The sequence below is a fragment of the Macadamia integrifolia genome, chromosome 12, assembly GCF_013358625.1.
Source record: "Macadamia integrifolia cultivar HAES 741 chromosome 12, SCU_Mint_v3, whole genome shotgun sequence".
NCBI classification, from domain to species: Eukaryota; Viridiplantae; Streptophyta; class Magnoliopsida; order Proteales; family Proteaceae; genus Macadamia; species Macadamia integrifolia.
In genome coordinates this window covers 18320109-18385351 of record NC_056568.1, presented here as the reverse complement: position 1 = coordinate 18385351, position 65243 = coordinate 18320109, and the positions used below count along the sequence as shown (strand labels likewise).

At 37.0% G+C, this 65243-nt stretch overlaps 2 protein-coding genes and 1 non-coding gene across 4 annotated transcripts; 1 reads left to right on the top strand and 2 right to left on the bottom strand.

Annotated features, from left to right (window-relative positions):
- Positions 1 to 6096: 6096 nt before the first annotated feature.
- Positions 6097 to 9735, bottom strand: LOC122057147 (cyclic dof factor 3-like). Its single transcript, XM_042619160.1, has 2 exons — positions 9407 to 9735; positions 6097 to 7869 (listed from the first exon to the last, which is right to left on the bottom strand). Exons 1-2 carry the CDS (start codon positions 9536 to 9538, stop codon positions 6502 to 6504), a joined length of 1500 nt encoding a protein of 499 aa, XP_042475094.1. The 5' UTR covers positions 9539 to 9735; the 3' UTR covers positions 6097 to 6501.
- Positions 9736 to 24365: 14630 nt separating this feature from the next.
- Positions 24366 to 24437, top strand: TRNAD-GUC. Its single transcript has one exon. It is a non-coding gene; the product is annotated as a tRNA-Asp (tRNA).
- Positions 24438 to 31342: 6905 nt separating this feature from the next.
- LOC122058393 (phospholipid-transporting ATPase 1-like) lies at positions 31343 to 39635 on the bottom strand. Of its 2 annotated transcripts, XM_042621064.1 has the most exons (7): positions 37033 to 39625; positions 36634 to 36940; positions 35193 to 35895; positions 34958 to 35081; positions 33439 to 33658; positions 32409 to 32867; positions 31343 to 31767 (listed from the first exon to the last, which is right to left on the bottom strand). In XM_042621064.1, exons 1-7 carry the CDS (start codon positions 38738 to 38740, stop codon positions 31539 to 31541), a joined length of 3750 nt encoding a protein of 1249 aa, XP_042476998.1. In that variant the 5' UTR covers positions 38741 to 39625; the 3' UTR covers positions 31343 to 31538. The 2 variants fall into 2 exon arrangements, with proteins under 2 accessions (XP_042476998.1, XP_042476999.1); XM_042621065.1 differs by lacking the exons at positions 31343 to 31767; positions 32409 to 32867 and adding an exon at positions 32875 to 33117 and having other exon boundaries at positions 37033 to 39635.
- Positions 39636 to 65243: the final 25608 nt, after the last annotated feature.

Below are 65243 nucleotides of genomic sequence, written 5' to 3'. Positions count from 1 at the left end.
TAATTATTAAAAAAAAAAACTCCCACTAATTCTATCACGTTTATCTCTCCCCACTCTCCATGATAATTATTCATTGTGATCCTTTTTAATACTTAATAATTACTTCCCCCTTTCTACTTGAGCTTTTTTTTATTATTAATTTTTTTTTTGTTTCTCTCTCACCACTGTCCATGATAATTGTTCATTTTGATCATTTTTAATACTTAATAATTATTTTCCACTTTCTGTTCCACCTTATTTTTATTATTTATTTTTTTTCTCTTCCATTTTGAGGGGTTTTTTGGTCTGTTGAAAAGTTAAATATACAAAAGACAAGAAGTAAATACTTTTTAATAGTAGTATGATTTAAAAAAAAAAAAATCTCACTTATCCTCTCACGTTTTTCTCTCCCCACTTTCCACGATAATTGTTTATTGTGATCCTTTTTAATACTTAATAATTACTTCCCCCTTTCTTTCTGCTCCACCTTTATTTTATTATTAATTTTTTTCGGTTTCACTCTCCACACTCTCCATGATAACTGTTCTTGTGATTCTTTTTAATACTTAATAAATACTTTCCTCTTTCTGCTACATTTTTTTTTTTAATAATTTTTTCTCTTCCATTTTGAGGGATTTTTGGGTTCGTTGAAAAGTTTTTTTTAGCAGAGGTTAAAGGTATTTTTTGTCTTTTTGAAAAATTATACTAAAGACAAGGAGCATGTACTTTTTAATAGTAGTATGATAGTATGATATGATTTAAAAACAAATTCCACTTATCATCTCACGTTTCTCTCTCCCTACTCTCCATGATAATTGTTTATTGTAATCATTTTTAATACTTAATAATTACTTCTCCCTTTTTGCTCCACCTTTTTTTTTATTTATTTTTTTTCGTTTCTCTCTCCCCACTCTCCGTGATAATTGCACACTGTGATCCTTTTTAATAATTAATAATTACTTCCCCCTTTTTGCTTCACCTTTTTTTATTATTAAATTTTTTTTCCATTTCTCTCTCCCCACTCTCCATGATAATTGTTCATTATGATCTTTTTTAATACTTAATAATTACTTCCCCCATTCTTCTCCACCATTTTTTGATTAGTAATTTTTCTCTCTTCTATTTTGAAGGGTTTTTTGGTCCATTGGGAAATGTTTTTGGTAGAGGTTAAAAGTCTTTTTTGTCCTTTTGAAAAAATATACCAATGACAAGGAGTACGTACTTTTTAATAGTAATATGATCGTATGATATGATTTTAAAAAAAAAAAAATCTCACTTATCCTCTCACGTTTCTCTCTCCCCACTCTCCACGATAATTGTCCATTGTGATCATTTTTAATACTTAATAATTACTTCTCCTTTTCTGCTCCACCTTTTTTTTACTATTAATATATTTTTTCGGTTTCTCTCTCCCCACTCTCCACCATAATTGTTCATTGTGATCCTTTTCAATACTTAATAATTACTTCTCCCATTTTTGCTCCACCTTTTTTTATTATTAATATTTTTTTTCTTCCATTTTGAGGGGATTTTTTGGTCCGACTGAAAGTTTTTTTTTGTAGAGGTTAAAGATCATTTTTGTCCTTTTAAAAAAGTATACCAAAGATAAGGAGTACGTACTTTTTAATAGTACTATTCTCTTCCATTTCGACGGGTATATAATAATTACTTTCCCCTTTCTGTTTCACCTTTTTTTTATTATTAATTTTTTTCCGTTTCTCTCTCCCCACTCTTCATGATAATTTTTCATTATGATCCTTTTTAGTACTTAATAATTACTTCCCCCGTTACTGTTCAATCTTTTTTTATTATTAATTTTTTTCGCTTCCATTTTGAGGGGTTTTTAGGTCAGAAAGTTTTTTTGGTAGAGGTTAAATGCTTTTTTTTGTCTTTTTGAAAAAGTATACCAAAGACAAGGACTATGTACTTTTTAATAGTACTATACTATAGTATGATTTTAGAAAAAATCCCACTTATCCTCTCACGTTTCTCTCTCTCCACGATAATTGTTCATAGTGATCTTTTTTAATGATTAATAATTACTTCCCCCTTTCTGCTCCACCTTTTTTTCATTATTAATTTTTTTCCGTTTCTCTCTCCCCACTCTTAATGATAATTGTTCATTGTGATCCTTTTTAATACTTAAATAATTACTTCCACCCTTTCTACTCCACCTTTTTTTTATTATTACTTTTTTTCTCCTCCAAAAGAAAAATCCCACTCATCCTCTCATGTTTCTATCTCCCCACTCTCCATGATAATTGTTCATTGTGATCCTTTTAATACTTAATAATTACTTCAAATCTCACTCATCCTTCAACGTTTCTTTTTCCCCACTCTTCATGATAATTGTTCATTGTGATCCTTTTTAATAATTGATAATTACTTTTCCTTTTCTGCTTCACATTTTTTTATTATTAATTTTTTTCTCTTCCATTTTGAGGGTTTTTTTGGTCCGTTGAAAAGTGTTTTTGGTAAAGGTTAAAAGTATTTTTTGTCTTTTTGAAAAAATATACCAAAGACAAGGAGTACATACTTTTTAATAGCAGTATGATAGTATGATATGATTTAAAAAAAAAAAAATCCCACTTATCCCCTCGCGTTTCTCTCCTCACTCTCCACGATAATTGTTCATAGTGATCCTTTTCAATACTTAATAATAACTTCCCTCTTTCTGTTCCACCTTTTTTTTTATTATTAATTTTTTTCTATTTCTCTATCCCCACTCTTCATGATAATTGTTCATTGCGATCATTTTTGATACTTAATAATTACATCCCTTATTTTTACTCCACCTTTTTTATTATTATAAATTTTTTTCTCTTCTATTTCGAGGGGTTTTTTGATCCGTTGAAAAGTTTTTTTTTTTTATAGAGATTAAAGGTCTTTTTTGTCTTTTTGAAAAAGTATACCAAAGACAAGGAGTACATACTTTTTAATAGTAGTATGATAGTATGATATGATTTTTTTTTTTTTAAATCCCACTTATCCTCTCACGTTTCTCTCTCCCCACTGGCCACAATAATTGTTCATAGTGATCCTTTTTAATACTTAATAATTATTTCCCCCTTTCTGGTCCACCTTTTTTTTTTATTAATGTTTTTCCATTTCTCTATCCCCACTCTCCATGATAATTGTTTATTGTGATCCTTTTTAATACTTAATAATTACATCCCCCCTTTTTGCTCTAGCTTTTTTTTTATTATTATTATTAATTTTTTTTCTCTTCTATTTCGAGGGGTTTTTTGGTCCGTTGGAAATTTTTTTGGTAGAAGTTAAAGATCTTTTTTTTTTCTTTTTGAAAAAATATACCAAAGACAGAGAGTACGTATTTTTTAATAGTAGTATGATAGTATGATAGTATGATATAATTTAATTAAAAAAATCCCACTTATCCTCTCACATTTCTCTTTCCCCTCTCTCCATGATAACTGTTCATAGTGATCCTTTTCAATACTTAATAATTACTTCCCCTTATTTGGTGTATCTTTTTCTTATTATTAATTTTTTTCCGTTTCTCTATCCCCACTCTCCATGATAATTGTTCATTGTGATCCTTTTTAATACTTAATAATTACATCCCCCTTTCTACTCCACCTTTTTTTTTTTCTATTACTAATTTGTTTTCTGTTCTATTTCGAGGGGTTTTTTGGTCCGTTGGAAAGTTTTTTTTGTAGAGGTTAAAGGTCTTTTTTGTCTTTTTGAAAAACTATATCAAAGATAGGGAGTACGTACTTTTTAATAGTAGTGTGATAGTATGATTTTTTTTTTCCGTTTCTCTCTCCCCACCCATGATAATTGTTCATTGTGATCTTTTTTAATACTTAATAATTATTTCCCCCTTCTCTGCTCCACCCATTTTTTATTATTAATTTTTTTCTCTTCCATTTCGAGGTTTTTTAGCCCGTTGGAAAGTTTTTTTTTTTTGTGAGGTTAAAGGTCTTTTTTGTCTTTTTGAAAAAGTATACCAAAGACAAAGACAGGGAATAGATACTTTTTAATAATAATAATAATAATAATAATAATAATAATAATAATAATAATAATAATAATAAAATAATAAGAATAATAATAATAATAATAATAATAATAACAATATGATATATATATATATATATACAAAGAAATATCACTTAAATTGATGTTTCTGCGATATTTTGAATCATCATGATGTGTTAAAAGGTTATAAATAGACTATATGTATTGCCTCGTGACGATAGGATGTCACCAATACCAATTGTAAGCATTGAAGAGAATTTCAAAAAACCACAAGCTGACTAAAAATTAAGAAAAAACCATAGATTTACTGCATATGTATTAAACAAAGCAACACTAGATTAATCTATCACCCATGGTAGGACAAAATTCTATCTTATATATAAAACATAATGTAATTAACAAACATGACAGCAAATAATCACGAAATATGATACCTAACTACAATGTATACGATATAAAAGCATTTCAAAATAAGTTTGGTTCGTAAGAACTTAAAAGATTAATTTTAAAGTTATTTGGATTAGCATGAGGTCAATATGACCAACGTATTGTGTCTAGATGCAGGACCGCACTACCATTGAGGCTTTTTTTTCCCTAAATTTTAAGGGTTTGGAGAGGTACTATTCCCTCTCCTTTCCAAGGTAGAAATAAGAGGCTGCAAACAGCAATGCACACCACCGTATGCAGCGGCAATCTTAGGTTACCTCCAATAGAGGTATCCCCTACAAAGGACCTCCCAATGCCGACGATCACAATACAGCACCCTGGAACCAGAAAACCCTTACAAAATCTTTTCTTTTTCTTTTTTTTATTCAGAAACGTGTAGAAATTACAAATATATAATAGGGGTTTCAAGGTTTTTTTTTTCTTGGTAGAATAGGGATTTCAAGTTAGGGGTGACAATGGGTCTTGTTGGATTTACCTTAGTGGTAAAAGATAAAATCTGAAACCAATGTATTTATCTAGGCTATTGAGTTATTAGCGGTTTGTTTTGATTTTAAGCAGTTGGATATGTAGTAAAATTCCAGCTTCTAAGTCAGGTCGGCATGTGCTCAACACTAAGGGCAAGAACTATTTGCCCAACCCCCAACTCATTTATATAGGGTTCATGAGTGGTACCTTCACATGTTAGTTTCAGAGGCGTAGGGGGGTACTAGAGCCCTGACCTGCCTTTTTTTCTTTCAATAGATCCCTTACCTGCTAGAAAATACATGAAATGGTGTGGTTTTCATTTTTAAAAGCTGTGATTTTTCTTTTTGTCCAACTTAAAGCCATTTATTTCAGGAAGGAGAGACACAGGTGGTTGGGTTGGACTATCCTTTTAGTAGTGTAGCTGACTCTTCCCTGGGCCTTTTTGAAAAAGGTCAAAGTTCAAACAGAATTCACAGAAATAACTCAACACATACAAATATATCTTATGCACACTTTTAGTGATCGGTTCTTCGAAACTTCAGTTCATAGGATTCTTCCAAAGTTTTCTAGGGAGGCAGATATGGTGGTGAATGAAGAACAAAGGGACTCTTTATTAAGTGAAGCACTCATAAAGACAATTACTTTTGATTGAATAAAAGAAAAAATACAAGATAATTAACTCAGTTATCTTTCCAAATCAACTCAGTTTTTGAATTCTTTCTTGGGGTAGAGACCAATTTTCTTTGCCCTGAGGAAGACTGACCCCACCATATCAGCCTTTCCAAGGCCATAATAATGTTTAGAAATGAATCAGCTAACACAGCCCTCTGTCATTAGGAAAACTGGAAAGGAGAGATCATGATACGGACACAAACTACAACATCTACTCTTTGAAACTTGTTTTACAATAGCATCTACTCTCTGAAACTTGCTTTACAGTTGTATTTCAAATAGGTACTTACTAGATCTGATCCCAAGAGTACACAATACTCAGTAAGAGAAAAACATCAGCATGTGAAAGCAACTGAACTGTGCAGCATTATATTCTAACAGGATTCAGAAAATATCTTCTTCAAAACTATAATAGATCCTACAAATAGATACAAAGGTCAATATCCTTATCTCAAATGAAGTTGGGTTATGAAATACAGACCATAGTTTCCAAAACTGCAGAACTATGCACAAGCCATGCATAAGAGCTGTTAATGATGGCGAAATGACCAGAGGAAAACAAAAGGACGGTAAGTGATTTGCACTTGCATCTTTATTTCCCTCGTCCGGTTCAAAAACAAAAACATAAGCATGAAATTGCAAATCTAGAATCTATAGTCTGGATAAGATATCAAAAAAAGCACTATAAAACAGCTCACCACTACCCTCTACTATTTACAGCATAGACTCAACAAATTTAAATGGTGTTGCCAACCTAGTGGATTATGGTGGCTCTTGACCATCCAAACAAGTATGAAAACAAAGCACTGCCATAAAAGACACTATCAGTGAAAAGCTACTCCCAAATGCTATGCTCTATACAACAAAATGTTCAGTCAGTATGCATGAGTGAACCAAAGTTAAGCGGCTTTTTCACGAAAAATTCCATGAACAGATCCGTTACATGCTCTCTTGAAATGTCTGAGAGCGAGAAAAAGCTGCAGGGTTTACTTGTAACATCTGCGCTCTATCTGGTGCAACTTGGTTTTCCATTTTGGGTTGAAAAGCTTTGAAAATGCCTCCTTTTGTTCTTGGTTCATTCTGATTTGGATTAATACCCAGAGTAGCCCAAATAGAACTCTTTGCCGCCTCATCAAGATCATCAATTCTCAGCGTCTTAGGAATCCAAAGACACTTCTCCGGTTTCTCTTCTCCATGTACGCTTCCATCTCTAGAATGCTTCCCTAATGTTGGAGAGTTATTCTCAGAATAGTTGTTGTTGCTAGGAGAGGATGATGGTGAGAGGCTACCATTAGATCCAAGCCATGAAACATTCCATGCACTTGGAGGCCAGTTAAGCATGCAACCCCAATAGGAAGAAGGCACAAATGGGAAGGGAATACTTGGTGCACAAAAAGTGGGACCTGACATCATAGGTGGTGAGACCCATTGCATCGGAATCAGACTAGGGTTACTGCTATCCTGTCCATAAACTAACCCAGAGGAGCACCGGCTTGCTGCAATTGCAGCTACATCATTCCAACCATGATTCCATGGGTAAGCCCAAGGTGTATCTGGATGACATTGCAGAGGATGTGTAGGAGTAGGCAGAGGATGTGTAGGAGTAGGCCCACTACAACATTCTGTTGTACCAACCTGTGCCACATTTTCATGTTTTTCAATATCATCGCAAGTTGAGACTGTCATTGAAGAATTACATGAGGGCTCCTCTCCATTTTCTTTGCAAGCCATCATATCCATTTCAATTTTCCTTTTCTGTTCTCCGAGATGAAGTACATCAGGAGCAAATTTTAGCACTGTTCCATTTTCCTTCAAAGGTTTTGAAAGTGTGGGTGGCCCTTCACAGGAAACAACTTGGTGATTTGCCGAATCAGGATCGTCGATGCTGGTGCTTGGCATTCCATCAGAAGACATCATCATATGACGATACTGTAAGGTTGAGGGCTTATTTTTGCGCCTTCCAGCACCAACAGGAACATTTCTCATGGTTCCACCAGCAGTCCAATATCTCTGACATTTCTTGCAGAAGTGTCTGGGTTGATTAACATTGTAATTATTGTAGTAGCAGAACTTTGTTTCCATGCTGTTACATCGAGGACATGGAAGAATCTTGTCGGGCTTCTTAAGAACTTTCTCTTGGACTGCCATATCAGTTTCAGCCTGGCTTTCATCATGATTCTTCTCTTCTTTGATGGGAGCTTGGTGGTTGCCTTCCTTAACATCATCCATGATGGAAGATTTATCTTGGTTCCTGGACTCTGTAGGAGCACCATCGTCCTCTGCCTTTTTTTTTTTGGTGCATGCACTCTGGACGAACAAGAAATCAGTAATTAGCATCTAGAATTCAGGGAAAAGTTTAACATAACATGTAACCATTCAGCCATGAAATAACACTATATCAGGTTTCAACTAATAGTTTGTTACAAATCTTGAAAAGGTTTATCCTCATCCACTCTCCAAACAACCACATAAATTCCATCAAATTCAAGATTTTAGAAGCCTTAATTATATCATGAAAACAGATGCTTGAGTTACATTACTACAAACTTTTCATGTCAAAATCTAATTTCAAGCCACATGACTAAAAATTCTCATATCAAGACCAAATAATTAGGTATGCCAACTCAGCTTCAATCAAACAGAAAAAATTTCCCTATTAATTGATCATAAATAAATCATACCTAAAAAAAAATACCATTTGGTTGGAAGCGGAAGGAAGATCCTAATTGCTACAACAAGGATAGGCTATAAATAAACTACAATCTTGCATGAATAGGAACCCAGTTTTACTGGACAAAGATGTACATGAATCCACAAACTAGGTATACAAGCTTAAATATGCACCCAACAGAAGCTGGAATATAGCTGCATGCAAGTAAATACATATTCAGTACCAAATTTGCACAGCATGTTAACACAATTAACTAGCTCATGGAAGCCACAGAAAAATTTGTGTTCCTCATTAACCAAAATCACAATAAGAAAATAAAAAAACAAGAGAAGTCCAAATAATCTATTAGGGTTTATAGCTCATAACAAGATGTTCTAAAGTTTTTTTATTAAATTCGGCACTATCACAAAGAAGCCCACATAACCTATTTGGGGTTATACCTCCACCATATCCTAACAACAACAACATGCGCTAAAGTTTACTAAATTTGGCACCATCACCTGAAAACCAATATGGAACTCTCTGTATAGAGTGTAAACTCACACACATACTTGAGAGAAAAAGAATAAAACCTTGATTCAGAAATATTTACAACAAAATGGTTTTTGATACTCTCCATTTCACAAACCAAAAACCTGGAAAGAAGAATTAGGATAACCCACTTAACTTAATTCCTATAGAATCTATTTCCCCTGTAACATTAGCATAACCCACTTAACTTAATCCCAATAGAATCTACTTCCTTTGTAACATTTGGGATTCTATTACATCACATTATTAAACACATAAAACCAAACCTTCACACCAGGTGGAAAGAAAAATGGAAAACCAAAAAGAAACTTCAATACAGCACCAAATCATTCCAGCGGCAAAATTTTAACAACACAACACCCAAAAGAGATTGAGAAGAAGATGAAAGTCGCAAAATCCAAACTTATAACGAAGAGAAATCTCAATAATATTACACGAATTATCCCAAAAAAAAAAAAGTGGTGTATTCATTTCACCATATCTTCAGACTACAGCGCAAGAAAAGGAAGAGAAGCAGCTAAGTATCTGGAAAACAGGAAACAAAAGAAACTAATAGGGATCCATCAGAACAACAAACATGAATTGATGTAACCTCAAAATGGATAGACAAGAAGTAGTGAAGTACAGTATGGAAAGTATTACCATGGACACCATCTCCTCAGATTCCACAAATTCTGGATCGGATTTCACCTCTGCTTCCTGTGGAATCTGATTCTCCAGCAACGGGATAGTCTTCCCAAAAAGCTTAATACCCTGATCTGTGACCTGAAGCATTTCTCCCCTTCCAATTTCTGCTCTCAACTTCGTCTGAAGCTCAAAGAGATCGATGCCATATCCAAAACCCAACAAAGCAAACCAAACCAAAACCCAAAAAAACCAAAGAATCGGGAAGAGAGAGCAGAGCAGAGCAGACTATTGTTTTCGTCCGAAATCAAAACCCAAAAAACCCCCTTTGGAAAGCCCACAAAAAGCACAAAGAACGTGATGGGGTAAGGTGGGGTTGGGTCTTTTTATTATTTTAAAATTCCACCTTATCTCTCATTTGGGCTCATTTTCTATTTTCTTTCTTAATATTAGTTTTTAATGTGATTTTCACTGTGAAGCATCGGTTGCTATTCTTGCCAACTGGCATCCTAATCAGCGATGGGAGCTATTTTCAGCCACGAATTTTAGTGGCTGTAGATCTAGTGGATGACATCAGCCACTGAAAAGCAGCCAAAAGGGGTCCTTTTTCTCTTGCAGAGGGAGAAATATCACTTTTCAAACTATTCGACTTTTGCACCATTTGGAATAGTATAGGGGGGCCCACTATAAGTTTATCCTTTCATTTATTTCTCTTCCATGACGGTGTGTTTACGGATGTCAATCGGTCCAAAGTCAGATATTCGGTCTAATTTCGATTTTGATTCCAAATAGTGTTAATGTGATATAGATATATATATATATATCATACTATCATACTAGTATTAAAGGGTATGTACTCCCTGTCTCTGGTATACTTTTTTAAAAATATAAGAAAACCATTGGCATCTACCAATTTTTTTTTTCAAATGATCAAAATACCCCTCAAAATGGAAGATGAAAAAAATAATAATAATTATCTCTCTTTCTAAATATGGTGGAGAAAGGGAGAAGTAATTATTGCTATTGCTACTTAAATCTCTCTCTCTCTCTCTCTCTCTCTCTCTCTCTCTCTCTCTCTCTCTCATAATTAAATCTCTATAATTATTTAAAAAAAAAAATTCACTATCCTCTTTGATAGGATGAAAAAAACATGGAGCACAAGTGCGAGGGGAGAGAGAGAGAGAATTATGAAGAGTGGGGAGGGAGTGAACAATGATGGAGATATTTACAAAGGTAAATATGGAGACAGATATACCAAAAAAAAAAAATGCAGGATAATGGAGGGATACAAAAATAGGGAGATTTACAAAGACAAATATATCTATATATATATACATATATATAGAGAGAGAGAGAGAGAGAGAGAGAGAGAGAGAGAGAGTGGGGAGGGAGTGAATAATTATGCAATTATGGAGAGATTTACTGCATAAAAACAGTTTCCCTCAATCCTCTTTCATTGATTTTAAAAGTTTTTACTACATGGAATCCTTCATAACACTATTATTTCTCTTAAATTATCTTTATAATATACTATCCTTCCTTATATATACCACAGAGAAGATAAAAAAGCAACTACAATATCCCTGAATTTCTCAATTTCAGATCATTTTCTTCAGATAGAAAAACTACATATACTGATTATTGCACAGTATATGATGTTAATTAGACCAATAATATACTTTTTTCATTTTGTACAAAGGAGCACCAATGGTGAAAAAGGGAAGTCAAGTAGAATTTTTTACACAATCCATCGTTCTTACGAAGAGATCCTTCGTGAATATGTTTCAGATCTAGGCTATTACTGGTTGCGATTTGCAATCTATGTTGCTCTGTGCTTATGTGTGGCACTATCTTCTATAACATTTGTCATAGTTATGGATCAATTCAGGTAAGACACTGAAGTTAAGAGAGCATCTCCCCTATGGCTTTTTAATAGATAAAGAACATTTTTATTGGGGGATTCTAGTGGAAAACGAAAAATACATTGGATTTCATGAAAATGTCTATGTAGATCAAAGGAAAAAGGGGGCTTGGGGTTCATGGATCCATCTCTTCACAATAGAGCCCTTCTATCAAAGGTGTCATGGCGCTTATGGAATGAACCAAATGCACTTTGGGCCAAGTTTCTAAAGTCTATTTATTTTCCTAGTGGTGACTTTCTCTCTGCTTCAATGGGGAACAGCCCAAGTTGGAATTGGAGAAGCATTCTGGATGGGCATGAGGTTCTAAAACGGGGCTTAATTTGGCGTGTGGGCTATGGTGACATTATTGACATTTGGAATCACTCATGGGTCCCCACTCTTCCAGGATGTTGTATTTAGACTCCCTAACCTCCATATTGTGTCTTCCAAAAAGTGTATCAACTTATTGACAATGATAGTCGGACTTGGAAGCGTGACCTTCTCTCTTCTCTTTTCCATCCTTCTGAGGTAACTGAAATTTTAAAAATCCACTTACCATTATTTCCACAAGAAGATTTTTCAGATTTGGGGGGCATCGCATAATGGAATTTTTTCTGTTAAATCGGCATATCATCTTTTGACAAATCTAGAAGCTAAGAAGGAATCATTGCAAGCATCTTTATCGTCTCCAATTAAGGATGTGAATTTGTAATCAAACATTTACCGAAACCAAACCGATCCGTTTACACCGAAACCATAAAACCGTTTAGTAAATGGTGCGGTTATAGTTTCAAGTTTCAGGCCGATTAGCTAAACAACTTGGGTTGGTTTTAACTGCAGAACCCATTGGTTTCAAACCGAATTGAAACCGTTTAAACCGAATCATTTAAAACCGTTTAAACCAATCCGATTAATCCGTATAACTATTAAATAAAGAAGGGGCAGTAATCCGTATAACAATTAAAAATTAAATTAAGTGCCCAACCTGCTTTGGTATGATTTATTGTAATTCAGTTCAAGTTTAGGCTTTAGATCACGAACTTGTAATCCATATATGTTACGATATTATTATGTTATCATAGATGGGGTGTTTTGGTTAAACCACCTGTCATTTTAATATTTTATGCTATAGAAGGCTGGAATTGGATGTTGTATGATATTAGTTCTAAATGTTTGAGAAGGGCCATGCAAAGAAATAGCACTAGATTATCAAATTAAGACATACTATCGTTAATATAGAATCTCTTATTTGTGGTTGCCAATTATTTTTTGATAAGCTTATGATCTTCAGTTTAGAGATGGTTGCAAGTTATAACAAACCGATTGTGAACCGTTTTACAAACCGTATGAAATAAATCGAAATCGAAACCGTTTAAAATCGTGAAACTGACACCGTTTAGAAACCGTGGAAACCAAAACCGTTTACTAAACGGTCACGGTTTCAGAAAGTAGAACTGTTTAGTAAATAGTGCGGCTATAGTTTTAGTGAAATAAATGTGAACTGAATCGATCCGCACCGTTTAAACCGAAAACAAACCGATTAACTCTCTTATCTCCAATGCCTTAGCAGCAAGTTCCAGATAGAGTGTGGAAGTGTATTTGGGGTTGCAATACCCTCCCAAAGACTAAATCTTTCCTTTGAAGGACATGTGTGGCGGGACTTGCTACAGCGATAAATCTTTGTAGAAGAGATATCCCAGTTGATCCCCACTATCCATGTTGTGGCAATATCCAAGAATCAGCACAACATATTTTATTGACATACCCTTTTGCTTGTTCGGTGTGGCTTGAATGCAATTTGTCTCACAAGGTCCCGGACGGTAATGGGATAATTTTTCATGAGTGGATTGATGGTTGGAAGATTTTTTCATTAAAAGGAAAGGAAGCAAGTAAGGAACTGATATCCTTATGCACTTTCATTTGTTGGCATCTATGGCTTGCTCAAAACTATTTTCTTTATGGAAAGGTTTGGTCACCTCTTGAAGTGATTCAAGCGGCTAAAAATCATTTCAAAGAATATTGTTAAACCATCTCTCCTCCCCATCGTTTGGCTTCAACATCTCCTCCAACTGCTTTCTTGGTTTCTCAATGTGAGCAACCTCCTGCAAATTATTTCAAAATTAACTCTGATGCAAGTCTCCCCCCTGGATCAATGCATGGAGGTTTAGGATTCATTTGTCGTGACCATTAAGGCCGCCCTTATTTTTCCATCTCAGATCTAGTTCAGTTTCAATCGGCTTTGGTTGGTGAAACAATAGCAATCCGCTCATCTCTTTTGGAAGCAATTTCTGAAGACATTACTCATGTTATGATTGAGAATGACAACAAAGATGTTATCGTCTACTTGAACAATGGAACTTCATCAGCTCCTTTGATTATCAAGCCCATATTAGAGAATATTATCCATTTGAAGACCTATTTTGGCTCTTGTAGTTTACTTTCGTTCCAAAAGAGTTTAACAACTTAGCTGATTTCCTGGCAAGGAGGGCCCTGTCCTTGACGGGTAGGACAGTTTGGCCCATTTTTGATCCTTGGATCCAAGAACAATGTTTGGCATCAATGAGTTCTTTCCATTTTGTTGAATAAATTTATTTTCACCAAAAAAAAAAAAAAAAAAATTAATAGATAAAGAACATAAAGCAATATAATTTTATCAATAGTGTATTACACCTTAACATTTTGGAAAATCTTGTAAGTCAATGGATTTTTAACATTCATGACCATTGGTGGATTTCCTTCTTTTTTTGAGGACATGAAGGTGAGATCAAATCAAATCCCATTAATATTGCACATCCCAAATTAATGTGATTGATTGTATTAAGTTCTAACTCAAGCCGGCCTTTGTGATTAAAATACTTAATTTCCTAAAAGGCACTGTTGTAAACTTGTAATGATATATGTTATTGGCTTTGTTTTTAATTCAGATATTTCAAAGAGAAAGATTAAATGGGCATTATGGCGTTGGTGCATTCGTTATTGGCAATACACTTTCTTCCATTCCTTGATTTTAAATTCTTTGATCCCTGGGGCAGTTGCGTATTACCTTGTTGATCTTCAGAGAGGAATTGATCACTTTGCATACTTTGTTTTGACACTCTTCATGTGTATAATGTTGGTGGAGAGTTTAATGATGATAGTTGCAAGTACTGTTCCAAATTCCCTTACGGGTAATCTCAAGAGCTGGAATTCAAGGGGTGATGATGTTGAATGGTGGTTTCTTTAGAATGCCAAATAGTCTCCTTAAAATTTGGTGGAAATGCCGAGTCTACTACATTTCTTTTGACAAGTATGCAAACCAAGGGTTCTACAAAAATGAGCTTTTAGGGTTAAGATTTCCTAATAACCAAGCAGGAGGGTCGGCTACCATCACTGGAGATGAGATTCTAAGAAATACATAGGAAATGGAGATGGGTTACTCTAAGTGGGTTGATCTAGCTATCTTGTTTGGTATGGTGGTGGTTTATCGACTAATGTTCTTTGGGATCATAAAGAGTGTTGAGAAACTTAAGCTAATCATTAGAGCTTCCTTTGTTGTTCCTCCCCAGTAGAAGACACATATCATGTTGGAGGACGAGTCCACAACAGCAGTGGAAAAGAACCTATTACAAAGGATAAAAAGAAAATTGGCACATAATAACCCATAATAGGCGTGGTTTTCCTTTCCCTAATCGTGAGGGGTAAAAAAGAGGAAGATTTACAAAGATAAATATGGAGAGAGAGAGAGAGAGAGAGAGAGATAATTATGTAGAGTGGGGAGGGAGTGAATAATTATGGAGAGATTTACAAAGATAAATATGGAGATAGATGTACGAAACAAAAAAAACAGCTCCTAAAACTTCTTCTTCCCTCTCTGAAAATATCTATCCTCCCATGGTAGTAACATTTCTCTCCATCAGCTGCTGTGAAAAAAAAAAGTGTTTCTATCAATCCTCTTTCATCGATTTGGAGGGGGAAATAATAAAAAAAAAATACGTGGAGTAAAAAATGGGAAGTAATCATTAATTATTATTATTATTAAGTATTAAAAAGGATTTAAAAAAAAAAATCAGTTACCCTCATTCTATATGTTAAAAGTTGGCTTTTCACTTTCTGAATGGTGAAGCAAGCATTTCTGAGCAACCATTTAATCAAGGACGTGGCCTTCTCAATTAGCTGACCTTTTTCCTCTTTTTTTTTTCTCAAGCTTCGAATAGTCAGTTGCGAACTCATGCCCTTTCTCTTATCTATCGCTAACCATTTAATCAAGGATGAGGCCTTCACGATCAGCTGACCCTTTTCCTCTTTTCTTTCTCAAGCTTCGAATAGTCGATTCCAGACTCAAGCCCATTCCCTTATCTATCGTGGACCAGAGCCCGTGTGGCTCTTCGCTCTTTTCTCCTCACCCTTGCTTTGTTCGGAACCAACAAGATCAGAACTGGCAAAATAGGATCTCCCTACTTGGTTCAGAACTACCAAGATCAGAACTCCTTTTGTTAGCGCCTCTGCCTAGGTTCATTCCTTTATCAGCCCACTGGAAGAAGAGTCACCCAGCTCGAAACCTCAAACCTCAAACCTCAAGCAAAGAGTCTTGTTCGATTATAGGGCATCGGTAAAATCAAAGTAAGTGGATTTTCTTGACTCGACTGCATAAGTGTACCCCCACTTGCTTATTGAAAGGTGAAGTTTCCACGTAGAAGAATATGACTCAACAATTTACTCTGACAATAAAATTACCTAACAATTTATAGATTTAATTAACTATTATCTCTACTTCATGGATCCCTGTATTCCACACTTCGCGGTGCCAGTTCGGGTATTTCTAGCTATTTTAATTATCTATGGAAAAACTGCATTGGATTATTGTTTCTTCTGTTATTTTTTCCTTGTATTATTTTATCCATAATTATGCTGTGCCGTGGAGATTTTCCAGTGTAAATATTTTTTGTTTTGGTTGATTCTCTGCAACTTATCAATGCATTATGGCCCTTCCTCTCTCTATGTATGGTATCATTTCATAATCTTCGCGCATGGTTCCTTTATATATAGCTTGTTCTCTCCATGAAATTTCAAATATCGAGCTCTATTGCTTAAATAGATGCCTTTGCTTTCTATAATTTTTGTATTTGACAAACATTGTTTCAATAACAAATAGGAGACATAAAAATACTAAAGAAAAGAATCAGTAAATTTGCACTTTGCATGTGTAAGGCTACAATATTGAATCGAAGGCCATTATGACTATGCATTGGGGAAGGCCAAATCTTATTATCGTTTTTTTTTTTTGGTTCTCTGATATTGGATGGTTTATAGTTTATTCCCTCTGTTTTCTATAGTACATGTCTCTCTGTTTTCTTACTGATCAGTAGAAACGGTATGTTTTTTGACTTCGGATTTTAGGAGCATGGTTTATCAGTATCGGATTGATTGTATCAGCATATCGTATTGGTATCGGTTGAGACTGATATCAATGCCTAACTGATCCGCCTCAGTTATTAGTATCGACTTAGGAGTAAAATAGTAGAAAATGTGTATTTTTGTATGAAAAATATGGGAAAAAGTGGCCAGGCCAATCCAAATCCAATCCGATCCAAATTGACACCAATACCGATATGGATAACTAAATCTCATGTTCAGGAGACTTGGATCCATCGGTTTGAGTAATGTGCATGTATTGCCATGTTGCCCTTGCCCAAGGTTAGTGGAGGCGTGGAGAGGTATTTTTTCTCAAATCGAGTGCATTTAAATATTGTAAAATGCATTGTTTTATTTTTAGTACTCCATTATTCCTTAATTATGCTCCCATTTTCTTCTTTTCTTTCATTACTTTATCCCTTCACACCGCCTTCAATGAATATTTAGATTATTGGTTTGAGAAAGCTATACTATAGAAGTATCCATATATTACCAAATATCATTTATCTATATTGTGTTGACATAAAGTGTGGATGGCTCTATAATTATAGTTCTCAAGATCTGGAGGGGTTGTATCCTCTTTCAGAGGAATCGAAATATGAAAATTTTTTTGTAACGATTTGGAGATAGTTTTGTTAACAGATTAAAATTTTACAATGTATAGTTTAAATTGTTTGATTTCATTCTTTTGCCTTTTGTTTTTATTTATTTTTTTAATTGTAGTAAAGAGTTTTGACTTATTCATGTTCAGTGTTGGATCTCTATTGTAATTATACATTTGTCCCTTTTCTTGCTAAGAAAATTCTTCATTCCACTTTATCATCGACCAAAAAGAATAACTTAGGTGCTAAACTTTTTAAACACAAATAAAACAAACTTTTTCTTAATTTGATAATAATACGATGACTACGAAGATGATAATAATGAAAATGTTGTCATTAGTTTATTCTTTGCTTTGATTGATATGCTCGTCACTTTGCAAGGGTAGGGAGCGCAAAAGAAGTTTAGATATACAATGTATTGTTTCAAGTGAAAAATATTTCATTCAAACTGGTCTGAACTTGTCTCTCTCTCTCTCTCCCTCTCTTCTACATGACAAATGGCCACACATGCATTTGCATGTGCGGGTTTACTAATCTATATATATATATATATAATTCTTTTTAATGGAAACAAAAAATATTCGGGTCTTTTGGAAAGGAATAAATAAAATAAAAATGAAAGGGACTGATTTGGGAGTAGAAATAAAATATTGATTACGTCACAACCGAATGGATTTGATCCCTTTGAAGTGATATGCTTAAACCATGTTACAAATATGAATAAAATTGTGAAATCAAAACATAACAAACATCAGCCCAACCCCAAACTACCCCCCCCCCCACCCAACCGCCCGGGCCAAAGAAAAAGAAAAAGGGATTTATAACCATTGTTACTTGGAGCAGGATTCATTATTGATGAGAAGGGTCCATGATCGAACCCGAATCGTTTAAACACATAAAGATCAACCAAATGATCAAAATATGGGCAGGAGGATCTTATCTTCACATTTTGATTCTAATCAATTTCAGCAAAAGAAACAAGATTATAAGTGGCAAGGCTTGAACCGAAATGAACCCAAAAAAATCACTTAGTCTGAACCAAATAAAAAATATAAACCAACCCCAATCTCTATAGGGGTAGAGTCATAATGAGAAACCACAACCTTATTAACAGAGATAATAATAATAATAATAATAATAATAATAATAATAATAATAATAATAATAAACACTTAAAATGGCCGGTGAATATGAAATCATTGATGAATTCTAATGGCAAGAAAAAATAAAAATCGCAAAGCTTTGTATGCAGGGAATGGATTATTGAAATTAAATTTTTGAACAAAAAAAAAATTCACAGATCATTCATAATCAGAAATTGCATATACAATCTTGAGCCCCAAGAGCATAGAAGGATTTGCTGAAATGATATTTAAGAAAGAGAAGCAAAAAAAAAATGTAAAGATTAGATGCAATAAGTGTTGGAATTTCACATTGAATCCATATGAACTGATAAAGAAGCCAACATCAAGGAATTATTATATATGGCAAACAAGATCTGCTATGCATTTCCAAAAGAAATCAATCCAATAGGCATAATCTGCGCATATGGAAAAGATTTGGTAAAAAATAATTAAATGAGAGTATAGATACTGAATTTTGACACCTTGGGAGAATGTCTCGGCAATGATGATCAAGATTCAATTGATTCACAATGTGGCCAAATGGCAAAGATTACCAATTAACTTACCCCTAGCCTATATTTTACACCCAAACCTTCCCTAACAGAGCCAAAACCCATTAGAAGATCCCTATTTATCCATTTTAGGCCATCAACTAAAATTTCATCAAAATCCGGTGACGTTTGGTTACCCCTTGATGTAAAATGACCATGTTATTCCTAGCATGTTTCTCGGTAATCACACCTCCTGATTTTGAGTAAAACCCTTGAGATGACCTCATTTGGCTATTTTAAACATGCATGTAAAATTTTGTTCAAATCCGATATTATTTAGACCTCAATCGGCGTGAAGCATCATTTTATGGATTTCCTCGATTTATATATATATATATATATATATATATATAATCTGATGTTATCACCGTACTTATGGAAAGTTCTCGGCGAATTCGTGTCGATATGTGGCACGTCAAAATTGACCACATGGATTGAAAGATATAAGTATTTTAATTCTGGCCGTTAAAATGGAATCTAATAAAAATTATAAAAAATAAAATTAATCTGCCCAAACCTGGGTCAGTTCGGGTCAACCCAATTCAACTTGGATCGACCTTGTCTAACCAGGTCCGCACCGATCCACCCAACCTGGCCTGGCCAAGGCCATTCCAGGGCTAGGCAAAACCTAGCCCATTGTCGGCAGGCCCACTGTCGGCTGGCCCATCCCAAAAATGGCATTTAATGCTAGACCAGAAGACATGGGCCTGGTCCAAGGACCACGCCCAGCCCGCCTTTAGTCAAGGTAGCCCATCATAAAAATCTGGAAAATGCTGGGTTTTGAGGCTATATAAACCCCTCATTTATAGGACTTTATGCGGCGAAAAATTCTGGAAAAGATACCCTAATGTAGATATCGTCCCCCTCTTTCAGGTGGTACCTTTTTCTCTCCCATACGCCTACTTGGTCATATTTGCCATTCGGAGCATCACCATTCAAGGTGGCTTTTGGCACCCTCCGGTAGCCGATTCTGGCCAAATGGACGTGCTTATATTGAGCTGAGGTGTTCCCACGCATCAAGGAAAATTTTCAAAATTTTATGATTTAGTTTTATATTTATTTTGTATTTTTCTTTAAGTAAGTGTTTAAGTAGAGTTTTTATTCCAAAGGCTTTATAAAAAAAATATTTCTAAGTGTTATTTAATTCTCATAATTTCGTATATTATGCATCACATCATATTTGATGTATGCTGAATATTTCAGAGCCTAAATATGTTTTAAATGATGAATTTTCCCCTAGGGGTATTTTGGTCATTTTGAAAAGTATGGAGATTTAAGGCTTGAGTTGAGTTCTGTTTTTTTGACAAGATGATAGACCATGATCTAATTCATAGATCTGGTCCATTATTTGATTATTTTTGGTTCAGGAAAGTGGGTGTTTTGGTTTTACCATTTTCCCCTTAAAAGGGCATTTTAGTCATTTATGCTTAAAAATGCAAAACAAATGTTAAAAAAAATTCTGAGAAAATATTTTTTTTTTAATGATTTTAGTGTATTTCACTCATTTTTATGAATAATTTCATATTATTTTAATAGTTTGGCCCTCTAGGGGCATTTTTGGTCATTTGACCTATTTTGCTTGAAAAAGGTTTTAAAAATCATATCTGCACGTATTATTGTATATATGCATGTATTAGGCCATATACTGCTGTTTTAGGTGTTAATACATATTTTGGTGTCATTATGTAATTTTTGTTCATTTGTTAAATGCATTTTTCTATTATTCATATTTAGTATAAGTTGTTTTAATGCATTTTAAATAGCATAGTTAGGATGTAAATCTCATTTTATAGTGCATATGGTGCATGTCAATAGGTAGGATCCATGTGCACATTTCTTATGGATTTACTAGATGTGTTATTTTGTTGTTTTGCATATTTATTTAATTTGGGCTTTATGTTAGTATTATTAGAAAAAAAATTTCTAATGTTTTTCAAATTCTGTTAAAATTCCTAAATGTTCACTGTGATGTATATACATGCTAGGTCATTTTCTATATGTAATTGATAACAGTAGATATATATATATATATATATATATATTAACCTCTTAAGGGCATTTTGGTAATTTCATAATTTGATTACCTAAAAATATGATAAAATCCAAAAAAATATTTAATTATGTTTAATGCATATTATCATATTTTGCATTTTTTTTTTATTATAAAGTTTTCTTGTGCATAATATATATAAACAAGTCTACAACAAAAGTTTGGTCTAGGAAGACCGGTTTTGGCTGGGCGTTCTGAAGGTGCCTAACACCTTCCCCCAGCATAACCTGAAAATTACCAGAGATTTGGGGCAAACTTTCACCTTATCCATTAGAGTCATTTTTTTCCCTCAAAATGGAGAGACATTTGTGGGTCTTAGACCCTAATCTAGGTGGCGACTCCTCTTTACCCGTTTACCCTCTTGAGACATGAGAAAGGTACAAAGGTCATTAGCAAACCCGACGAGACATCTATCCGTGTCTTCTCCCACAGGTCCAATTTGGAATTTTTTTCATCCATTGTACCTATAGATAGAATATATGACATGTTCTAATTAAACCAAAGATTCAATCATAACACATATAAAAGAATGGATTCATTAAAAAAATTATAGTAAAAAAAAAAAAAACCAATTCCAATATGAGAGCTTACCTAAACAAAATGCTTGAGAAGAATTGTAATAGAGATTCAAGATGATGGAGAATAAGTAGTTTGATGAAATCGCATGATCTAAAGAGAAATTCCCTGAGAGATGGAGCTTCTTATGTGTGAAACCACTATTCAACCAAAGCAAAATGCCAGATTAGAAGCTCCAAGGAGGTTCTTCTAAAAAAATTGAAAGATGAAAGGGGGAAACCCTAGCTGATTGAACCCCAAACACCATTGGGATTTCAAGCTCACAAATAAAAGAAAACGAAAATCCTTAATTAGGGGTGTCAATCGGTCAGGTCTGGCCGGTCTAGATCGGGCCTAATCGGGCTCAGCCAATTTCTTAGGCTGCATCGTGAACGCTGGTTTAGCTAAACGGGCTTAGCTAGCGCTAGCATGGTAAGGTTAATAATCGGGCCGGTCGGTCTCGAGTTTTAATCGGGCTACCATAAATGGGCCTTAACTGAGCTATAAATCTATTTAACTATCAAAGGGCTTTAAAAGGGTCCTCTTTAAAATTGGCCTCTTAAATGTGCTTGAAGATGAATACCAATAAAATGAGGCAAAAATGGACATAATAAAGAAAATGATTCTATAGTTAAAATGGATTAAGCTATAGATGGACAAAGTAAATAAATTACTAAGGTACTCGATCTTTAACCCACGAAACCCAAATCAATTAAACCATCTACATAACCCAAGTTTAGGAAGTTCAAATCAATTAAACTATGCATAAAAAATATGAATGTTCATACAACAATTACCACCATGTTAATTGTATATATCACATAGCCTTAGCATTAAATATAAATAGTATTAAAAAAAATTAAAAAATACAAGTAATATTAAAGAGGTCGGGCTCATTGTTAGAAAAAATGGTAATGGCAAAAAAAGGGAAACGGATGGTACGAGTTTTAAATAGTAAAATTTTTGAATGTTACAATCAAATAAAGAGTCAAAAAAACAGAGAACGGTAAAAATCAGAAAAAGGACGATACGAGTTTTAAACGTATAGATTTCAAACAAACGGGACTAAAAAAATGATTGTATATTCATATAAATTAAGGAATTATTATATGAATATCAGCATCTAGTGTTCAAAACAACTACAATATCTAACATTAATGCCTATACATCTCATATCTCATTATAAGTTTTAAGACATATCAATATCATCCAACACCAATTTTAAATTCATACACCACATATTCCCAAAGTCTTATTGAGTAATGTGACTAGGTTATGGTGTCATTTATTGTTGTCAACATAGTCAACACACTTTGTAGGATTAAGCAACGCCCAAATATCAGAGCACCCATGCACTTGGGGAAACTCGAACCCGCGACCACCTGCTCTGATACCACTTATAGGATCAAGCGCTTGCCAGTCATCCAAAAGCCCAGACTTATGGAGAAGGTACAACTTTATTTCCTTAATGTCCAGCCAGCGTGACAACGGTTCGAGCCAGGATCTGGGCAGAGACTTTGGGCCACCGGTGTGACGCCCAATACCAGAGCCCCCATGCGCAGCTATCCCAACACATTCTCGAAATGATATATGTTCAATTAGAGTTAGGAATCATCACTTAAAAAATATTTTTCAGTAAATACGTCAGTTTATAGCTCAATTTCGAGGTCTGTGAATTGAATTTGAGTTAAAGATAATATCATGAGAAATATGGTCCATTGCGTTAGCTTCAAGCTAGTGAACGAATCAAGTCGATCAGACTTCAGGAGAGAGATATATGGTCAATTAAGTAGATATTATGTTCAAAAATCAAGTCTTAAAAAATGTCATAAAAACGGAACGTGTTTTAAATGTGTTTAGAACAGGAATGCTTGAAGTTTGCGATTTTTTAAAGTATCTTTGGGAAGCATACAGTAAAACGTGTTTTAAACGGTAAAAAGCGAAAACGCGTATAAAAAGGAATTTTAAATGCGTTTTTTCTAACAGTGGTCGGGCTAGGTCGGGCTTAAAGGAGTCGGTTCAAATCAGACTTGTAAATGTGTAGGGCCGATCGGGGGCCCGTCGGGCTAGGTGGCTGCACCGTGTACTACCTATTTATAAATGTTTTATCGGGCCAATCTAAGTCGGGCCATAAATGTATCGGGCCTACCGGTGTGGGCTTCGAATTGACACCCCTCTCCCTAATCATCTCTCCTTCTCTTCCACAAATCAGAGTTGAAACCTTAAAAAAAAAAAAAAAATAATTAAATAAATAAAAAATACAAAAAATACAAAAAATACAAAAACAAAAACAAAACAAAACATTATAAACCCTTATCAAATTCGGAAAAATCATATCTAACCTTCTCAGAGACCTCTCCTTCGTGTCCAAGAGAAAATGAACTCTCAATCCTTCAAACACTCACTCCCCACTCTAATATAATCCCAAGAACCAACCTAAATCGCCTCTAGATATTTTTCCAATTTTTTCTAAAAATTTCCCTACCCTCAGAGAACAAAATCTCTTCTTATAGGCTGAGCCTTGAAGCTTCAAAATCTTTTTCCCTATTTCTCTTCCTTCTTCTCTCATGTGGGCGGTTATGGATCACGTCCCACTTGCTCGACAGTTGTAACAGACGAATCTCCAAGAATCCCTCTCTCCTTGATCAAACTCCATTCTAAGAGCAAGAATTGCAACTCCTTTTCCCTGCCTTCCTTTCTTCTTCCTCAACCCTCTTTTTCCAAAACTATGAATTCCATAAAAGGGGAAAAGACTCATTTTCTATGCTCATGTAAGTTAATCTCTAAAAGCCTAACACAGCAAGTCGTTGTAGTATAGTGGTAAGTATTCCCGCCTGTCACGCGGGTGACCCGGGTTCGATCCCCGGCAACGGCGTTTCTTTTTCCCCACTATGTTCTTAAATGGTCCGCCTTCTCTCTCTCTCTCTCTCTCTCTCTCTCTCTGCGTGAAACTTTAAAAGAATTCTAAATTTTTTATATTTATTTGATTTAATGAATCCTATCCCTTTGGCTGAAAAGGTAAGTGGGTTATTGGTTGGTAGGTATTGAAATATATATCTAATTACATCTAATTTTCCTTATAATTTTGCATCCCTTATTATTGAGTTACCATTGGCTACCAACATTCTTAATGATTTTCTTTTCTGTCACCTATCTGAAAATGATTTTCTATAAATAGAGGTGGCAGCTAGGTTTCTTATAATTGAAACGTTTCATTGTGATATATTAGATTCTATTATGGAACAAAGTTTGATGCAGAATTGAGGTTGAATCGAGTTGATTGTGGGTAATCTCAGCCGAGATAAATTAGATCTGATTTGATTTTTGAGATCAATAGAATATTTTAAGATTTACTTTATTTAGGAAATAATGAGTTATTTTATTTGGGAAGATATGTGATATTTTATCTTGGGTAGTTGTTAGTTAATTAGGGAGTTACCACTTTAAGTTTTATTTTATTTCTAATTTTATTAGTTAGAACTTAAGAAGTAAATTAAGAGTCGCTATTTCAATCTTAAATTTTTACAAGACACGTTTAAATTTTTAATTATTATATAAATGCATGTAATCCAAATTATTAAACATATTTTATAATGAATTGAATTGAATGTTTTGGTGCTGAGTATGGTGCAAGACTAGGTCATGTGACCTCCTCCTTCTGCCCCCCTTTGTGCAATTTCTTCTCTTCTCTTCTGCAACTCTGAGTTCACTCAGAGATTTCTTCCATTTCTTTACAGGCCTCCATCAAATGGTATCAAAGTTGAAGGATCCTCTCCTTCGTTCTCTCCATGTTCTACTTCTTCTTGTTCCTCCCATCACTGTTCTGCCCAAAGAACAGCAAACCCTTTTGTTCATTCCCAAAATTTTCTTCCCATTAGAAACCACCTTGACACCCTTCGATCCCTCTACAGCAACCCACCGGCCCTTCTGGGAAAAAAAAGGAGCAGAGCAGCAGACAGAGAAGATAGAACCAGAAGGAAACGAAGGAAGAAGAAGAGAAGAGGCAGCGAGAGGCAAGATCAAACCAAGAAAAAAAAAGGTTTTGCAAATATTCTGATTGGAGTTATAGGTAGCACAACTTTGGGAATAAATATTGTTACTTCTAAACAACCCCCCGACATGTTCTTAGGGCTCGTCCTTGCTGGAATCTGAAGTTTCAAATTAATTTTCAGACCTGTTCTCCATTATTGCTGCCTGGGTTGCTTACAAGACTTCTTATTAACTTCTAGCTCAATGTTTCAACTGCTTCTTGCTTGGATTTCAGAGTACGATGGACTAGCTACCTGAACTGAAAACCTCAAGTTGATCCGTGTCCATACTAGAAAGTCCTCCCACTCGAAACCCCTCCTGGTCTTCTGCCTCCCTCTTCTTGTCGTGAGGTTGAAGAAGACACCTTTCCCACGATTTCTTTTTGTTCTTTTCTTTCCTTCATTCTTCTAATTTTCTAGTATTGCCGCTCTATTCTTCCTATATATCACAAATGGTATATTTTTGAGTGACAAACTGACAACTGAATTTCAGTTATTTATAATTCTGCCACTCCTAAAAAAAAAATAATAAACTTCCATATTTACAGTTCTACCCGCACCTGCCTAGTGGAGTTGTCTTATTTGTGTGAGGCCCATAGCAAATTCTAAATACAAATTTGATTATGGAATCTTTTGTATTCAAGTTCAAAGTTCGTCTGTCCAATGGAAAGAATGTTAAATTGTTAATTAATAAGTTATTAAATGACAATTTTGTCTCTAAATCTATGGTGGATATATTGTCAAAGACCAATCAGATCATTTTTGAGTCAGAGGATAATATATTTGTTGAATTTTCTATTTCTCATTATTATAATGATGCCTTTGGTGAAATGTTTGTTGACTCTCCTCAACGCATTATTAAATTAGGTCGATATTGGTTAGAATAACGAGATGACATCGTAAACTGTGACAGCAATATGTGCACCCTCAAAGCTTACCACAAGTATCAAAAAATTAATCTTCATGGACTGGTTGAGTCAAAGAAAGTGATACCCCTAGTATAACCACAAGACGAACCAAATGCATCACCACAAGTAGAAGACAATCTTATTATGGAATATATGATGACAATGGAATGTGAGAAAATCATGGATCAAGTAATGGTGGACATCAATGCAGTACTAGTTGTTGACCATCATGAATTCGTTTTTTCCCATGATTTTTCGGACTTCACATTTTGGATTTTGTTTGCTATGCAGACAACGAGCAATTCACATTTATTCATGAGTTTTTATTATTATCATTTGTTAAAACTCGTGGACGAGTTTTTCTTAACACTGAGGGAGTTGATGCAGAATTGAAACTGAACCGGATTGACTTTTCGAGCAATCTCAACCGAGACAAACCGAATCTGATTTGATTTTTGGGATCGATAGAATAGTTTAGGATTTACTTTATTTAGGTAATAATGAGTTATTTTATTTGGGGAGATATGTAATCATTTATTTTGGATAATTGTTAATCAATTAGGGAGTTACCATTTTTGTTTATAATTTCATTAGTTAGAACTTAGAAAGCAAATTAATAGTTGTTATTTCAGTCTTAGATTTTTATAAGGCAAGTTGGAATTTTCAGTTATTATATAAAAGCATGTAATCCAAGTTATTAGACATATTTTAGAATGAATTGAATTGAATGTTTTGATGCCGGGTATAGTGCAAGACTAGGTCATGTGATCTCCTCCTTTCCCCCCCTCCCTTTGTGCAATTTCTTCTCTTCTCCTCTGCAACTCTGAGCTCACTCAGGAATTTCTTCCATTTTCTACAGGCACTTCATCAGAGTTGTGGAGTTTTTGGAAATCGTTTTGGAAAACTAAAATGCACCCAAAATTTAGATTATTCTTATAGAAATTGTTAAATGGGTGTAACTACTAGCGCAAGGCTGAGTCAATTTCTTTAGGTTGAAGATCATTGTCGAGATAAGGAATGGACTCCCTATTCTCAGTGGGAGACTCAGTCAATATTGTGTAAATATTGTAATTTTGTTAGTGTTCTTATTTTGTGCTATTTAAATATAGAAATGTGATTGTATATCTCTCTATAAATAATACAATCCTATGACGTTGACTACAAGGAGGCACTTCTTGTTATTGTCAAAATGAACATTATTCACGTTCTTACATCAGTTGCTATTAATCGGGGATGGACTCTGTTTCTAATGGACGTAAAAAATGTGGTTCTTCACGGAGATGTAAAAGAAGAGGTATATATGGTCTCCCTTCTGGTCATACATTGGAAAATCAAGATGGGATGATTTGCAAACTCAAAAAAGCTATAAATGGTTTCAAACAATCACCATAGGCTTGGTATGGAAGGCTTAGTTCGACTTCCGTCAATTTTGGGTTCAAAAGAGGAGAATCCGACTCTTCTCCATTTGTCAAAAATAGCGATAAAACTCTGGTGATTGTTCTTTTTTATGTTAACGATAGTGTTATTATGGGTAGTGATCATCTTGGTGTTGATATTTTCAAATAATATTTGAATAAGGAGTTTTGATATCAAAGACTTAGGCAAGCTAAGATATTTTCTTGGTATTAAAGTTGTAAGCTCTACAAGAAGAATATTTCTGTCTCAACAAAAAGGTGCTTTGGATTTGTTGACAGAGACGGGTAGTTTGGGGGTTGAACCAAAAAGTGTGCCCATGGATTATCATTGTAAGTTCACCCCAAATGATACTCTGTTACAAGATAGTGGGCAGTGGTAGGGAAGTTGATTTACTTGACTATTACTAGGCCTGATATTGCTTATTTTGCCGGTTATATGAGTCAATTTATTTAGGCACCTACGATTGGGTATATGGAACCAGTTGATCGGATTTTGAGGTATCTGAAGACTTCTCCAAGGAGAGGTATTTTGATGAAAAATCATGGTCATGCAGAGACTGTTGGGTATGCAGATGTCAACTGGGCAGGAAATCGGGGTAATAAAAGATACTACTACTATGTTATGTGTCGGTGGTAAATATTGTGACTTGGAAGTATAAAAAACAAAATATTACGCCCGTTCAAGTGTTGAAGCTGAATATCGAGCTATGGCATCTGCAACTAGCGAGATAGTGTGGCTGCAGTTATTGTTGCATGAACTGGGATGTGAGTCCTTCACCAATCCTACAAAGTTGTTTTGTGACAACCAAGTAGTCACTCACATTGCTTAGAATCCCATATTTCATGAACAAAGCAAGCACATAGAGGTGGAATGCCATTTTGTAAGAGAGAAGGCGTATGATAAGACAATTGAGACTCCGTACATTTGTAGTGAGGATCAGCTATCAAATATCTTCACGAAGGCACTTCTGGGCAGCTAGGTTATTAGGTTTAAGATCTGAATGGATAAATGCTTCATCCTCATTTGATCTTATGCGCCGGCTTTTTTGTTCTATTGACTCTGCTTTTAAAAAAACATACTTCTTTTCACTTGGTATTCTTTATTAGCTATCACTTTATCTGGCACACAAGGAATCATTGCCTCTTAATTCTCACATAATAACTTTATTAAATGTAGCATTAAAATGACTTTCAACTTTTAAAAAATCCTTTGTTATTCCTGGATTAATACTATATTAAATAATTTTAATAATAAAACAAGGGAAATCACCTTAGGAGGTATTAATAAGAATACTTATTTCTGATTATTTGTGTGATAGACAATTTCATACATGGGCATAACGTGTGGTTAGAATTGGTTCATTTGGTGTTGTTCTTCAGGTACAGAGAATTGGTTTGTTTGTTTTTTATTTTTTATTTTTTCTATTTTTCCTTCCATTGAATTGTTGAATTTTCTTTGCATACAAGTAGGATTTCATGGATGACTCAAGGTGGTCTTCTAAGACAACCACATTAGGTAAAAGAAAAAGAAGCAGAAGGAATAACGGAATTAGATCGCAAGATGGCAAAAAAAAACCTAGCTTCTTTATCAACGAAATTAACCTTAGCGAGGTTGCGGACATATCTCCAATAGGATCGATAGGTCTGCCATGATGTCTAATTCTAACTTTATCTTCTTCTCCACTTTTGGAGATGGTGAGAGTGATCATGACGGCATCCAACTAAAGGGGGTTATGCTCATTTCTAATCGCGTGGCCACTATGCTTATCTTGGGGCCAATGGGAGTGCATGCACAAGCATCCAACTAAAGGGGGTAGGGGCATCATTTAACGGCGTCATGTGTTTGGGCATAGAGGGTGCAACCGAGTAACATTCTTTTCCCTATTGTATAGACTAAACCCTGGCCAAACTACTGCCCAACTCACTTCATGTCGAACAATAGGGGTGTCAAAACCTAACCCAAACTAGTAAAACAGATCGAAAAAGCACGGACTGAACCAAACCGATCCTTATCTAGCTGGCTTTGGATTGGGGTACAATGAGGATGGCTGAAAACCGAACTGCACTTGGGCCAACCAATATCCATACCGTAAACCAAATCAAATGAAACAAATGAAAAAAATATCGACTATAAAGTTATGAATAGGTGAATTGACTATTCATTGATTTCAATATTAGTGAGAAGATTTCTAATTGCAAGAAGAATTACAAATCAATACGAGGTTGTGACTTATGAAAAGGGAAATTGATTGGTAGCAATGTTTCCATTTTATTTTTTCCTATTGTAACAATGCTTCCATTGATCTCCTTGTTAACTATACAGAATTAGTTGGACAGTTAAATGAATGATTTGATAGTAAGATTCATTTTTGTGATTTCTATATTGTCTTCTCACCAATTGGTTGTCTTCCCACTACAATGATCATAAACATTAATTTTCCTACAAACTCTGTTTATCCATTGATTTCAATATTAGTTATCTTTCCTTTATAATTTATTTTTCTTTGTTTCAACTACAACATGAACACATCAAATCAATTTCTCTATTTCTTATTGTTTACTTGTTTGACTTAGAGAGGATGATTAAAGTATTTTTACCAAAATTTTCCTCACTGTAGGATATGAATGAATGTAGGATATATTGTAGTTGAAGCCCCAAAACAAACCGATCCAAACAGGTATTACATCGATCCTGAAAAATAAACATAAAAAGCCAAAACTGTACCAAACAAAAACCAGTCAAAAACCAAAGTTCCTTCAGGATTTGGTTTTGGTCTAACTCATTCCTAGACCAAAACCGGGGCAAACCGACCATTTGACATCCCTGTCATAAATGCAAAAAGTAATGATGTTGGACTTTAAGTCCATCCAGAGTGAGTTAGTAATTAGTACCCAATTTCAGTAGTTCTGCTAGGCCGACCCAAGTGCCTAAAATGCAGAATGAGGGCTGAAGGTGCGGGGCGAAAGCGATAGAGTCAACTAAGGGAGGGGGATAGACACCACCCACATGTAGCAAGTCAACAGGCTGCACCAATGGAGACACGGGATGGCACATCATACAAAAGAGGTAGGGTATCATTTCAAAGGACGGACCAAAGAGAAAGACACAACGGGCGATGTTCCCAGCCTTTTCCTTTAAAATTAATCTAAAGTCAAAACATTCAAATTCGAGGATTGTGCATGCTATTCTCCCAAAGTGTGTCATACATCCAGTGTAACATGTGGGACAAGAACACTGCAGCTTAGAACCATTAGGAAAGTACAATGGGTTTCCTTGACAATGTACGTACTAGTCTCAAAAGCATGCAACCAACAAATCTTAACAGAGGCTTTCAAATTAAACTCCATAAATGACATCAAGAAACAGGAAGATTTTGTACAAAGTTTAGTTGTATGAACTTCTGATTCACTTTTTTTTTTCTGATGAAAGAACTTCTGATTCACATTTACGTGTAAAAAAATTAATAATGTTTAAGATACATTGCTAATAATATCACAAAATCTATCCTTTGGATAGAGAGAGCCTGAAAATGGAAAGACTGCACTGCAAAGTTGAAGCAGCCTAAAGAATATGATACTATACATAAATTAACAAAAGAATAAAGGAGCAGATGCAAAGGAAAAATCACCTTGGCATCTCCTGTGGAGAATCCCGGATTGGGTTCATTTCAAGTTCTGCATCTACAGACTCCATTTGATCCCCAAACTTCTCAGCCTCTCTTGCAATCTGAGTATCGGTTGGACTCAAATATTGACTAAGAATCTTAACAACAAAACGAGGAACTAAAGCTACTACTGTACTGGCAAGTAAACAAAACCAAAACACACTCGTCGTTGCAAGATGGAAGATGGCCCTGCAAAATATAAGAAGGTTCTCATAAGCACTTTCAATAAAGGACATAAAATCATCCATGTGTGTATGCAAGTCCATGTACAGGAGTACAGGTAAATTGTATGTATGACAGAAATCATGACCACTAAACATGTTCCATCTAAGGATTTTTAAAACCACGAATCTTTTCGCAATGGATTCCTGTTATCGACTTCCCATTAGAACGCTAAATTTGGAATAAATTTGCCATTGTGGCTACTGAAAGAGGTGTCAGCCAAGTGTGACAGTAAGGACTACAATAAGAGCCAAAGTAAGCAGAGAACGGACATTGCAGAAGCTACTACATTGAGGATCATGATGTACTTGCAAACATTGAAGGAGTTCCCCAAATGAACTCTATGATAAACTGTCCTCAAGTAGAAAGTAAAACCAGATATAGATGAGAAAAACTTTTCAAACATTTACTTTTAATAAACATGTATCCACGAGAATCTGTGTGAAAAGTTAATGGAACACATAGGAAGCTGACTCTGAAGGCACAGGCAAACAGCATTATGTAGGGAACAAAGTCTTAAATATAACTGCAAGAATTGATGGTATGAATTGTGAGCATTGTATGCATGCACGAGTGGGTGTCCAGCGAGAGAGAGAGAGAGAGAGTACCAATAACCCGGTAATTCGGGAATAGCATCGAGAATCATGATACAAATGCACGTTGCAAGTATAGTTCCCCAGATGACCGCATGGTTAATCCATGACCAACGTATTATATCCATGGCTAAGTGGATATTAACTACAATCACCACTGAAATGGTCCATAGATCTCCTATACTTGATCCATCTACAGTGCTGTCCCTATAAGCAAAGTAAGGGACATAGAACATAGCAGCACTTTGCCACACAGTATCCATCATTGTAAGCCAGAACAATTTCTTGTTGTAGCACTCCTCTCTCTGGCCCGGTCCATAAAGTTGAGGATATTTCATCAGGGTCCGCCTACTCAAGTCCTTGTCAAGAATCCCAACAACAATTGTAGGCAAGGATGTATAGAGAATAGTATACAACATACTACACCATTCATTGATTGCAGTTGTTAACGTGTAGGCAGTGTATAGCACATACCTGAGAAAAATGGGTAAAATCCATCAGCTGTTACAATATATTGAAGCAAAAAAGCATAATCACAAATGTAACTCAAAGGGTAACTAGTTTTTGGTTTCACAAGTATAAAATGGTAAGAGACATTCCTATGGCCTTCCACATATATAGAACAATATAACATAATGTGATTTCCTCATTCTGAATAACTATCCCCCATGATTTTCTTTCATCGTCCACAGCCTCAAAGGACATGATGATTGGATGCACCTGTCTATAAATTGCAGTTGTGGTTAGATGCCAAAACCATAGTGTAATAACTGCTGACATCGGATGACTCAGTGAAAGGTGAATTACAGTGACCAATAATAAATAAATAAATAAATAATAATAATAATAAAATAAAATAAAACCAAAAACCAAAAACCAAAAACCGGGAACTCCACTGCTAAATGGCCTGGACAAGAAGTCTGACCCACTGGATAAGGGAACAATGGACTTTCCATCTGAGGACAATGAAATTTCATCCTGATCATTATAAAAGAATGCAAAAGTATAAGATGCAGAAATGTCCATCAAGAATGACAATACTCACCAAAACATGACAAGAACAAAAACCGCATTTCTATAGAAGTTGTATAATATCATGTAGCCCATACGCTGGTAATTCCAATGTCCATGGACCAATAAAAGTGGAACTAAGAATCTGAACTGCCCCATTGCGAAATCTGATGCCATGACAGCCTGCCGGCCCTCTTGGCCGCTGATGCCAATTCCCACATCAGCCATTTGGATCATTGCAACATCATTAGCACCTGGTTAGCATCAAATAAATTTTCAAAAAACAGTCCCAATATATACATGTGTCATAAGGTTTGCTACATGAGTCATCTATAGAAGAAATCAAATTTATTTAATGAACTGGCAAAGATTTCTTTTCTAGTTAAAATCATTCTACAAGGGATCTTCGCTAGCAGCGCACACTTGTGGTTAATTTCACCCCTAAACCATTAAGCCACATGGAAAAATGAAGCCATATTTTTTTATTATTTTTGAATTAAGAACCCCAAGTTTTTATCAACTACCTACAAAATGCAAATTAGATGCATTGTGTATCCGCTGCATCAGTTGACTTCAGAACTAAAAATAAGGCAAATCCAAAGGGTCACGTAAAGTGAACCTATATTATCCCTTCTATGGTTCAAAATAAATCATCATTAAGCGAAGAAGTATATGATGCACCTAATCAGAAAGGTCACCTAGAGAGAAATATCCCATGACAAACCACTATGTGATACATTTCACCAAACTAGAAGTCACCATCTCTATCACTGCATATGTGTCCTCCTGGGGTGAGGGGAAAGAAGGTTCTAAAATTGAAGCTTGAAAAGAATAATTTTTAAAACAAAAAAGGTTAAACAGCTTGGTGCATGGGAGAGGTCCAATATACTGTAGGCCATAAAGTTGAGGTCACGAGGAAATTTGAAATGTGGCCAATCTGGATGGTGCCAATATCTACCCAATGGTCAGAATGATTGGATGAACTCTCTGTGCAGTTCTACTTGTCTTAACTAGGATAGCTTCTCTACAAAGTCTCAAAATGGTTTCTGTTCTAGTACTGCAGGATTTTTGTACTGCATTGACAGGATGTTTTATGCCATGTAAAAGCTGATGTGGCAAATTGACACTGTCCAAATCATAGAAAACTTCTGTATCTTATTTATGAAGATCAACACAATGGCCCACCTTGTATGGAACGTCAGCTATATATAAAACAGCCCAAAGATTCTTGTATTTTTGTAAATAATCTAGGCTTTAGAAGTTTTTAACCATGTAGCAAAGAGCTACGGCTCTGTATGGTTGCAAGGGAAGGGAAGTGAAATCAGTTTTGAAAAGAAAAGGAAAAGTTTTACAACCATGATCGTGTAACCTACCTACAACTGTAACCACATTTGGGAGTCATATTTTAGATGTAATATTTATTTTACATTTCAAATCAAAGGGACTTGATTACAAAGTAAAGCAAAATTTAATAAACAAGTTTGGAATGATTGACATTTGTAAAGGTAAATTGACAAGCAAGCATGCAAATATGCCAAAGGAACAATACTTACCGTCTCCAATAGCAAGGGTCATGTCTTCTGTCCTTTTCTTTATGAGAGCTACTATTCCAGCTTTTTGCATGGGGGCCACTCGGCAACAGAGAACCACAGAGCATACAGTAGCTAATTCGAACAGCTGCAGCATCCCAAGAAAGCAACTTCAGGTCAGTATATAATGCAACCAGAGAAGAATACAAGAAGAGGGTGCAGTAGAGAAGTTCTACTTAGTGGATCTAGACAAGCTTACCTCTTGTTCAAGGTCAGTGTCAAGAATATGAACAAGGCTTGTACCATCAATGATTAAAGCGAGGGGGGCTCTTTCAGGTCCAACACCTTCAGTATGGGTGTCTGCAGGCACAGTCATCAGCTTCTTGGACATTGCCTTTCCCTCTTCAAAGCTCTTTTTACAGGATCGCACAGAATTACTGTTTATTATGATCTTGGTCATGTCACTAGTAAGGAGCTTACAGGAGTAGCCAATTGATATGGCTGTTTCTTGCTTGTCCCCTGTCAAGACCCACACTTTAATCCCAGCTTGCCTCAGTGATTCAATGGCTTCTGGCACACCTTCTTGAAGCTTATCTTCAATTGCAGAGGCTCCTAATATGTGGAGATTCTTCTCCACATCACATGCCACAGAACGGAGTAGGCTTGCTCTACCAATCAATGCAGTACTTGCTCGCTCATAGGCTGATTGCCATTGCTCAAATTCTGGACCGCTCAGTTCCCGCATTGCAACTACCAGTGTCCTCAGACCAAATGAAGAATAGGCACAGAGATGCTTTTCAGTTGCATCAATCACATCCAGATTTAGAGATCTATCGACTACACTAAACATGGAAGTGTCTGCACCTTTCACAAATACTTTCATAGTCTTGTCAGGGCAACCAACTATAACAGACATTCTTTTCCGATCACTATCAAACTCATGCATACCCAGAACATCGAACCTGCATTGATGTGGGGATTTACACAAATATATAAATAAACAGCTTCCCAAATTTGGAACATATAGTAGGGGAATATTAAGCTAACAAGTCAATACCAGAAAGTGCATCAGCATCAACACCAAAACGTAATACTTTGTGCAACAGATACCAGTGAAACAACCACTAATAATCTCTACTGCAACCGGGCAAAAATTCCAAATTAACTCTTCTTCAACTGCTAACATACAGCCCTAAGACCATTGCTGCGACCTACAACAACAACTCAGCTTTATCCCAACTAAATGGCGTAGGCAACATGTATCCTTGTCCTCTATTCGAGGTCATACTTGATACAATTTTCGGTTACATGGTCAACCACTATTGAAACCAACCAGAAGATAATGACAACTACAACCAGACAACAACATTACGATACTACTGAGCACGTTAGTGCAATCAATGCCACCCCAACACCAATACCAGAAACTACCCCTGCTTGAACTTGAAAACCATAGACAGAACCAATACTGCCATTATGCTAGTATAATCAACAAGGAGAATAGCTAGAAATGTTCTACCATCAAATAAAACACTATGGCAAAACCATTACACCTTCACAACCAATAATTAGTCACAATAAAAGCAACAAAAACAACTACTGTTATAGATTTTAAAAAAATAAAAAAGCAACAACTACTGCTACTGTAACAATGGGACATCACAAGAAATACAGGAACAAGATAACCATGTTGAAATTACCTTTGCCTTTCTCCTTGAACATCAATAACTATGTAACCGGAGGTTCGTTCTATGAGCATGAAACCGTATGTGGCAGCGGCATAAACTAAAGCCTGCTCATCTGGAGACTCACCCTGATAATCTACTAACTTCAGAGAAGGATCCGTTGTGTCCACAATCAGAGGCACAATTGTATTGCAAGCAGCAAGGGCAAGGAAGAAATCATAAGCATATTTTCCTTCCTCTGTTGTCTTGCCATTTTTTAGAAGCCATTGGAGGTCTGGGCCGGGCTTCACAGTCATCTTTGGCCTCAATACCTGTCCATCCACTATTTTGGAAGAAGAAAAAGAAACAATAGTTTACATCTGAGTACTACAAAAAACACAGCAGGAGTAACATAACAAGAAAATTTTCTTGTACCTTGGACAGAATATTCATTTTCCTCTGGTCGTGCAGCTCTTCCACCACTGTAATCTACTCCCCCAATGCTGGCACATTGAAATTCCATCTTGTTCTCAGTTAATGTCCCAGTTTTGTCCGAGAAGACATACTTTATCTGTCCTAGATCTTCATTTATATTTAATGCCCTGCACTGAAACCTTGAATTTGACTTCTCATCATACAGTCTTCCATCTCGGATCATAAAGTAGGCCTGGCCGAGGCGGACTAGCTCCAATGAAATGTAGAGTGAGATGGGGATCATGATCTGGAACACGATGACTGACATGAGGAATGTGAAGAATATCTGCAGAATTTTTCCATTGTAATTGTAATTTTCCCCTGTAGCATAGTCAAACGTTCTGTAGAAAGGGATGATTTCAAGCTCATTTTGATAGTGATACAACCAAAACCCAGCACAGACGGAAACTATTGCGCACAAGAGAACAAGAAAGGCTGAGAGGTATAAGATCTCCCGGTTCATAAGGGTCTCCAACCGGCTCCTCTTTGATGGTGATCCGGAGCTGTTGAGCATTGCCTTGGTCTCTCGGCCAGCATAGACTGCAACTCCGGTCACCCAAGCTGTGTTCTTGATATCACAACCACGAAGAACAATGTTGGAGGGCCCGAGAGACACCTGCTTCCCATCAATCTCCATGTTTGCCTGGAAACCATAAATGTTCCTACTGGGGCGCTCACACTTGATCAGTCCACAGATAGAATCCTTCTCAAGCATCTTCGACAGGGTCTCCTGCTTCGCATATCGGGTCTTCAAATTCGATTCACCATCCAAATTGAGAGTCTGAATGTAAACAACCCCCGTGGGATCACTGGTGGATAGCAATACCATGTCACAGGGAAGAGTCTCATTAGAGGAGAGCTTGAGGATCTCCCCAACCCGGATGTCCTTCCATTTCTTTTGTTGAAACTGTCCATTGACAAGAACTGATGCCAAACGGTTGTTCTCAATCCTATCAGACCGATGCCTCCTCCAGTCCTCATATGCATCCTTAATAGCCGTAACGAGAAGGACAATGGCCAATGGCATGATTGATGCTCCCCTACCAAAAACGGCCAGCTGAGGGAGCTGGTTGAGGACGGCAATTGCAAGAAAATATATATACGCAACTCGGTGGAATTGTTGAAATAGGTTTTGGGGTAAGAAGGTGAGGAGAGAATACTTGCTTGTTCGGATCAAATTCCCTGTAAATTCGAACTTCTCGTTTGTCTTCTCAGGATCATTGATGTAGACGAACCTCGCATCATCATCGTTGATCTCCTTCTGAGACAAGCTATACCCCTCAGCTTCAGCACCCCTCGATCCATACCTCACAGCTTTGGATCCCGACGGCCCATAGCTGTCCATAGAGGGAGAATTACCCTCACCTACAGAGCTCCTACCAGAGTCCTTGAATTGGATAGACACAGGAGAAATACCATCACCAACAGAGCTCCTAATAGAGTCCTTGAATTGGAAAGACACACTTCGCACAGAAGACGAAGACTTTCTGACGGGGGTGCCAGGGCAGTGTTGATCATCAGCTGGGTATGGCTGATCCATTGCAGAAATCGCAACGGGCCTATAACGGACAGATTTAGATAGATCGGAGAAGCAGGGTATCGATATAATCCGTTCTAGGGCGGTTGGAGTTTGAGGTGAGAGAATCAATAGAGGCCGTTCAGAGGTCATGATCCGAAGATCAAAAGCCTCGTTGACAGCAAATTCATGAAGTAACAAATTTGATCTCGAACTAAAACTGAATACCCCCCTCCCTCCCGCATCAATTAGCAACTAGCAGCAGCAGTGACAAGACTAAGAACCCAGAATACAATGGAGACCAGAACAGAGAAAATAGTATTTGATTCTTCTCTCTCTATATGGGTTTTTCTTCTTTTACAATTTCGAACAGAAACCCATCTGGGTTTTTCTAATTTTACAGTTTCTAAGAGAAAAGACAAGCCAAAGACTTAGAGAGATAGATAGATAGAGACCTGTATTGCAGTTCCGGTAGTCTTCTGACTGGAAAATAAAGAGAGAGAGATTGGTCGTGCCGTGCCGTACCTTGCCTTGCTGCTTGGGTTGCCTTTTTTGCTTTGTTTGTGTAAGGGTGAAAGACAAGGAACTGAGAAGGAAAGAAAGGATTTTGATGACGAAGGAGAGATAGAGCTGAAGAGAGGGAAAGACAAAGGAAGAGAAGAGGGCCGCCGACGAAGGAGAGATAGAGCTGAAGAGAGGGAAAGACAAAGGAAGAGAAGAGGGCCGCCGGCGAATGCGAGAATCGTGGAAAGGTCGTAATGGGACTATGGGAGGCAACAACAAATAGCAAATAACAAAAGGTAACAAACCAGGAAAAGCAAAGAAGCGAGGGAGAAAAGTCTCCCAAACACAAAAGAGGGGATCTGTTGTTCTGCTTCTAGAAGACAAAGTGAAAAGGATTCTGTTAAACTGTTTTCTTCTCGATTTTTCAATTATAATTAGAAACCCAGAAGAAGGAATTAGAGGATAAAATAGAGTAAAATCAAAACTTGATACGCTTAAAGTTTTCTGAGTTTGACTCCGCTAGCGCCGTTCTTCAACACGGCTAGAGTCGAGTCTCTATCCTTTTGAAAATGTAAAATAATACTCATGCATTTGAACAATTCATCCCCTTAATTTCCAAACAACGACCTCCTCCAACAGAACCTCTCTCTCTCTCTCTCTCTCTCTCTCTCTCTCTCCTCTGCAAGTATGTACTGGTAATCGGTAATATTCACTGGGTCAACAATGCCCATTTTTGTGGAAAAACAATGCTAGCTGGTCGCGTGATTCCTGAGCTTAAACACACAAGTTTAGAAAATCAAGAATTTTATCCATTTCGATACTCTATTATGCATTTTCATTGGTCCGATGTTAAACACACGACTAGCTAGTGATCTCTTGCCTCCATCTTATTTACACCAAAAGAAAACTTAAAACTGACTGCCTCAAATCGGACATGAGCTTGGACTATCACTCTGAAATTCAACCCGGTACTTAACCTAATTGGGATAATTTGGTTCGTTGTCTATTCAAACTGCTCACTTAAAAGGCTATCGGAATCAGTCATGGGATTGGTCTTCATCAATTTTAATACAATGCAGATAGAAATTAGTATGTATCAGCTTGGAATCCCTATAAGCCTAGAGATTGATGATATTAAGAGGAACCAAAGATTTCTTGATATCTATGATTTTTTGGAGTTTTTTATTCAATAGAATTGAGGATCTTACTCTAACTTAAATGTGATTTTTTCTATTTTACTGGCTAAAAGATGAATTTTTTTTTTGGGTAACTGCTAAAAGATGAATTAGAATAGCAAAAAATAAGACCAAACATGAATCATGGGAAATTCATAAGATCGTTACAAGAACTCAATAGTAATCAAGATTGTTGTTAACCGACTCCAATTTGAATATACCAATTTGATTCTGATTATTGAAACCATAATTGAATTAGGTTGTGAAATCTTAACTACCATTGATTACGAGTCAATGGTTTAAGTGAAGTAAATGGGAAAAATTTTCCAAGACTACTGATCTAGACTTTAGAAAGGAATTTATGAATGAGAAAGGATGATGTGATAATTCTCACTATTGAATACTTCGAGAATGATTTAAATTTGCCATATGTCAAATTTTGTCGAATACACACTCTTTGTGCAGCACCTTCATGGTAATCCAAGATTTCGCAATATGTTGTCTTGCCATGTGGACACTCTATAACTATGGAAACTTGACATGTGAGCCTAAGACCTTGACAACTACCGTTCCATAAAATCTCAACATAATCCAACCTACCACATGGCTGAACTAGGAGTCATATAGCCAACTATATAGGCCATTTCTACTTTTATTTTTCAAATGTCACTATTCTTCATATAATAGATTAGGGTTAGGTTTGTCGCTTTGCTAGTATAGGGGGAATCTCACACACCACACCAATCACAATATGAAAATGAGTTTTATGATTAAGAAGATCCACATCAATCATGACATGAGAAACAATTTCATCAATCTGATTATCACAGATCATCTTTGAGGTTTTCTCAATGGAAGTGCAGAAACTTAACCATCTCGAGTTAGTCATGTTGACCTAGAGGGCATTGTTTGATTGAAACAATCATGCCATACAAATCACAACATGTAAATAAAGTTTTTTGGTATGAGTCTTTCCTTAGCTGGCTTTGGAGTTGTGGTAGAAGATTTATAATCTATTAATTTCTGTTTTGGGAACGATAGGTAGACTAGTTCATGACAAGTTACCAATTATATATTATGTCAATATGTGTGGTTCATGGATTTATAAATAGACAGTTTGTGAATATTATAATATTCACTAAATATGAATGAGAAAAAAGAATTAGCCACAGCTCCTAATTTCAAGAGGACTGTGAAGACACTCCTACCCTGAAAATAGGGATGGTGTCTAGGCGTTCCCTATGTCAGACTAGCAAGGAACCTCCTCCTATATGAATATATATAATTTAGGGAAGTGATTCTTTGTTCCGAGTGCAGCTTACTCTCTATGTCTATTTTTCTCCTCCCCTAAACAAAGGATAAATATATCTTTTTATAGATAGAGGAGAGAGATAGACTCATGAGAGAGCTAGCATAGGCCACACTCCTTGATAGAGATCTTTTTCTCTATAACTTATGTTAAGAGAAAAAAAAACTTACCCGCTTGTTTTCGTTAAAATATATTTAATTTATTGAGAAAAAATTTGCATTTATCTTACCATTAATTGGAGCCAGGTAATTCATCTAAAATAAATAAATAAATAATTGGAACTAGGTTTTCCATAAATATATATATATATATATATTTTTTTTTTCTTCATAAAATAAAATAAGTATAGCTATCAATGTAGATATGATTTATTGATATAAAAAAATTTAGATGGTAAATCTGATCACCATAGGCGTTGTCTCCCATTCCTCCCCTGAATCAAACCCTTTCTTAAATTCCATGTAGGATGCCACACAAGTATCAACGTAGACGAGGATTGAGCTCCTTTGTGGCGCAACATAGTATCCGGCATGTATTCAACGACCAGAAGCGCCTTGGCATGGAGCCCAAGGTGATCGCATGCAGCCCAAGGTGGTTCTAGGCGTTGGATGCTCGTTGAACACTGTGTTGCGTCACAAAGGAGTCAAATCCCGTAGACGAGGGCTCTTAATAATAGTTGATGCCAAATGCACAATTAGAACTTTCCTTCCTTCAAGGCAAGTGTACAATTCCTAAAAGCAAGGATTATTTTAAAATAGATCAAGGATAATACCATATAGTTAATTGGATAAAATCAATCAGGGAAAGTTTTCCTTCTCCCCTCACCATTGGTGTTATGAACATGTGTTCTATCACAAACTATCTTTTATTGTTGAGTCCACATTTTTTTGAAGTTGCTGCATTGATGCAGTGAGCATCTGGACACATAACTGAAGCTGTTTCTAATCACTGGATATTCATTGCACTAGTGCTGTCGTGACTACAGAGAATGTGAATGCTCACTTGTTTGAGGTTGAAAGTATTCTTCTCCTTGGGCATTTGTCAATACGGATGCCCATTGTAAAGAAAATTCCTCACAATAAGCGAGATGGAACTCAATCCAAACTAATAAAATAGAGGACAAAGGAATCTTGTCTATTTACGCGGCCACTGTGCTAGAGCACATACCAATAGGCCAGAGACCTTAAAGAGGCATCTGATAGGGACAATGCTGACATTTTATGTCCACCAATATTTGGGCGTGGAGAGAAAAAAAAAAAAAAATATTACCCTTTCCCCACTTTCCTTGCAATGCAATGATCCCTCATTATTTATATATATATATATATATATATATATAAAGAATTTGATGGTGGGCGAAGAGAATCCCACTATTATTTAATGTAGGATTCAACTGTTTGTTATAAGAGAATCCCTCTTTGTTGAACCCTTGAAACAGCACGTGATCAAAACCTTGTCCCTCTTTGTTATATAAAAAATGCTGAGTGCCTTCTAATTTGGTAGACATGGTTGTCAAGATGGACTTTTAAAGGATTAAAGTGATAATTAACGAAAAAGCTCCTCATCAAACCTAGTCTCTCATTTTTATTTTATCTTAATCAATGAAGTTTAGAATGGCATCCAAATCCATGAAATGCTTGGGCGACAGCCTTGACTTCCAGTGATAGGAGTTTTGGGGGGCTTGGTCTAACTAACTTCAACATGATCAAACCCAGTCTAGTCCCAATGTATGCCGGCCAAGCTTTTGACCAACTTAATTAATGACTAATTAAAGCTCCAAATAAATATTTAATTAATCACCTCTTGGATGAATGAATTGGCATCAATATCATGTGCCTCACAAATCATCATCATCATGGTGGGATTAAATAGTTGGGAAAAAGGATGATATATGCGTGCACCCTCTACACCCAGACAGAGGCGGAGCGAAAAGACCGCACTACCTCCATTGTGCGTTGAGAATGCCTCTATGTGGCCTTCCATTGGTCAGTATGCTGACACAGTGGTAGTGCAGTAGGCGAATGACGTTCTCTTGCCCTAAATAGTTTTAGGGATGAAGAATGGTCATGTGGCTTTCATACCAACACTTGGACCAATGGGAAGCACACATAGGTATCCACCTAGGAGGCAAGGGTGTCATTTCACAAGACTTTGTAGAAGGGCATAGTGATGCTACCGGGTAGCATTATTTTTCTTATAGTTTTAAATTCACGTTATTAGGATTGTTGACCATGGTGTGTTGCACATATGAGGAACCATAACCACCCATAGAAAAAGTTATTAATTAAAGTTACAGAAAAAAAATTGTTGATTAAAGAAAGGAAAACACTACTTAGTCGCCAGACATAGGGCAACCCATCTTACCTTCCATGTTGGATGCTTCGATGAACATTTTCATTGACTCCATGCTGACACGGGCATACAATTAGGTAGTGTTCTCTCTTCTATAAAGAAATTAATGATCTATAGTACAATCAATGGTACAGGCCATCGGGGAGGTTAGGGTCACGTCATAGATTGTAAACCTAATTAAGTAATGCAAGATGATGTGTTTAGAATATTTCATATTAAGATGCCCTACGGCTCTCCCTAGTGTCATTAGGGAAAACGTGCATAATGCATCCATCCTTTAGTCTATATGCTTTTACAGTTTTTTATGAAGGTTACCCACCTTCCTTTCTCTCCTGCCCCCCCCCCCCCCCCCAAACCAACCCCAAAACCCAACCCATTCCAACAATTTTTTTCTTTTCAATCTTCTCACCAGGCCAAATAATATTAGTTTATGATGAAAAAGGTACATCAATCTCCACAATTAGAAAATTGTAACTCATGAATAATCACTTTTAACAGTATTAATTATAAAAGGTAATATTAATTTATGATTTTCTTTTTTGTTTTCCCATTCAAGTATTTCAGTCAGCAAAGTTTTTGTGACTTGTCGCTTCTTTCTTACAAATAAAAGCCATGAAAATTCAACTTAATTAAAAAAATAAATAAATAAATAATAATGATCCTCTCGATCCCATTTTCACACATGATTTTCATTAAAGTTTTCTCGAAACTTAAGTTCTTAACGTATGGCAAAGCATTAAAGTAATATAATAATGGGTAAGAGATCGCTGCTTGGTCAAGTGGCCGTTACACCTGCGCACGCAAGAGGGAGGGGGCAGTAAGAGCTTGCGCAAAGACATCAACATAGATGAAATTTTTTATTTCGTAGAGTGAGGTGGTATTTTGTGTGCTCTTATGTCTGGCACAAGAGCTATGCAACTAGGAAACATTTTATTTACCGAAAATTTTAAGAAGATAAGAAGCTTAGCGAGTGCAAGATCCTCGAGCATATGTCAAGAGTCCATACGTACATTACAAGACATTATTGGATGTCTTATCTAGAAACTTTCCACATATGTTATTATATGTACATAGATGAGAATTTTATGATTCAATCATAAGCTTACTTGAGCCTTCTATTTACAAAATTAAAATAGATTTTTTTTTTAAATGAAATTTGAAACTAATCGTTAATTAAAATATAGAGCTATACTCTGATCATATATTCTATTGTGGTGCCCACCATGGATTGGTTTTCAAATTTCATCAAAAAAAGTTTGATTTTCAAAGCCGTGTTTTATCAAAATTTTATAGCCATGGAAGCAATCAACTCATTATGACATTTTCTCCATTTGTTTAAATCAATCAAATAAATAAAGGAAAAGTCTGTCTAAACAAGTGGCATATTTTACACCTATCTATATCTTTTCTTGGCACTCACTCTCCTCTTGGTTCCCTATAAAATGATTGAGCAATGTCTCATGCTCTCAGTTGGCTGACTCCACCTTATGGGCTCAAAGAACCTTCTCTTTAAATAAAAAATGTCTGATCGATAAATGTGAAATGCCTATCTAAAGCATTGACAGAAACTCAACTACCAAAATGTGAAAAGGCGGAAATGAGTTTTAGCTTAGTGGTAGGCCCTAGCTAGAAAGTTGGATTCTATCACCTCCTTGTTGACCCTTAGTAGATCCCTATTTGGCTTGGCCCCATAGTAGATGTGGCACCCAGAGAGAGAGAGAGAGAGAGAGAGAGAGCCTAAGCCTACATAATCTCTTGTTGCTTAAAGCTTTAATCTTTATTAGCCAAACCGAGACAAGTCGAAGATAACTGTTTAGGTAATTGTTTGGAGCCTTATCGATTGAGTATAGACTCCCAAGACGTCACATGTTCAAGTCTCCGAACATTGTTGGTTGACATTGTCTCATACCGTGACTATTTTGATTATTACCCATCAAATGAAACTAATATAATCATTGTTGTTATGTTCTGTAGAAGTTAGATGGTTCCCTTAGATAACTGCAGCCTTACATCAGCTTCATGATTGAGGCAAGTTACCATTATCATTCAATAATTTCTCTGGCAAAAAAAATAAATAAATAAATAAACAATTTATTAGATTGAAACTACTAATCTTATAACAAATAAGTTCTTCCCCTAGAATAGGACCATGGATCTCTTATGTAATAGTGGCGATTAAGGTCTATTTATATGAACATTAGCTTAACTAGTGGTGGTAACTTCAATTTGAAGAGTCGGCACTTAGGGGAGGAGGTTATGGGATCGAACTTTATCATATTCGGGTGTATATGTGTAGGCGTTGATGGTCCTTAGCCCTACTAGCGCTTAGTAGGCTAGCCATTGGCCAATGGTCCTCAATAAGAACTACTACTAGTCCAATTATAAATCAATAACAAAATCAAAACAAAACCGGAATTGAGAGGAATCAAAACTTCGTTAACGATTTGATTTAGGATTGATCTAATAATAAATTGATTCAACCCTATCAAAACTAGACCAAACTGATGGATTGATACTCGTAGCCATAGCTTTTTGTGTTGACTTGGATGCAGAGAAGAATATGGGTGGTTGGTTACCATTATCAAATTAGAGTAGTCATTAGTTGTTGTATGACCATTAAAAAAAAAAAAAAAAAATAAGGGTAATTTACTACCACTCCCTTATACTTAGCGTATATTTACTAAAACTCCTTTACCTTCTACTTTTATTTTTAATACTTCCTTGCTTTTTTATTTTTACATCTATTTTTCCCCTGCTCTTTTTAAATACCTAGATTATCCTTTATTTTCACTTGTAACCTATTACAATTTTTCCAAATTGATTGGGTCTAAACATGATTTGAACCAAACCACTAACAAGTTTTGTCTCATCCAATCATCAAGGATATTGCAAAGTCAAAAAATAATAATTTTGTATCTGATCTATATCTATATCTATATCATATGTTCCAATCGGGTATTTACATTAGGATCCAATACTTTTATCAATTTTATATCAATATCGGTATCATATGTTCCAATTTGGTACCACACATTTTCTATCTTTTTTAATCCCTAAAAGCATGTATCACAACCCTACGGGGAATGTAACATTGAGATTACTAATTTGAATTAGTATCGACTGAGACTGATACCAATCTAATACCGATAAAAAAAAAATAGAATTTTTGGTACCATTCCCCAAAAACTAGTGTTTGGTACCATTAGTGCACAGAATCTTTTGGTTAAACTTGTTACTCTTTGTTGTTTTCTTGGAATTCCTTTGTTCTTGATCATTTATAATCATTAAAATATTAATATATTTTTTTAATATCTTTCACTTGAAAATGATAATGGATTCCCAAAAACTAGTGTCCTATTTCTTAACTGATTGGATTGCTCCACATGGTTGTATTCTAAGTTTCATTGACTTCATGGTTTAGGTTATGTTTTTTTTTTTTTAATGTTTTTTTATGTTTTTTGTTTTTTGTTTTTGTTTTTTTTTTGGAATAAAAGCTTGATAAGACAGGCAAGAATACACCGATCCACCAGTATCCTTCAATAAAAAAAAGGAAGAAACAAAACTAGGAAGAGTAAAAGACCAGAAATAATTTGACCGATTGTCTACTCCTCTTAGGTTGGAAAGAAAAATAGGATTTGGGATTTGGTTTTTATTTCTGATTAGAAACAGTTTTATTTTTTATATTTTAAGATTCGATAGGGATGGAAAATAAGATAAAAGAGGCTCAAACTTGTGACTTCCTAGCGAGTATGGGTTTTTTATGCCCTACAATTCATCAAATATGCTAGACAATTGTTATTTATTTTTTAGTATTATTTAGTCCATTTTCTCTTCTTTTTTTCTTTGGTGCAAGAACCACACAGATAAGAATCCACAAAAGGCCATGCAATGGACCCACAAAAAGTCAAAATTGGACCAACAAAGGGCCAGTTGGACCACACTTGATACTAACTACTAAACTACTACTATTATATATCAAGAAAAGTACGTGGGACTAGGGTGGTGTCTATTTTTTTTTTTCCCCTTTATTTATTTATTTTGTCCAAGACCTACACAGCCATAGTTATTAAATTCGGATTTGAGAATTATTCGGATGAAGAATTATTTGGATTAATTCGTTTCATTAATTCAACTATTCGGTCAAAATATTGGTAAAAAAAGCGGAGATAATAAAATTCAAGTTTGGATTCAGATTTGGGAATTATTCGTTTACAAAAATAAAAAGCGGACAAAAAATTCGGATGTTATTTTTAATATTTGCAACACTTGTTTCATATTATCTATCAATTATCATATATACATAACATATAAATGATATAAAAATTAAATTTTAAAATTTTTTAGATAAAAATATTATATTTAGCTTTTTTTTTTTCTAAACTCATTTCATATTATTCAAATAATTGAATCGAAGAAAGAGAGACTGAGAGAGAGGAAACAGCACAAATTCAGCTAGACCCACGTCACCCACCATGCATGTTCACTTTAAAGACTAGAGAGAGAGTAACGAATGTAAGACTTACTCAAACCAAAATGGGGTGAGAGATTTTTTTATTTTTTATTTTTTGTAGAGTGTGAGAGATTACTTCAGGAAAGATAAACTTCATCGGTTTCTGTTAAAAAAAGAAGAAAAGTAACATTAGGATAATAAATGCATAATAATCACACTATTTTCTAAAGGCTTATTGACTTATTTAAGATACTTTTTTTTAATAGGATAAAATTCGGTTATAATTTAGATAAAATTTGGTTCGGCTGAATTATTCGAGAATTTTAAAAAAGTCTATAAAATTCAAAAAGTTTTCAGAATTTTTTTATTTGATACGGATTCGAACCGAATTATTCATAAAATTTGATAAAATTCTGTTCAACCGAATTATTCACGAATAATTTGGAGAATTTAATAACTAAGACACAGCCACAAGGTTTGCTAGGGATTCACAAGGGGCTAGCAAGGAGCCCACAAAACCATACTTAATACTAATTACTCAACTACTAATTTACTACTACATTAAGACCCATGACTAGTATCATGATAGGTGTACGAATTCTATTTATATAAAATAATCATGAGATTAATGAATCTTATGTCTTGAATATTACATCAGTTAGGTAAATTGATCTGGCAGATTTTAGTGATAACATCAATTATATGTGACACATAAATGAGAACAGCCTGATTCAGATCAATGAACATTTTAGAATCTAGAAGGTCCCCTATGGCTAGAAAGAAGTTTCTTCACTACCAAGTAAGTATCATTGGCATATAATAAAGGACTTAAATTTGATATCGACCCTGAAGAATTATCTATATAGTTTCTATGAATTAGAGTCACCCTTGTTCTCAACCTTTACTCATAGGTCATCCATGAAGTCACATACTTATAGGTCATCTGTGAACTCACGTATCCATGCATTATCCATCTATTTTATTTAGTCATCCATGTATTGGCATGTTCCCTCCCATACTCCTTAGATTTCATAGATTTATTTTGTTATATGGACAACTTTGTTTAGGCTGGAATTACTTGATAGAGGACTTTGAGATATATCCGTTCACAAATAATAGTTATATCCAATATGCCACATGGTAGATATTTTGGATCATTATGGAACCTTCCTTTAGTCGGTCAATTACAATTTTCTTTTATTCGAAGAAAGAAAACAATTTACAGTAAACTAGTGTTAACAGAAACTAGACACCTAAGACTAACCATATTTTGTTGCATAATAGCGTTTTGCGCAATAACCTTGACCGCAGACATAGGATAATCAGTGGCCCTCACAATATCAAAAGAAGTGTTAGTCAAAAAGTGGTGAAGCTCAAGTCTACGAGCCATAGTGAACCAGGGCCATGACAAAAAATTGTTAGATGGCACTAGAGTGTTTAAACCATGAACATCACTCCAGACTTTCTGGATCTCCCACCCTTGCTTGTGAACTTCTTCTAACCCAAACAAAGTCCCCGCCGCGGCTGCTTCAGTGACCTCTCCTGTCATTAAATAGTGAGCCAAAGAAGTAAGCACCCTTGGTCGCAAAAGATAGCAATAGCCCACCCAGTCATATTCCTATTAGAAGAAAGAATAGAAGTTGTCAGGAGGATATACCCGGGTAGATCTAAAGTGAAAGAGGCTACATCTGTTGTAGGTTCTAAAGGGTCTTCCTTTACCTAGGAGCCCGGAGGATATGGATGGGTAGTGAGATTGGCCCAATAGAAAATTTGGGCCATAATTCTATGTGGGTCAGGTTTTCTCTTTCTAAAGGTTACAAGATTTCTATGTTGCCATATGAAATAACATGTAATAATGAAAATGGAAAAGAAACTCTGCAAATCACACTTATTCATCACACTGTTGGAAAAACTAGAATGCCAACACTTGCTTCGGAGGCCCGGAGGCCCAGAGGCCCAGCAGCCCAAATTTGTTTCGAGAAATCACAAGTAAGGAAAACATGGAGTATGTTTTCCATTCCATTCCGACATAAATCGCAGACTAGATCATAACATTTCCCCCCCACATGTGAGAGTTTCTCTAAAGGTGCATTCTACTTTATCTATCTATTTATTTTGAGTAAAAAGAAAAGATCAAATAAATTACTAGAAAAAGGAAAGAACACATTAGAGATCTAAGAGGTTACCAGCCTCACATTGTCAGCTCTGGCCCAGTGAGCCAGATAGTGTATGCTTTCCCTACAACATTCTTTGACTGTTGTTTAAGGGCGAGTGTTTTCTATCCGCAAGAGGTCCCTATGCCTACATACAAGGGTATACACCCCCAGGCAAACGCACGATAGCCATTATTGCATGCCCCTATATTTGTGTGGCGTTGGGGCCTTTCACGGACAGAAAACTGTCCTGTCATTTAATTACAACATTATACAACTCCTAATAAAACTGATTATATCAAATAGCACATGCAAACAATTAGAAGACCAAACCATCTCATCCTTCATTAGAAGCAATGAAATCATGCATTTGTTGCCTAATAGTAGTGATCCTTGGATTTGACAGATGCTATTGTTTATGCCTAACCACAGTTCCTACCATTCCATGATCTATGGCAAAAAATTTAAACTGATTTTGATAAATAAAAATGGATGCCCATACTACTTTCTTAAATTTATGACTGAAAGAAGCACAATAAATTATAACAAGATGGTCCATAGTAGGCAAATAAGATAAAAGTTTCCACCACCTATCAAAGATTAAAGCAAATTAGTGAAAGGCGGCCTCAAATCCTTCATAAAAAACCTAGCGATAAAATGGTAGTAAATATAGCAATTTAAGTAAAGAAGGGAAATCAATTGATTCTGGTAAGGATGGAGAGGAAGACGCATTTTTATAATTGAATTAGCTATGGAAGTAGGAAACATACTAAAAATCAAAGAAACATTTCAAATAGGTTCTATGAATAAGAACCTATCCAAATAAAAAACATCTTCTTGAAAATACGCAGAATGGTAGAAATACTATTTCAAGTCCAAGAACCTCTTCTGAAAAAAAAACAGATGTGTCCAAAAGATTACCATGAGGAAAGTACTTAGCCTATAAGCCCATAAATTTTGAGAATTATTAGGTGACCTTCAAACCTTATTTAACATGAAGAGCTTTATTATGATTGGATGAATCTCACAATCCTAAGTCCCCCCATATATTTAGGAAGGCAAGTAGAACCCCATCAAATGAGATTCAATATCTTCTTATCACAACCACATCCATGTCAAAAAGAATAATTAATTTATCTTCCTATACATATCTCAAAGGGACTCGAAAACAAGACATAAAGGAAGATCAACAATTGAAAAATATGCTTTTTATCCTCAAGTAGTGAAATAAATACTACTATTAAAGTGTTGACTAAACAAGTCAAATAATAATAATAATAATAATAATAATAATAATAATAATAATAATAATAATAATAATAATAATAATAATAATAATAATAATAATAATAATAAAAGGTTCAAGAATAGTTTTAATTGTTAAACATCTTTTGGAAGAATTCTAAACATAAATAAATAAAGTGTCATCTGGAAAACAAGATGAAAATTTTCAGGAGCTACCCTAGCAATTTTGACTCTTAAACATATTGAGATATATATAATAAGGGTGTCAATCTTTACCGAAAATCAAAACTGATATGAACTAAATTATCGATATTGAACCGAACAAAATTAATTTGGTACGGTATCGACATGAGGTTCATGTACCAAGATATTATTTGGTACGATATCGGTATGGGATATGACTTAAAAAACACATCATATTGTACTGATACCAATACCGTATCAAATACCAGTACTGAATACCAAACCGAACAGATTCAGTATGGTATCAATATGAGGTTCCTATACTGAATCACTATTCGTTAAAGTATCGATATGGGAATATATGCGTTGTACGGTACTAATACCATACTAAATACCGATACCATACCGAATTGACACCAAGTTGAGATAAATCACATCAAGTACCCCAAAACTTAATAGAATATACTATTTAGGATATAATTTAACCTAACAAACCACATCAAGTTGAGATTAATATTAAGAATTAAAAAAATGGCCCTAAAAGGTTTCATCAACTCCATCATATGGCTTAGACATATCAAGCTCAAGATAAAAATAGCTGATTATGTCTTTTAATTACTCAGATAATGAAAAAAATTCCTGAACTACAATAATTTAGGGCAAAAGAACCTTGTTTGCTAGCATGGCCATTATACCAGTATATAAGCCAATGGGAGGGCGCGTAGAGGCAACTGAGTGAGGGGTGCATCGTGGTCTTATCGTGCCCACCTATGTCTGGGGTTAAAAACATGCAATCTCCAATAATTCATCAATAATCTATCATCCAAGCACAAAAGTTTTGCTGAAATGGAGAAATAAAACTATCGATTAGTGGTTTTAACCCATTTGCTAAAATTTTAAATATAATCTTGTAGGAAATTTTACACAAGTTAATTGGTCTATAGTTTTTCATATAAGTCGAGTTAGGTTTTTCTTAGGAACTAAAGTTATTAGGGTATAATTAACACCAAAAGAAAGAGAGATATAGTAAAAAAAAATCCTTCGCGAAAGTAATTATATTAGGCTTAATAACATCAAACCTGATATAGTTAGGCTTAATAACATCCCAACACTATATTCAATTAAAAATGGATCAAGAGGGTTTGACTTATTAAAAACAGAACTAAGCTGAGCAACAAAAGTTCTAGTAATTAATATCTGAAGCAAAGTAAAATCTAGTACCAGATTCATCAATTTAAATAAAAGTTCTATGCTTTTTAATATAAAGCTAAGACATTGTATAATAATAAAGTTGTATTCCTATCCCATCCTTAATATACATATACCTAGATTCTTGGAGCCAAAATACCTTTCAAGAGATCATCTGAGTAAGAATCCATTATCATTTTCAAGTGAAAGATATTAAAAAAAATATTAATATTTTAATGACTATAAATGATCAAGAACAAAGGAACTCCATTTTCAAAGAAAACAACAAAAAGTAACAAGTTTAACCAAAAGATTCTGTGCACTAATGGTACCAAACACGACGGTCTATTAATTGCACACATAGCTGCACCATGTGAATAAAAAATGTAGCAAATCCAATCATTGCCCAGTTAGGAATGGCCTTTCCTTCTGTTAGAAAAAAAAAAAAAAAAATTTTCTTGCCACTTGATTATCTCTATTTTAACTCTTAACTTGACATGTGAAACAAGGGAACTTGATATCTATTAATATAAAAGATGAGAAAATGAACGCTCTTTGATCGGACAATTTTTGGAATAACGCAAAGGGTGGTGGTGAAATAATGCCCCCACCTCTGAAACCTAAAAAATCATCCTTTATTGATGCCACTATACGCCCTTTCATTCCTGCTTTGGCACAAGAACCGCATAACTAGGATCATTCTTTTTCCTCTTAAAAGATTTAAATTCTATTGAACATGTCACTTGATAGCAACGTTTCAAAATATTGGAATCAACTTATTTAAATCATAATTTATCATGATTGAACTAATTCAATTCCATCCGATTTTGATGAAAACTGTCTAATAAATGTTAGACATAATAGGGTATGGAAGGAGAAACCGTTTAATTACTAAGTAGATATAAATAATTTTAAAGAAAAAGAGCCTGAAAGACAGAATGGCCCTTGGCCCCAAAAAGGGGGGTAGGGGAAGGAGGAGAAATGACCGCCCGCCTCTCATGAAATTTGAAATTCTCACTCTATTAATGCTTCCTCACAGTGCTCCCATAATTTTTGTAACATTTTTCTGAAGAAGTGGGCTCAATGATATGAAAAGTTGGCACTAGACTTTTATGAAAACTTGGGTCTAAAGCCCAAATATAATTTTAATTAGTATGTGAAGCAATTTACCCCTTCACCCATCTTCCATCTCAATACATTTCACCAAAACCGTAACTGAAATTATAATGACCCAGATCTCAAATGGTTCCCACACGGTCTTCTTTCATATGAATGCTCAACTGATTACCAGCCAGTAACAAATGAAGGAAACAATAATTATGCACCACACGATCCTGTTCCTCCAATGATAAAATCTCTCTCTCTCTCTCTGGCACGTCCAGCTTTGATTGAACGTAGAGGGCGTGGGAGGGCAATGCAAAATAGATGGGTAAGAGAATGCTACACTGCACCAATGCTTGATACCCGAATCGTACAGGGCCGATAAGGTCCGGTCCTGAATCCTGATCCAAATAGTCTCGGGACAGAAATATCCTTGATTGTTATAAAAAAATAATTTTTTATTTTTACGTAATTACCCCTCATCTACACCAATCCAATGATACGGTAACAGCCAAAAGGATAGGACAAACAACCGATTCAAGCCGATCTAATCCGATTCGTCAAACCATGCTGACTGGTGTTGAACTTGCATCAACAATGCATTTACTGAAATACCCTTCAAAGAGCTTCACCGTTTGATTCTTCTACAAAGACCCCAATTGACAGAGAGTACGAATGAAGTCGGTCAACTATATCAAAGAATTACTTGAAATTTTTTACTAGGACAATAGAAGCAGAGAACCGATCGAAAACTGAAAACTGATACTGATATTGTACCAAATTGAATCAAATAATTCGGCATAATATCGATATGAGGTTTCTATACTATGACACTATTTGGTACATTATCGGTATGGATTATGATTTAAAAAACACATTATACCATATCAAAATTGTACTAAATGTTGATATCATACTGAATACCAGTACCAAATACCAAATCAAACAAATTTGATCAGTAACAATATGAGGTTTCTTGTATCAAATCGCTATTTAGTATGATATCTGATATGGTAAAAATTGACCAGCCGATCCTCTTTGCAGCTCTTGATGCCTCAGCCGATCTGCACAGAAGAGAGACAGGGGAGAGCCGGCTGACCCAACGGGGGACTCTCCAATGCCAAAGTTAGATCTTTCCACTGTAGATACTCAAGAGAGTTTTCAGTCAAAAGAAGGGCTCGATCCTCACAATGGAGGCTTACCTTGGCATTTATAGACTACTGATGGAGTGGGAAAAATGGGGAAGTCTGTGGAGAGTCCTACTGGGCGTGGAGTCCTTGAGAGGAACGACTCTCAGATGCTAGGAATATTCCAAATCTAGGGTATACTAGGAGAAATTTCCCCTCTTATCTCGAAAGTGCAAGTCGTGGGAAGGGTGGATGCCTCTGACGATGTGTAGTGGATAGAGTCTCATCCTTGTGATCGGAGATTACGTTCCTTGAATGTAGGAGTAGATGAGAGCACGTTTCTGGGAGCCCTGCCTGATGGAGGCTGAGGTGGCAGCTTGGGCTGATGGGGGCCAAGGTGGAAGCTCGGCCTGATGAGGGCCGAGGTAGCAGCTCGGCTTGATAAGAGGCCAAGTGATAACTCAACCTGATAAGGGGCCAAAGTTGCATGCAGCATTAGTTCAAACATTCCTTGGCCGTGCCGTGGTCAGGGAGATTTACCCTCATCACCAGCCCCCCGCTCTAGTAGTTCGGTTTGGACAGCTAGAGCATTAAAAGCGATTGACTTTCGCAATTGTGCGCCATTCGCTCAACGCAAAACATGTTGGTTCTGCCATGTGTCACGGCGTCGTAATTTCACCTCGGGCAGGTGAAGAGGCTGCTTTGGTTCACCGTTGATCTCAGCCAGATCTAGCAGTCCATTCTCCACCACCTCCTATAAATAGAATACATTTTTTCCAGAAGACTTGTCATTTGTTCTTGCATTAAAGTTAGTTCAGCTCGCTCCTAGCCTCAGCGCGGACATCTACAGAGTCTTAGAGTAGCCCAGTGTCGTGAATAACAAGGTTTTCCTACTTTCTCATCCTCATCAGCTCGTCCTTTCCAGTGCGTCACATTCAAGCTCATCCTACAAGTAAGTAAGATCGCACTATGGTTATGACTTGCTTTGTTTCCTAGTGTTAGTCCCGGTGATCCTAATATGGCGTCCGTGCATGACCCTGATTCACCCAACCAAACCCCTTTGATGACCGTGAGGCCCCAGGAAAAACCACCCAGAGTGTCCAAACTCCGTTCTTTCATCCTCCAGTGGTGACACTTCCAGTGGTTCGGGCTCCGAGGACAGCTCAGGTTCTGGCTACAGCTCTGGCTTTGGCAATAGCTCAGGTACTAAGTCTGTGGAGGTGGTCTTGCCTGAGACAATCTCGACCAGGGGTGATGCTGGCTTGGTTGCCCCAGCTCAGCCCCCCAGTGCTGCAGCGGCAGGCACTTTGGTGGCAGGTCCATCGGGCCCTGAAGTCCCTGAGGAAGGCCTAGCAGAGTCTGAGGGGGAAGGTTCTGCTTTATCCTTGGGAGAAAAGAAAATCGCAGTCAACACCCCGAGCATCCTCACTCCCAAAGTTCTAGACCTGATCCGGAATTAGTATGGCATCCCCGATTGCGTGGTGATACACGTCCTAGACAAAGATGAACGTGTAAATGCCTCTGGGGACGAGGTGGCCCTCTACGATGTCACTTTCCAGAGTGGCCTTAGGTTCCCTGTGCCCGAGCTGGTCAGCTCGGTCCTGGAGCACTGGTGCGTTGCCCCAAGCCAGCTTACACCGAACTCCTGGCACACTGTTCTTGGCTTTGAGGTGTTCGTCTCGAAGCTGGGCCGGACCGAGACGCTTGATGTCTTCCGAAAGATGTTCTTGGTGAAGAGGCACACCTCGAGGTGGTACTACTTCACCAAGAGGGACAGGGACGGTCCCTACAGTGATCTGAAGATGTTCCTCAATATGCCTTCCTCGGTGAAGAAGTGGAAGGAGAGGTACTTCTATATGGTGATGGAAGGGAACCCTTTCAAGAGCGGCGGGGTAAAGCCCACACTCTTAGTGCTGAACCGAGCTCCCAAGCTCCCCCCGGCTGACCTCTAAACATGTCAAATGTGTTTGAGTGGGGAGGCTGTGAATGTTTGAATGCTGCAGAACGAAGACTTCCTTCGAGAGTGGGAGCTGAGTGAAGTCCCTGGTGAGGGTTCGATTGAGTCCGGTTCATACTAGTTCAGCTAGGTTCTCTTTCAGATTCAGCTTGGTTTTAATACTAATTCAGCTAGGCACTTCTTTGTTTAGTAGTGGTTAATGTGAAGGTTGACAACAAAGCCCTTGCCGCGACGGCAGCGGAGGCGAGGAAGAAGGAAGCGGCCGAGTAAGCCACAAAGAGGGCTGCCGATAAGGGTAAGTTCGAGCCATAACCTTGGCGTGAAGGTCGTCCCTCCCCCTGGCACGGTAACAAGGCCTCCCCAATTACTATTGGGGGCAAGTCAGGGAAGGAGATACCCCCATCCGTTCAATACTTAGCTCGGGACGGGACTCCAGGCTCTCTCAAGGGCATGGAGCCAGTGGTGTCTGGAGAGAAGCTACTGGGACAGACCGGCACACCGGTCTGGACTGCAGTAGTCTTGGACGACCAAAAGAGGAGGCATTCGCCCATGGATGATGCGCAGCACGGCAACCCTCCCAAAGTGCCCCAATAGGGAAGTAGCCCTTGGATCCTTGGGTAGACCTGATGGAGAATAGCATTATGCTGGACCCCATAGCTGCTCGGGTTTGATGTCGTTGGAGCCGTCCTGAGAGGGACATTGCCCGCGTGAAGAAGTTGTCTAACATCGACTTCGCGAGTCAGATCTACATTCGGATGGGCGACGTAAGTATTTCCTGCTTTTCTTTTTTTCGTGTTCACTTGACGTTTCAAGTACTTATTACTCCATTGGGTCCTTGCAGAGTTTTTCTTTTGAGGTTGAAGCTGCTCAACGGTTTGAGAACATGGCCGTTGGTCATGTTAAGGCTGACGACGAGGTGAACCGTCTCCGTGGGGAGCTCCAGATGGCCACGGGTCAGCTGGAGAATGAGAAGAAAAGGGCTCTTTATGAGGAGTAAAGGGCGAGAGAAATCGAGGAGAGAGTTGGCAAGCTAGAGCGTGAAGTTGCTAAACAGCTTAGAACCAACAACGACCTGGTCAAGGAGAAGGACGCGCTATAGAGCGAGTTGGCCGAGGCTCAGGTGGCCAAAAAAAAGAAGGAAGCTGAACTTGGAGCTCGGATTGCTTAGTTGGAAAGGAAGCATCTGGCTGAGCTGACGTCGAATGATGAGGTTGCTGCTAAGAGGTGGCTAAACTCTGAGGTTGGCCAAGAGTGATTAATTGACGTCAATGTCTCTTCATTCTAGGTCGGCTTGGAAGACGCCATTCAGATCATCCTGGGCAAGACGCCAGAGGATGATCTGTCAGAATATCAGCAGCGCACTCCTGCCCCAGCTCCTTCAGTGCAGCTCATCGGTCAAGCCGAGGTCAGTGAAGAGGTGACTCAAACCGACCCAAAAGCAACCAAATGAATCATCTCTCTCCTTCTTGAGCCAAGCCCCCAATTTTCGCAATACTGATGTTATTTTCTCCTTTTCCTTCTTTTTCTCCTTTTTACGGGAGTGATGTAATTTTCTTTTTTTTTTTAATGTAAATGTCTCCTTTGGGAGCAGTGTAATTTTGAGCCTTTTTTCCCTCTTTTATTAATGAAAGATACTTTTTTCTTCATTCGTTGTGCCTCTTCCATTCCCCTGTAAGCATAGTTCCATTATCTAGTTGAGCTTGGATTTGTCTTATGCATTTTAATCTTCTGAAGCCTTATGCCTAGACTTGGATCATAATGACGCCATGCTGAAGCTCGATCTTTGGTGGTGCCGAGCTAAGGCTCGGTCTTAAGTCTTAATGCTTTGTATTGAGGTCTTAAGATGCCAAACTTGGGTTTGATCTTCGTAGTGTTGAGCTGGAGCTCGGTCTTAGATGTTGCCGAGCTGAAGCTCAATCTTTATGCCTTAGTATATCAAGGTCTTAGGGTGCCAAACTTGGGTTTGGTCTTAGTAGTGTCGAGCTAGAGCTCGATCTTAGATGCTGTCGAGCTGAAGCTCGGTCTTTATGCCTTAGATATTAAGGTCTTAAGGTGCCAAACTTGGGTTTGGTCTTGGTAGTGTCGAGCTGGAGCTCAGTCTTTGGTGGTGTCAAGATGAAGCTTGGTATTTATGCCTTAGATGTTAAGGTCTTAAGGTGCCAAACTTGGGTTTGGTCTTGGTAGTCCCAAGCTGGAGCTCGGTCTTAGATGCTGCCAAGCTAAAGCTCGGTCTTTATGCCCTAGATGTTAAGGTCTTAAGGTGCCAAACTTGGATTTGGTCTTGGTAGTGCCGAGCTAGAGCTCGGTCTTAGATACTGCCAAGCTGAAGCTCGATCTTTATGCCTTAAATGTTAAGGTCTTAAGGTCCCAAACTTGGGTTTGGTCTTGGTAGTGTCGAGCTAGAGCTCGGTCTTAGATGCTGTCGAGCTGGAGCTCGGTCTTAGATGCTACCGAGCTGAAGCTCGGTCTTTATGCCTTAGATGTTAAGGTCTTGGGGTCCCAAACTTGGGTTTTGTCTTGGTAGTGCTGAGCTGGAGCTCGGTCTTAGATGAGATGGATATTTGAGAGAAGCTTCTTAGTTTATTAATATGTGGCATGCACTTGTGACAAATACATTACTTTGAAATAGAGTCCAATCCGCTTCGTGAATGAAATTGAATAATTGAAATATGAAAACTGAGGTACTGAGAATATAAAATCTATAAGACTAATGCCTGGTCGCGCGGGACTTCAATGTGATCTACCGGTAAATTTTTTTAAGATTTTTAACATTTTTAACATTCCATGCTCCTGGTATAGTTGTACCCCCCGAGTCTGCAAGCGGTAAGTTCCGAGGCGAACCACTTTGGAGACTATGTAAGGGCCTTCCCAGTTCGCGCTTAGCTTGCCTTCACTTCTTCGGTCTACTGCAGCTACTTTTCTGAAGACCAAGTCACCCACTATGAATCCTTGAGGTCGGACCTTTGGGTTGTGCTACTGCCGCACTTTTTACTTGTAGGTTTTATTCCGCACTAGAGCTTCTTCTTGAACTTCATCTATGAAGTCGATGTTTTCTTGGAGCCCTACCTCGTTTTGTGATGCTTCAAACGCTGTCGACCGAAATGAAGCTTGGGTCACCTCTACAGGGGTTAGGGCTTAGGCTCGGTCCTATCTCAGCTCAGCCCAACCTCATCTCTCCTCGATTCGGGCCAATTCCCACCATACTTCTGCTTCAAATACTTGTTAAGGTACCCCTGCCCTGATAAGCTCATCAATTTCCCTTTTCAGAGATTTGTAGTCTTCAGTGTCATGTCCATCGTCTCAATGGTAACGACAGTACCGGTTGGGGTTCCTCTCCTCTAGTTTAGCCGTCATTGGCCTGGGCCAGTGGAAATACTTTTAGTATTATATCTTTAAGAGCAGGTTTGTTCGTGAATGGTCAAGCTCATATCACTCGGGCTCAGTTGTATCAAGTGGTCGATCTGTTCTGTTCTTTTTCGGCTTACGAGAATTATCCCTAGACCTCGGAGGCCTCCTCTTCTCCTTCTCTGTTGGTCACCCTTGTTAGCTATCCCCCTGGCGGCTAGAACTTCTTCCATGTTAGCGTACTGACTGCACTGTCTCAACAGTTCAGGCATCACGCGTGTCAGGACTTCGGTTATGTGTGGAACGATGAGCCCTCCCATTCCGTGTAGAAAGGGTCACTTGTTGGCGTCTCTCAGTGGGAGATTGAGGTGGCACCGAGTGAACTATGCGTGATGTTCTGACCTATCCCCTCCTGGCTATTGACTGAGGGCAGACACTGTTGTCAAGTGATTCATCTCAGGGTCGCCTGTCGGGAGCCGACCTAAGCCGTTGAGCTGAGCCATTGCGAGGCATAGGGAGTGCCGAGCAAAACTGACGTATGAAGTCTCGTACTAGAATGTTTGTTGCTAACACTTGTAGCTGCAAGCTCTAAGCTCTGCCTCTGTTCTTCTATATTTGGGTGAGTCACTTGGGATGACGGGCCATGGCGAGATTGCTGAGGGTTTTACTGGCGCTGACCTCCCTCTCTTGGTGTAACATTCGTGTCGGGCTGGGCTTGCTGGGGTCCTTATGGAGGGTTCTTCGCGGGGACGTTCTCTTAATCTACCATTGGAGGTGGATGAGGATGTTCAAGTGGTAAATCCCAAGATGACCTTACTCACCTTGTTGTAGAGGAAACAACATTCTCACTCCTTAATTGCATTGATCCAAGGTAGCTTTTTGTAACTGTTTCCCACGGACGGCGCCAATCTGATGTGGTAAAAATTGACCAGCCGATCCTCCTTGAATCTCTTGATACCTCAGCTGATCTGCAAAGAAGAGAAGACAGAGGAGAGCCGGGTTGACCCGACGGGGTCCGATGTCAAAGTTAGATCTTTTCGCCGTAGATACTCAAGAGAGTTTTCAGTCAAAAGAAGTGCACGATCCCTATAATGGAGGCTTACCTTGGCATTTATGGGCTACTGATGGAGTGGAAAAAGGGTGGAAGTCCATGGAGAGTCCTACTGGGCGTGGAGTCCTTGAGAGGAACGACTCTCTGATGCTAAGAATATTCTAGATCTTAGGGTATACTCGGGGAATATTCCCCTCTTATCTTGGAAGTGCAAGTCGTGGGAAGGGTGGATGCCTCTGATGACATATAATGGATAGAGTCCTATCCTTGTGATCGGGGGGATTACGTTCCTTGAATGTAGGAGTGAATGAGAGCACATTTCTGAGAGCCCTGATTGATGGAGGTCGAGGTGGCAGCTCAGACTGACGGGGGCCGAGGTGGCAGCTCGGGCTGATGCTACCTTGGCCCTCATCAGGCCGAGCTTCCACCTCGACATCTCATCAGCCCGAACTGCCACCTCAGTCTCTATCAGGCATGGCTCGCAGAAACGTGCTCTCATCCAGTCCTACATTCAAGGAACGTAATCCCTAATCATAAGGATGAGACTCTATCCACTACATGTCATCAGAGATATCCACCTTTCCCATGACTTGTACTTTCGAGATAAGAGAGGAATTTTCCCCTAGTATACCCTAGGATCTGAAATATTCCTAGCATCAGAGAGTCGTTCCTCTCATGGACTCCACTCCCAGTAGGACTCTCCACGTACTTCTCCCTTTTTTTCACTCCATTAGTAGCCTCTAAATGCCAAGGTAAGCCTCCATTGTGGGGATCGAGTACTTCTTTTGACTGAAAACTCTCTTGCATATCTGCGGTGGAAAGATCTGACTTTGGCATCGGAGAGTCCCCCGTCGGGTCAGCCCAGCTCTCCTTTGTCTTCTCTTTTGTGCAGATCGGCTGAAGCATCAAGAGCTACAAGGAGGATCGGCTGGTCAATTTTTACCACATCAATATCAATATAAAATATATATCGAAATGGGATAATATGCATTATACCATATTGATACCGATCATACCATATTGACACCCTTACTTCCACTTTTCTTTTTCTTTTTTCTTTTTGTAAAGATTACTTCCACTTTTCAAGAGAGCAAATGCTTTTCCTGAAGAAATGTGGAAATCTTCACTGGTGAAGCTCTGAAACTTCTCACTTTTTCCTCATCCACGTTAAACCCTATCATTATGCTTTTGGCACATTATCAGTACCGGTGTCAAATAGCCCGACCAGTCCAAACCCAACGGACCTTATCTTAAAATCCGGACAGGGTTTTGGCTGAACTATTCAAACCTGCAGGGCGGGATCGGGCTGGAATTTTAAAGCGTAAGACCGAGGTCAGTTGGCCCTGGGCTGAGGCATTGGCTGATTTCAGCCTGACCCTCCAGAAATTGTCTATCTCAATTTATGTATTTAATAATTTTATATCATTATTGACACATCAAATTCATTATAATTTATATAAATTAGGCTACCACACTTATATTTGTTTACTCCACATATTTTCAATTCACCATTACACATCATTGTCCACCTCCACTCACCCTCAATATGATTTATAATTAGGTCAATCAAAGCCAGCCCAGCCCATCCTAGCCCAGCCTGAAGCAATCAGTGTCAATTAAGATCAGACTGGATTGGACTAAGCCCAACTCTGGACTGAGATATCCTAGCTGACCTAGAATTGTGGTGAACTTGGGTTAAATTAGAGACCTTAGGATAAGATTGGGGTTTTAAAATACTTTTGACCATTTTTTATTTCTTTGGTAACAAAACCTGGCCCATTGGCACCCCTAATTTCCAATCACATTAAGACACTCTGTAAATAGAGTGGAAATTGTTGGGAAAAATAATCTGAAGGATCTCCTTCTCAATGCTTAGAACACTGACAAATAATGGAAAGTTATTACAAAGAAAGACCATGAATTATAGGACAATTAATGAGACTGAATCGTACTTGAATGTAAGTTGAGAAATAAAGCTTGACGATCCTTTGAGTCCCACGAACTAGAAGATTTTGTTCGTGAGATTGGTCCCACGAACAAAATCTTCTATGGTCTTCTGCAATCTCCCTCACGGATTTCTCCCATGGCTCTGTGAGTAAACTGTGTCTCACATAATGTGGCTACAGGAATCATAATGTTGGCATCAGAATTTGAAAATTCATATCTAATGCTGTGGCAGTTTGTGCGTAAGAGTAGAATGTGGGTTGGCCATAGAAGCTTAAAGTGGTATGCTACCCACAAAACATGGCACTAACATGTGAAGGCAGTTAGAGGTTGGTATGTGAGAGAGCTATGGTCATGTGGACATGCGTCATGAGCATATTGGGAACTCAGTTTAGTGGGGATAATGGGTTAATGGCACACATGGAAGGACAGTTAAATCCACAAGCTATATAAAAAGGAAAAAAGTCGGCCAAAAAGGGGACAATCAACCAATTATACAAAAGCCCAGCAGCAATGCAACTCTCTTTCATCCATTTTTTTTTTTCATTCTCTAGAGTTAGATGTAGAATAGAATTCCTAGTTTTATTTTAAATTTCTTTCATGCGTCCATCAATTGGACTGTAGTGTCTTGTATTTAAAAATTCCCCTAAGGAATATACCATTTGTTATATTCTTTAGTTTTGGTCTTTTGCTTAATCAAAGTTTCTAGAGCAATCGAGGCAAGAAGAGAGCTCAAATCGCTTGATCGAAGTCAGATTCATTAGTGAATCTGGTCAGGAAGGATTTTGGCAATCATCATGCGACAATTGGCCGTAAGGCCGTAACGTACCAAGGAGGATTTCGTGCCAACACATAGAGACTACTTATAGTTATAGTAGTCCACTCAACCCTAACTACTCTTAATAATTGGGCTGGGCCTATCCCTCTAAGTAGGCCAAACCATTTTAAGCCCAAATAGATCAACTGCAATGGTGTGGCCAAAAACCCAACACCATTTACTATCAATTGCACCAACAAACTTCTTCAGGGGTGATGGTTTTTACTCCACTTTTTTATCCTTTGCTGTACATGACAACAAACAAAAGCCTCTTTTCCAGTTTTCATTGATCTACTTGTTCCAAGAGTTCATACTAATTAAGTTTGCATTATTTATCAACACAACATCTACATAGCCATATTTGTTCGGAGGGTATCTCTCTACCACAATGAGGTTAGAAATCTTGAAACACACAACAAAAAAGACCATAAATATTGCAAGAAGATGACGGATCATTTGTTGGAAACGTGTCTATCAAAAACGTATTTAAATAGTCTAATACTAATTAATTTGTCGTTCATAGGTTTTCACATAAAAATGTATTAACGGCTAGACATGAAATTGGCCATTCCATTCATACAATCATTATATTGTGTGCCCTTAAGAATATTGATACCAAAGCACAAGGGTGAGGACATGTGCATACATCGAATTAGATCACATGAAAATCTTGCATGTGTTATTATCAGTCAATAAAAAAAATAAATCTTTTTGCTTTCATTGAAAATAAGAATTTTGTTAGTAGCTCATGATTA

Coding starts and splice junctions, on each gene's coding strand:
- LOC122058393 (XM_042621064.1), bottom strand. CDS start 38,740: ATGACCTCTGAACGGCCTCTATTGATTCTCTCACCTCAAACTCCAACC. Junction 35,082..35,192: donor ACACTGACCTTGAACAAGAG/GTAAGCTTGTCT, acceptor GGGATGCTGCAG/CTGTTCGAATTAGCTACTGT. Junction 32,868..33,438: donor TTTGTTCTTGTCATGTTTTG/GTGAGTATTGTC, acceptor CATTTTTCTCAG/GTATGTGCTATACACTGCCT.
- LOC122057147 (XM_042619160.1), bottom strand. CDS start 9,538: ATGCTTCAGGTCACAGATCAGGGTATTAAGCTTTTTGGGAAGACTATC. Junction 7,870..9,406: donor CTGAGGAGATGGTGTCCATG/GTAATACTTTCC, acceptor TTGTTCGTCCAG/AGTGCATGCACCAAAAAAAA.